The sequence below is a fragment of the Micrasema longulum genome, unplaced genomic scaffold, assembly GCF_059751315.1.
Source record: "Micrasema longulum isolate JH-2025_06_02 unplaced genomic scaffold, ASM5975131v1 h1tg000007l, whole genome shotgun sequence".
Classification (NCBI taxonomy): Eukaryota; Metazoa; Arthropoda; class Insecta; order Trichoptera; family Brachycentridae; genus Micrasema; species Micrasema longulum.
In genome coordinates this window covers 100,591-161,538 of record NW_028277215.1, presented here as the reverse complement: position 1 = coordinate 161,538, position 60,948 = coordinate 100,591, and the positions used below count along the sequence as shown (strand labels likewise).

Sequence of the window (60,948 nt, the reverse complement as noted above, 5' to 3'; positions counted from 1 at the left end):
CCTTTTATTAATTACTTTGTTAATTTGTTCTTAAGACTAAGGAATATATAATATTATGAATATAGAACATTTAGTCACACAAGAAATAACTTAAATTCAATTAATGGGGGGGTTTTATAAAAGTTCAACGATTATCGAATATTACGAATATGGGGGTTGACGGATATAGAGGTTCCACGGTTGAATTTAAAATGGAAAAAGTGAAAAATCACCTAACACCCAACAGACGCCTACTAATGTTTTTAGAGTTAGCGTTGTGTTATGCCGATTGCTTGGTTGCTCGAATCGGAGCAAGATTTTATTCAGTAACATTTTAAGAAAAATACAAGACGTATCCCTCTATGGAGTTTATGGAGATTTGTAGATATTGCAACAGAGATGGAGAAAATATCGAATGGGAAATACGAGGAATTTATTTAGTTAATTTAAAGGAAAATGTAAAATACAGTACACAATACACACGTACTCCGTATTTTGATAGGTATTGCAACAATTTATTTACATACATAAGTTTACTGAACATTATTTGAGACATAAGTCTTAACTCCATGGGATTAAAAGACCTGTGTTGAGATGGGACGAGCAATTAAATGACACAGAGTATATCACCACGAATATTGGATCAGAAAAGAAAGAAATATATATATGGCACATCAATATGGTAAACAGTAAACTCAAACATTCGGATATCATCAAGGAGTTTCCTACTCAAATTCCTTCCACTAAGGAAAATCCAGTCTTGAAAATATTTTTTGTCCTTGAGAGCTTAATACGCTCTTCAAAATTATTGAACACTCTCGGTGATGATGGCGAACGTTTTTTGAAATGAAATGCGTATGACTAGGCATTTTCAGAACTTATGACCCATCGACGGCCGGTTCAAGTGATCACTTAACACACGGTGTAACATTTCCCATTCTAACTGTTTTTGAACATCCATATTTTTTCAATTCTTCCATCAGCTGATTTAACGAGATCATTTCACCAATTAGAAAACATCTAAAAAAAAATAATTTAATTTCTTCCATAATAATTATTCAAATAATTTACTCCCTTTTATTTTTCACAGAATTCTAAGAGCGACATCTGTTACGATAAAGAAAATAAACAACAAAAAAAATCATTTGGTCAAGACGCAAACCGCTCTAAAGAAGGAAATTATGGTTTTGTTCTTTGCTATACCTATGTGTATTGTACATACGAGTAGGTAGTATGTATGAAATAGCTTGTAACTCAATGTTCGAGCTCGTCAAGAGTTCATTCGGTTCATTTTGAACCAAGGTAATCAAGAATCGAAGTTCAACAATGTGAGGTACCTACATACCATACTACAAATACGAGTACTCCATTTAATTCTTATTACTACCTGAACTTGGAAAGGTTCTTACACAACATTTAACCAACCTTCTCAATCATTATCTGACGCCACTTTCGAAAATAATACAATATTATAAAAATTAAAACGCTTTATGGTACCAAATCATTTATATCATCAGTTATCAAATCAAAAACCAAGACTTCACATAGTTTTTAAATTATCATTTTTCCTCGTTTAAAAAATATGGTGATAATTTCCGTTTTTTTTCACGTGTATTAGAAACGCGCCCATAAATTATTATTTAGTTTGGCGCAATCTAGATACTTTTAACTTTCGTGTATGTATTTCAATAAATAAAATTTTAAAAATATTTAAAAAACTTAAAGTAACGTAAAAACGTAAGAGTACTTGATTTTTTGCACACGCTGCTCTAAGCTGTTATTTGGAAACAGTTTTATTTGTAAAACAGTAACTGTTATTGCTACACGTTTTGAATATCCGAAACGCCCGTCTTTATTGAATGAGACAAGTTATCAACAAGTTTTCGACAGGGACAAAATAATGTAACATTATCTAATGATAATAATGACGTAATTTATACAGCTTTGACTTTGTGAGGAACGAAGTCATGAGAGAACGGACGCAGCAAACTCCGGTGACAACTGTCATCAATCGGAGGCGCTACGGTTGGCTGGGCTATATACTGCAGATGCCTCCTGGGTTGTTATTCCAAATGCTCTCGAAGCCGTAGAAAAATAATTTATCTAGGTTCAGAATACCACCCCTGAGAGCTTTAACCACGCTTGCCCACTTTACAAGGCATCAGGCTCTCGACGTGCTGGACGTCCACTGCTAACTGTTCGGCTGCAATTTATGTCGGAACTTCGGGACGAGAACCTTAAGAGGACACACAAGAGCTGGCAGCCGATAGAGATGGATACCATATGCTCCAACTAAGGAGCGGACATGGAATGATGATGATGAATGTATATAGCTTTGTGGTTTAGGACGAGTATTTAAATTTTATTTGATGTTCTAATGCAAAATACTTATTACGTGCGAGGTGAGAATAAAAGAAATAAGTTTTAAAGAAATTTATATAAGTGCTCGAACCATACGCAAAAACTAAAATGCTTAAAAGATCGCGAGCATTGTGAATATACATTTAGTTATGATCTCTATATAATGGTGGTACCTAAGGAGATCAAAAGATTTATGAAACACACGGTGATTTTATATATTATTGTATTTTATTTCTAGAAATACCTAATTTAAATTATTTAAACTATTGCCACGCTTTTGTTAATATGGCAAAAAATGATAGATTGATATCGCAGGGCAACGTTTTAAACAAGGTAGTGAAATGACCTACTTGGGATTATATTACAATGAGGAACTCCAGCCCTACGGGAAATTGGATACAAAAATGTTTTCTTCCGCGCGGTAAAAATTAGAGCGTTTAATTGTACGACAAAGTTTCTTGAAAATGCACGAAAAAAATCATAAAAAATACGTGAATAAAAACGAACTACTTTGAACGACGTCACTAGTTCATATGAGTCAACCAACGACAAGAGAGTTGTGGAAGATTTCCGGTTTACTGTAATCCGACAGACCAATCGGAAGAGCCGACCGAGAAGAAGCGGAAGAGAACTTGAAACGTCACATGCTCAGTAATTCAGTAATTCATAAATACAAAACTTTAAAAACCATGGCGCTGATAATACTACACCAAGATTTTTTTTAAAATTTGGCTTAGTTTAATAGTCTAATTACAAATACGAGACAAAGAATAAAGACGTGATTTTGTATCGTTAAAATTTCTAGAGATTAAACAATAAAATTTTGGGAAATTTTCGTTAAACGGTTTTGTATTACTGCCAAGCTTTCTCTTCATAAATTTATGGTTTTAAAATTGACACTAAAGAAATATTAATTGGAATTATTTGTCCAAGTTGATTGATTTTTATTTATTTTGAGTATTGTTTCATTGTTAAGAATATGGTTATTTGCGAACTTGTAGGTTACTAAATATTTTTGTGATCAAGAGTTCTACAGTTAATTTTCATTTAAAACACTTTTAGACACTGTGCAATAAAAAAATATTTTAAGAATTTCATTCGATAAAAAAAATCGTATTAGAAACTATCCATGATAATATTGATAACGTTTATGATAACATAACACTGTACCACAAACGTTTATTTTACACTATATAATTATCAGTCGGTGATAGTAAAAAAAATTAATACATTTGAAAATGTAACAATCGATTTATTTTTAAAAAGATTCATAATTCTTATTTGAAATAAATTATAATAAAATGTGTTTCTTTTTTGGGTGATCCGTCTGTGTTCGATTTTTTCTAACACACGGTATCACCTAAAAAAGAAACATATTGATAACAGTGACCGTGAAAACCTTCGCACCTATTTATAATAAAATATTTCGGTAAATTTTATATCAATACGAATTCAAAATTGATTAATTAAATTAGCTTATTTCATTTATTTTTTTAGGTTAGTTCATTCAAATTCACGACATTTAAAAAATAATATAATTAGTACGTCCTATAGGATTTAGAATGCCGGTATTATTTTACAGGTCTAAATTGACTGTCCGGTCTAAATGTATTGAATACGTTGAATAATGAATTTGAATAAATCAACATACTTATTATTGTAGTAGCTGATTCAGTATTTTGGACTTTAGAACATTCAAATACCTACTGTAAGTAGTTTAAGACGTTGCTTTTTAAATTTGCTCGTTATTTATTGACTTAAAAAAACAAAACGAATATTATACGTACAATAACAAGGAAAATAATGCAACAACTACGTGCAATTTCGAACAAGAAAAAATACAAATGTTGTACGATATCGATTCAGTGGTTGTACATTACAAATAAAAACAAAAAACTTTTATATGTTTTTCAAAACTATTATTTTTAGTATAAAATATCTACGAAATGTTTTTAATTTAACTACTGTGGATGGGTACAATGTTCAAAATGGAATGTTTTGTTCAGTGTGGTCGATGTAACGCAACCTCTATTACCTATTACCTAATATCTATTATGTAATGTTTTTTGTTCTTCTGAACCCATGTCGAATTCTAATTTACCCAAGCTTTTGTAATGTACATAGTACCTATTTCAGAAAATTGTTGATCGATAGTAGCTGCTGGATTCTATAACTCAAGGTAAACTAGAATAAGTTTCTTCATTTCTAACACAATTCTGAATAATACTGTTGGTTCGCCGTACCTTTTACTAAATATTGGTTTCCGTTGTCCTCTTCGCTATACCAGATTAAAATCCATTTTTTTATATACCACTTGTAAAAACAACTATATCTTGAATTCATTCATTAGGCGTACCTGTAGCAATTATAATGGACTCAGTATTGATGTGGACATTTTTTACTGCACGTTGCATTTATACAGAAAATTTCTTCGTGGGGTTGATTATTTTGGATAGTTCCTGAATGTGCATCTTTAGTGGTTTATGCTATGTATATGTGCCGCATGTAATGTATATGTTTGTGTATGTTTTATATGTGCGTGGATGGCTCGGAGTGTGCATTCAGTATTTTTTTTATTACTAACGATAACCTCCATGGGAAACGCAAATGTTAACAATTATTCTTTTCTCACTTGAGTTTCTGATTTATTTATTTTTTTGCCACATTTAATGTTAACATCTTTTGCATAATTTATAAAAACATAATTGGTCTTTGTATGTTAAAAAATTGTTGTTTTTAATACTTATTATGTATGACTGTATGTTTTCTGAATAAAATAAAATAAATAAAAAAAAGTAAAATAATACTGTTAGTCTCTACTACTCTCTCGAATTCTTCTCTTTTTTTTAAAAAAATTATTAAAGAAGGTAAAAACATGAACATAAAATATAAAAGGAAAAATAATGAAACCCACTAAACCGCGAAACCGGCTTGTCAGCAGGTTTCTTATTTTTCCTTTACAAAGAGAAACTTTAGAGAAATTACATAAATTTAAAAAGTAATATAAACAATATTAAGAACTAAAAGCATACCTAATTTTTACACGAAAATAAATGAAGTGTTCTTTGGCCATACTTGTTTACAAACTTGTTCTTAATACAGAAAGTAAAAGTAAGGTGTACAATATTTAGCTTAGCTGGCTCGAATTTGAGCTTTTGATTGAACAAGCAACATATACGCCCAATGATGAACTAAATTACAAAAATATTGAACTACCCTTTTTTTAAACCTGCAATATTTGAAGTTGAAGTAGGTACCTCGTTTTTAATTTTGTGGATTTGTGATATTCAAATCAATTTACGTCATTTTAGACATTTCATTTTGCATAGCAAACCCACATTTATTAACTCCAAAAAGATTTCATCCCGTTCAAAAGATTTTTTAAATGCATACAAATTTTGATAAACCAATGTTAAGTATAAATAAATGCCTATATGATAATCACGTGATTTATTTTTAAAACAGTTGGTGTAGATTTCTGGATCAAAGATGTTTTGTTTAGAATAATTTGTGTCAGTAATTAAATTGAACTGTTTACCCCGCCCGACGTTGATTTGTTATTCAATGATAATTAGCACAATTCTTTATATTTAATAATAATTCAACTATATCAATGAATATTATTTTGTTCTTATACAAGTAAATAATCGTTCATATTGACCCCATAATACTCATATCGATAATTGACTAAATAAAAATCTAGTTATTATACTCAATAAGTACCTACGAGTACATCAATTTTGTGTCCGTAGATAATAGGTTCTTATTAAATACGAAAATACAATGATTTCATTAATTGTATGATTTGTATTGTATGATTTGTATATTTGCTTGCTATCTTATTTCAGTTTTTATGTACATATTATTACTTGTTACTTTATTACTATTTGTTGCTATATTATTGTTGTTAACATACCTATGTGTAAATATTTTTCTGTTCCAAAATGAGTTTGTTGTAACTCCTGGGAGTACAAAAAAAAATGTGTATGATAAAAAAAAAATAAAAAAAAATAAAAAAAAAAAAGTAAATATCTTCATATATATGATTCCTCTATACGTGTGATGTCACTGAACTCCTCCTAAACGGCTTAACTTATTTACGTGCGGTTTTCAGAAAAATATAGATCTTTGCGCTGTTCGTGTTCGTAGATATTAAAACCTTCAATCTTATATGTAAAACATAAGTGAGAAGCATAAATGTCTTATTCATCAATCTACCAGGATTGCATTCGAGGAGAATGCATTTACAAAAAATAGAAAGATGTTGTTTTTTTGTGTATAAAAAAGTTTGTTTTTTAATGTTTACAAACAGGATTAGTTTTTTGTATATCTCAATCAGATTATTTCCTTAAATTCCTTATAATTTCTGCCCATTTATTTCTTTTAACTGAATTTTTGGTAATACTAAAATAACATTAAATTCAATAAATTATTCAAAATCGTATTCCTACATAAGTACACCCCCCGTAGGTGAAAAGACTGGAGTTTGACGTTTGCAAAAAGAATGCCATTTTTTGAAAAAATATTCATTTTATGTTTTCGATTTCCACCATAAACAAGTACCTAGGTACCTGCTTAAATAAAATATTTTAATATTAACAATTTTTAGTTTTAGCGTTTAATCCAGATGTATGTACATACTCTAAGGTTTAATCACAAAAAAGTACCTAGGTACCTACTTATCAATGAAAAGTCTTTTTCCAAGCTAATAGGAGGCAAACTATCGTTCGTGCAGGACAATGTCTGTCGGGTCCGCTAGTTTATTATATTATGAAAGAAACAATATATCTAAATTTGTTGCAACAGAGGAAAAACATTTTTGATATGGGAATATGGAAGTCTTGCCATTTACAGGGCTTCTGACCTGTCATTTGCTAGTTAAATTGGCCACATTATACACTGTGTAACGTTCACCATTCTGCATATGTTTAAACATCCATACTTCCTCAACTCTTCCATCTGTTGACTTTTGCTAAACAAAGGAGCTGAAACCTCTTTCATGTGGGTGAGATTCATCCAGCTGAACCTATTCACCTACTAGGCAACGCCTGAAAACAATTTTCCAATTTTTATACTTCCTCTTTTACCAGTTAGTTGACTCAACAATGTTTTGAGTATGTCCAAATGTTTGCAGACAGGCTGGATTTCCTCTCTAGGGAGTTATTCAGATCTAAATTTGTTGCAACAGAGGGAAAACATTTTTGAGATGAGCAGAATGATAAATGTTACACAGGGTATAAAGCGGCCACTTAAACCAGCCAATGACAGGTCGTAAGCCCTGTAAATGCCTAGACTTCGATATTCCCATCTCAAAAATGTTTTCCCTTTGTTACAACAAATTTAGATCTGAATAACTCCCCGGGGAGGAAATCACACTTGGACATACTGAAAACATTGTTATATTAAAATACGTCCAGATATACCTAAATGTTTTATAATGTAAAAGATTATAAATTTACCGACGTCAGAAATGAGAAGAGTGAGTCAGCAAGAGTAATGTTTAGCTACATATTTTTTTATTATACCTATTTCCTAGCTCAGCAGCTCTGATGTCTCGTTGAAGTTGGGACGGTATGACGCCTTTGGAGATTCGTGCCGAGGTCGAAGATAAAATTATTGATATACATAAGTATGTACAATAAACATGTATATTATATAAATATTCGTCATGTACCTATTATGTTAAGTATCATAATGGCATAGTACCGACATAGGCTGTGGCGATATACAGGATGTTCATTAAACCCTGTCACATCTGAAACCACGATGATCAGTATGAGCAAGAAGACATATTGAGACATTAATAAAAATTTTAAAAAGTAATACATTTTTTTTTTAAATATCAAAAAAAGCAAATGGTTGCTTACTTCTGCAGAGGAGTAACGAAGAGGGGGGAGGGGTGATGCGCGGCCGCGCTCCCCTCACTTCTCCCCTACAGAAGTAAGCAACCATTTGTTTTTTTTTACGTTTTTTTTTTTAAATCTTTGTTCTAAATATTTTTTTAAGTGTGCTAAAGAATACATTTCAAGCTTCTTCCACATTCAAACATCTTGTCATACATGTCCTTCGGCTCTGCCTACTTTTGACATGACCAGAGTTATCGTCGGCCTCGTGGTGTAATGGTCAGAGCGTTTGCCTGCCATGCAAGAGGTCTCGGGTTTGATTCCCGACATGGTTGATATGAAATATTATTTAAAAGGGTGTTTTACACCATAATATTTCATAATCCCAAGACTGATACCTGAAGCGTAAGACTGATCACCTTACCTTCATGCAAAAAATTATCAAGATACGCAGCGATTGGTGTTCCTATGCGGTGCCCTATGCACCATTCGGTGCGGAAAGGGAATGGTGATGATGATGACTTAAGATTTTGGTTTATCTGATCATGCCACGTCTTCCTTATTCGTCCTCGTCCGACGTTACCGTTCATTCTCGCTATATTCAAACTATCTCAGAGACCCTTTCTTAATCTTATCAATTATACTTGACTCAGATTTACACTCTCGTCTGGTTTTATCATTCGTAACCCGGTCATACATTGATTCCCCATACAATCGTCTAAGAGATCACATTTCGACGCGTTCACACGGCTTTCATCCTTCCTCTGCCAGTTCCTGAAAAATGATAATGGATACCCTTAGTAATAACATTCACTGAAAGACTGAAAGAAAATAATCTACCTTGAAATTATAAAAATAATATCCCAAAAACAATTGGAGACATCCCCGTGTCCATTTTTCTGCACTGGGGAAACCAGGGATGAAAGTAATAATTTTCAATTTGGTGCTCATATCTTTCGTTTGCTTACAGTAACGACAGTCTTTGTTATTTCTTAACATAGACACATATTTCGTAGGTCTCCCACTATATGCATGAACTTAAAAAACTTGACGGTTTTCTTCTTAGAGTATATTTTTTTTTACAAGCCCAAAAGTGCAAATGACGGAATTTGTTACAACCATCCATAGGGGTCGGGAAAGCACGTGATGATTGTTATATGGGAGAAAAACGAAATAATACTAAAAGCATCATTATTTTTTTTACATTCTATGAAGTATAAAGAAATAAACAATGACGCCAAATAAAGGAACTGTATAAAATAATATTTCTACAAACATAGCTCAGTTCACTATTAGTGCAAGCTACGTGAGACCACAGTAGGCACTTTAAACACTATACCCACTTTTCATTTGTCTGTGTTTGAAAACGATTCAAAAAAAATATACAGTAATTTTCTTCGTCTTTTAATTTCATCTTTTGTTTTGCAATTTGTTTGAGTTAGTACTTTGTTCATCAATCGGCGCAAATCTTATGACTCACGTGGCTTTCTGTTTCCTTACTCCTTCTTTCTAATTTTCTATTTTCCAATTTTTAGTGTGTATAATTATTGCTAATTCTCGACATATTCTTCCCTATTCATTGTTTTTGCGGGGTCCTACTTTTGGTATGGATAGTTTTCTTCCTACAGTATTGAACTGTAGGAAGAAAACTATCGCTTTAAAAAATGTGTTATATTTTACCGACACCTATACGATTTACTTACAACCGCCCAGCATACAACCACAGGTATTACATAGGTGAAAGAGAAATAGAAAAAAACTCATATTAGTTGCAGAAATGTTTGTACAAGAAAAGTAATTATTTTTAAAACTCGTTCGTTACTTTCATCCCCAGTCTCCTCTACCTACCTATTACCTAATAATATTATTATTTATTTATTTATTTTAAATCTTGAAATACGGCACACTTGAACATATTCTTATGTGTGCTTTAGTAATAACAATGTATATATATTTAATTTATAAGTTGCGTAACATATCTATTTGAATTTTGTTTTTTTTCTTCATAAATGTTTTTTCCGATTTCTGAATGTTTTTTACTGCCTTATATAAATACGGAATTTAGTGGCTTCGCATTTCTTCTAAATGGGAGTCTATTACATGAATTAATTTAATATTGATATTTATGAAAAGACCAAACCATAGAATTGAGAATATTCCGGAAACCGCATACGAGCATCAAATAGAAGGCGACTAAACTACTCATAAATGAGTAGTTTTACGTTTTGACCCATTAGTTTCTTTGTAGACGTCGCTCAGTACGCAACTCCTGATTTTAATTCAACTATGCCGTGTTGTGTCCTTTTAAAGTGTAGAAATACTGCTAGGATCTCAAAGAAACAGGATTGGATCACATTTCATGTATAATTAGCAAATGAATGTTTAAGTAGCAAATACATTACTTATAAATTGAATTATTTTTCCATTTGTCAGATTGTCGAAAAAATCAAAATGGACATTTCGTTATTGTTGCCAGGGTAGTAATTTTTTTTTACCCTACTTTGCTCATCTAATGAGAGAACTAATGAAAATTGGACCTCGGATTAAACAACTCTGTGGTAGACATTTCACCGACATTATCTTTAAAACATCAAATATTATTTAACATGATATAATAACATCAGTTTTATGTAGAATAAAATTTGTTTTATATTGTAAGTTTAAAGTTAATTAATTCAATTACTCTTATTAAATGACCCTTTGCTTATCTACTCTGTTGTGTCAATCAATATTTCCACGTGCACATTAAAAATTTAAAGAAATCAACAGAGTGTTTTTTTTTACCTTACATTTGTGTTATGATTACATTTTTTCCCATCGTGTAACATTTCGTGGCGACATCGGGAACGCGCGTGGCGAGCAAGTGGAGCATAGTGGAGAGACACAATCCGATGTATTCAAATATGATTCTACGGTCCTTTTGGACTATTCTTAATTCTATGGATCAAACCTTTCATTCCTCTAAGTTACATTATTGATTAATTATCAATAATGAATTAGTGCAATATTATTCACGGATGTAGTATTTATGTAATATTTATTTACACAGGCGGTAGCGTTTTAAAATTATATAATAACTGTTGCCTGCACAAGTGACACGGTGAAAACATTTTTGCAGGGGTGCTATTCTGAACCACTCTCGCGGCTCAAGAAAACAGTTTTTATCATGTATTATGAACGTAAACACACGAGAAAATGCGGCTGCGAGAGCGTTTGGAATACCAGCCAAGATATGTTTGTAAGCTGTGCAAAATAGTTACTTCACTATTACTTCAGCTGAAATGATCACTCGACAATCGGTTTAGGTAACTGAACGTAGCCTAAGTATTTTAGCACTTGGCTCCCCTCCTGCACCTGCCGCCTTCGTCCGGTTATTCGTTATTCGTTTCTCGTTCTGTCACTTCGCCGTTTGTTCTTAGTTCTTGTTCAATTTATTTCTCGTTTACGCTCGCCCTTGCGCCGGTTCGTTAGCGGTTTGTTCCTAGCCCGCTTCTTTTGTGATAAAATTAAATTATAAGCATTTATTAAGTAAGTAATGTTTAGTTTTATGGTTTAATTGCGTGTGCGTTCACATTATTCACATTCATTTAACTGAAGTGGTGGATAAAATGTACTTACTATTGCCATGTCACTAACCCACTTAAAATAATCGCCTTGTAGAAAGTCATTAAACTAATAAATATAAGTAAGCCTATTATTTACCTATTTAAATACATTAAATAATTTATTATTGAAGGTATAACGCAGAAAATCAAATAACGCATTTCATTTATACAATTTATTGGTAATTTAAGTCAGCGACCTTTGCCTTGGAAGCCTGAAGTTGTTACCTATTTGAAATTCCTTATTGCTTTCGGACTGTCGAAGTTATCAACCTACTTTTTAACAAATATATTTGCTATCTTTCCGTGCAAAGATAAGTATGTATGTCAATATATTGTTTGTAGATACTCGTGATAAAAGCAATAAAGATGAGCAGACGCATAACTTATTTATTTTAATAATGACTTGCTAAATTTCGCTCAATATAAGTTTAAGGAACATATTTTTTTTATTAAAAAAAAATATACATATAATCGTTCTTATAATTTAGGTACCCAAATATATAAATTTTGGTGGCCATTTTCAACTAGTTGTAAATAACTTACTATTAGAGTTGGGTAGAGTGGGGTTCGAACCTCTGATCCGTGAGTCTGCAACGCTAGCCACGGAACCACAACCCGAGTCGTGTAATTTAATATGTATTCTTTATTTTGTTTGAATGGCCCAGTGGAATAAAAATGTTTTGAATTTATGTGGCTAGATAAAAGTTTTTAAAATATAAGTAGGGTAACTATTTTTAATTTTTTTATGTTTCTTTTTTTTTGACACTTAACATCATTGAGAATAATATTATGGATACATATCTTTACTTAGAAGTTTTGAACAATGTTTTGTTTAAACTGTTACTTAAGAATACTACAGTTTTTGGTACCCCCTACTTTTTTGGCACTCAATTTAAGATATGAAATTTAGACAATTGATGTGTGTAACTGATTATGTATTTTTGTTTCAGAAACTTAACATGGGCAAAATAAAGGCCGGACCAGTTGTCGATATTCTTGGTGATGAAATGACAAGAATTATTTGGGATCTGATCAAAGATAAACTGATTCTACCATTTTTAGACATTGAATTGCATACATATGATTTGGGAATGGAATATAGGGATAAAACTGATGATCAAGTTACAATAGATTGTGCAAATGCCATAAAAAAATACAATGTTGGGATTAAGTGCGCTACTATAACTCCTGATGAGAAAAGAGTGGAGGAATTCAAGTTGAAAAAAATGTGGAAGTCTCCTAATGGTACTATTCGTAACATTCTTGGTGGAACTGTATTTAGGGAAGCCATTATTTGCAAAAATATTCCTCGTCTCGTGACTGGATGGGAGAAGCCGATCATCATCGGTCGTCACGCCCACGCTGACCAATACAAGGCAACAGACTATGTGGTTCCAGGGGCTGGGCAGTTGGAGTTGACATGGATTCCTGCAGATGGAAGCAGTCATAAGCCCATCAAGGTGCTGGTCCACGAATACGCCGGCGCTGGTGTTGCTTTGGCTATGTACAATACCGACGAGTCTATTATTGACTTTGCTCATTCATCCTTAAAGTTTGCTTTGGACAGAAAATACCCTCTGTATTTGAGTACTAAGAACACCATTCTCAAGAAGTATGATGGACGTTTCAAAGATATTTTCCAGGAGATATATGACAAAGAGTACAAAGCAAAATACGAAGCGGCCGGTATCTGGTATGAACATCGGTTAATTGACGACATGGTAGCATATGCCATGAAGTCCGAAGGTGGATTTGTCTGGGCTTGTAAGAACTATGATGGCGATGTTCAATCTGATTCAGTCGCTCAAGGATACGGATCCTTGGGTATGATGACTTCCGTTTTACTCTGTCCGGATGGTAAGACTGTAGAAGCTGAAGCTGCCCACGGTACTGTGACTCGTCATTTCAGATTTTATCAACAGGGGAAGGAAACCTCCACTAATCCGATTGCATCTATCTTCGCATGGACCCGAGGACTGCTTCATCGTGCCAAACTAGACAACAACAAGCAGCTGAATAATTTTGCCGAGGCTCTGGAAGCAGTCTGCATTGAGACAATTGAAGCTGGTTTCATGACCAAGGATTTGGCTATCTGCATCAAGGGGATGAATAATGTTCAGCGGTCTGATTACTTGGAAACCTTTGCCTTCATGGACAAATTGGCTGAGAATCTTCGCAAGAAACTATCAGGCTGACTAGTTGAAAGCAAACTGTAATTACATGTCACAAATTATTCTTTACATGCACACATTTAATATATTTTAAACTTGTTATTGGCCTGATATAAACTTTACATCTTAAATAAACCATTTTTATTTTAAATATTCGTACTGTACAAATTATATGTAAATTTTATTTAAATTATTTATTGACAATTCTTGATGGAATTCCATTGTAATTATGTAATAACTTATATTTACATATATTTGGACCAATTAGCGGTCATTAAGTTATCAAATCATTATTTGTAAATATTTTTCTACTTTTAACTACCAGTAAGAATGATAGATACAGAAACTAGCTAAATCTATTCTGCTTTCAATAATAACAGCTGTTACATTACAATAGGTTTTAAATTATTACTATGGATAAATTATATAAAATTAACTGAAATTATTATCCTACTTCAGCCCTTCGACCAAGTCTCATACATTCTTTTCCTATCCTCCTATTTGAGATATTATCAGTAAAACCTCATCAACACGCCATTTCTGTGATATTACCATATGTGAAATCAGGGCCTTACTTCTTTAAATTGCTTACTTATATTACATTTTATACCTTGCGTTTATTAAAAAGATTGTATGATTTCCATAATAAGTTTTTCTTACAATATAAAATTTGGATGTGCTAACCTGAAGAAGGTTCCATTTTACTTAGAATATTTTTTTATCGATTCTACTATGAAAACAGGATTTCAAATTTTTAAAAATGTTTTTAGTTTTTGAGCTCATAATATCTAGTTTATTTTCGCAAGTGTATTGTATTGAAAGTGACTTGCGATTATGAATGAAAGTATAAGGTGCACAAAGTGCATAAAAAATGCTATTCATAATTCATACGTGTCCAGGCAGATAAGGAATACATCCTGAAACACAAACACAAGGAACCATAGACAAGTGTTTTTGACTATGGCCGCTCTCAGGTAAAAATCCTGAATAAGTAAATCGAGTGGAGACAAGTCTACCTCTTTGTATAGTAGTTGGTGCGTTCGCCTACCTCTTTTAAGGTTCTGGGTTTGATTTCTGGCAGGGTTACGTGGGAAAAAATGTAATAATAATAGATTTTAAAGGATTTTTTCACTGCAACATTTCACTGTTCCTAGACTTAGTAGGATTGATCACCTTACCCTCATGTAACATGATCGAACTACACGGCATTTGATTTCCATTGCAGTGCCCTATGCACCACTGGATTTGGAAAGAGGAACGATGACGATTATAATAATTGATACCCTGTAATGGCTTATTAAACAATTCAATTGATTAGTAATTCTTGCTGAAACAAATTGTAATATTTCCTCACTTACTTTTAGCTAATTTGCTCAGTTTTAATTTTAAAATTACCTTTAAAAAAAGGTACAGTATAGAATTGTATATTCATAGGTTGATGTACTATTTTTACATAAATTTATTTAAAAAAACACTATTTTAACCATATATTTAAATAACTGGATAAACCTTTATAGTTTTTTTTTTTTTATTAATTTTAACGCCCATAAGACTTTTATACATAAATTCAAGAAATACAGTATGAAGAAATAAAAAAAAAGTACAGTATTTATAAATACAGCAAATAAAATAAATAAAGGGACTGAAATTATTCAATAAACTACCAGACAAAACGAAACAAAAGAGTCAGACAACCTTTACAAAAGACGTTATCATTAACAAAAGAATGTGAATTTAAAAGAGAAAAACTGTTATCCAGAAGGGTTTTTAAAGAAAAATTTTAAGAATATATATTTATACAGAAGAGAATGCTGTATAAGACTGAAAACAAGATACAAAAAATAAAAAAAACTAGGTTATCAGTAAAATTTAAAGAAATGCAACTTAAATACAGCATAAAATTTGAAACAGGTGGGTACATAGTATTATACCAGATTCTTTAATTTTTTATTTATTTATAATGATAAAAGAAGTTTGCTTTTAAGATTAAAAATAAAGTGTGACAATTCATTTCTGTTTGATGGGGAACATATATAGATCGGGTCCACATTCAAGGTGCTTGGAAGGAATGCGGTAGTGTGTTGTGACACTATCTGGTTGAGTCTTAATGAAATGTTTTTCAATACAGGTATTTCAAACAACAAAAAGTTAACACATATAAAACTGTTACATATACTGTTTAATACTCATGTGACATCACAGCACAAGGGTAAATAATAATTCAAGAGGATGATAATTTATCAATTGGCAAGATCGGATCAATGCACTTTTCATCATTTAGGTTGGCACAATTTGATAAAACTAGATCTAGTAACTTTATATAGAAAACACAGAAATACAGATGAAAGCAGTGCTTCTAATATGTAGCACATATATATTTTAACAAAAAAAATTCATGGTAAATTTTTATAGTTTCAATTTCACTACACATTTTTAAAGTGATTGAACAATACTGTAAATATTTTTTTCATTCTAATAACAATACTTTACTTTAAGGAGAAAAGAAAAAAACATGTCTTCTGTTTTCTTCAGATTCAGATAAGTTGCTATGGTTTTTTACAAATTGTAACTCTCAACATATATGAGATATATTTCGTGAGCATACAAGGAAATCTGGCTTAGTCAGAAATCCTGTTTGTTGGCAAATCGAGATGGAAGTTTTAACAGTCATAGTTTTCGTATTTAGTACACGTTTGATTTATGTGTTAGTATGGAAGTGTTTTGATTTTGTCAATATTTCCTGAGGCAGATGTTCATAAACTAACTTTATCAGTGTACAACTATATATTTTGTTAAAAATTGTTCGAGATATAAGTGAACTTGGTTTTTTTTCAGAAAAAGATAACATTTTGTGTCACTACTTTTTTAAACAACCATTTTGAATATGTGACCCCTTTACGAGTAAAAAAAATAATCTGCTGACCCCACTATGATCTTCATTTTATTACTACTCGTGCGTCGGCAATTTTATTGATGATGTGGTTAATTTTAATTATTATTGAGAAATCAAGTGTAAGGAGCGAGACATAGGTTGCTGCTGATGGCGTGCTTAAAATGGAATTTAATTAGCAAAAGATGGACGTCTTTTGGATTAAAAGAAAAGAAGAATATCCAGAGCTGACGAGGGAAGCTTTTAAATTATAAAAATAGAACCACGATCCGACAAATTGTCAAAAAACAAATAGGCACAGCCATCTAACTGAAATTATTATATTTTTATCATGGTGTGGGAACTAAAGCCCTTGCGTTTTATTTTTACCTAGCTTGCTACCGTGACTCCCCTGGTTGTCAAGACCCATAGGTTGGAAAACACTGGCATACATATTGGCGTAATAAAAATAGTGGAAAACAATTATCAATCATAATAAATATCATCTATTCAATTCTGACCTATTCTAAATGCTAATTTTTCAAAATACTTTTTTTACAGAATATGATTCTTTGTGAAATTTCCTTCCTTTCAGTATAATCTTAAATGATAAATATGCAATACTCTTCGAGTTATTCAAAGAATTCTGTTTATTCTAACCGGAAAACACTCAAAACTATCCTTAACCTCCATGATACTCTTGAAAGCCAATTATACTTTGAATTTTTTACATGACTTTCTCGCTTTTAACAATAACATGGCGTGTACAATACTCACTCTCCTGCAAATTTAATGTTTTGGCATTTAGGATAGTTCAGAATTGAATGGATGATATAATACAAAACAATTTATGTTATTAATATCACAAGATAAGTGTCATTAACAAGAATAATTAACATACAGGATCTCACCAAAGTAATATTTTAAATAATAATACAGTTACAATAGTAATATCATTTTGAAGAAACAATCGATAAAAGTGCTGTTTTTTTAAGCATTGTAACCATAAAACTGATCAAATATCTATATGCACATCATAATGATTTGATCTTGTTTTGCGAAATTTGGTTATGAAAAAGGTACGAGGCGTTGAGTTTAAATGTTGACCCAAACCAGGCATATATTATTATTTAATAATACTTGATTGAAATAATCATAACACCTCTATATTTTGAAACATTTTATAAACATGGGGAAAATCTTCTTTTACTTCTGCATGATGAACCGATATGCGTTTTAATGTCGTGAAAATCAATCTGTATTCTTTAAAACAATCTTCACTCATTGGAAAAAGTTTATCAGTTAGTTTTACTTCAACATCATTGTTAGAAGTAGTCTTATATTCATTCTGGGTAAAAACAATATCGTTATTACACAGCTTATCATAATAATCTTGAATATGTGTGACATTAAATGTTTTAAGAAAATGCACAAAAGAAAAATAAAGGGTATCCAAGAACAAATATTGTTTTAGTTTTCTTTTAGGTCCAGTGTTTATGTCAAAAATGAACGACTCTAAAGGAAGTCCATCAAGTAAATGTAAGTAGAAATATTTAAGGCTGTTATGGTGTAATAGTGAAACAAAATTTTGTAGTGTACTGGATAAATGTAATGGTTTTGATATTTTCGAATCATCTTCAAAATTGGTCCACCAATGATTTTTAAAAATATTTTGCAGTAAGACAATGAAATTTGGTTCTGTAGACTTCAATAATGTGACAACCAAACACTTAGATAAAAGATATTTAAATTCTTTCGGTTTGACATTATCCATAACAGTTAATGTGAAATCAATATTCTTATCCTTAATGAGTTTGAAAAATTCATTAGATAACATTGAGCAATGATTGCGGATGTCTGGGTAGAAATCTTTGGAGACATCTCCACACAAATAAAACACTTGATAAATAAGATTTAGCAACCTTTTGAATATTTGAACATAATAAGCAGGATATTGATATTGCAACAGAAGAATCAATATCTGGAAGATTTGGCGGCAGTTATTGTTCACAAGGCCGAAATGTATAACACTATTTTGCCATAAAATCCAGGCCATCAAAGGTTTTTGCTTCTTCACCATGTGTTTACGAGGATTGTGAAAGTGTTTTGACATCCAAATAGCTAGATCTTTTTCTAAAAGGTCAGTAATTAATTCAATCGAAAGCATTAATCGCTGTATTCGTGCAGATTTGTTTAGATTTTCAAACGCAGATTTGTTTGCACAATCTACATCGCTTATATCATTACAGCTTGTTTGCAATTCATTTTCCAAAATGCTTGTTAGATTTTTGAAAACACCAGATTTAGGGTCGTAGAGCGCTTGGTACGATAATGAATTTTCCATTATATTGATAGGGTTACTTAGGAGATCTCTATAAAAATCTCTAACCGTTTCAGAACATGGTGGCTGAACAACAAATAACAATTTGATAGCATTTTGACACCTTTTAATTATAAACTCGGGTGAAATTTCGGATGTTTTCAAATCACCATTGATCATCTGGAGAATGTCCAAAACAATATCTACACTGGGAAATTTATTATGTTTAAGTAAAGCTCTAAATGTGTCCAAGGCCTCACACCACATGTGGGATTTCATGTCAATTCTAAAAGCTTCTTTTCCATAAGGTAGAATTTGAAAGGGAACGTGCGACCCATTATGTTTAGTACATACTACATAATTACAACAATCGGGTACATTTACCATTTCCATTCTTTTTCTAACATCATAATATTCGTTAGTAGATACTCGTTGACAGGCCGATAGAAAATTAAAACCCTTCTTTGACCTCGTTTCTTTAGTTTGTGCGGATTCTTCCTGCCTTTCATCTTTTGATGTAATCTTCAATCTTTTCATAGGAGATAGGTCATTTAGGACATCTCCGACGTCTCTACTCCTCTTAATATTTTGGCAGGTAAGTGGTGCTGTTGGACTAAAACCAACAGAGTTGGAAGTAGACGTTGATTGATAGGCATTACACATATTGTTTTCGTTTAACAGTTCATTTAGGTTATGATTTTGGTAAATGTTTTCTTTGCTAGTCATGACAAATAATTTATATTTTGGTAAACTAATAATCACATAAAATTGAAACTTATAACTTTTCTTGTAAAACTCTTTACAATCTTAACAATGTTTAGGCAAAAATCGCGCGAAAACAATAAAATCTAAATTCAGAGATAAAATATATACAATGATCCATGACCACAGATCCATGACATATATTGTGCAAACCGTGGGTCACAAAAAGCTATCTGTAGTCTATGGTCACAAATTATACTTCCTTCGTGGGTAATGTCAAACGATAGGGTATTTCTATGGTTAACGAAAACAACATTTTCAGTTCACTTTTTGGATGCTAAAAATATTTTATTTTTTTAATTCTCTTTGCAGATTGACATATTAATATAAAGACGCGCCCTGTATATATAAAAATATTATTTGAAGGGAAATAGACGAAATATATTAAATATTTTTTACACAAAACCGTACCCATAATTACGGAGTTAGCTTATTTATACCAGCGTTGCATTCAACTATCATGCATATGTTGCAAAAATTTGAAGATACTCATTTTTGGTAGGCTAAAAAGTTCGTATTTCAATGTTCAATCAACATAAGTTTCTGATAGATCTCTATCAGACAGTTTCCTTGATTTTTTTTGATAAAGGTAATGGTTTTATTTCGCTCTCGACAATTAAATCCTGAAATTGAATTAATGGAACCCTGAAATTTTCCTCACACGTCATAATTTCTTAATTTGATTTAAAAATAATTTTAAATCAGAGCTTTAGGCGTAAAAACCAGCAACCTAGTTTTTAAACGTCAGCGTCGTACACACATAAAGATAACTTTCAAAACTTTCAAGTTAACGGAAAGAAAATGAACTTAAAATTTTATGTTATTAAATATTTGTGGATGTAGGTATTTTTGCATTACCTTAGAATAAGGAACAGCATTTTAATGGAAATATCCCAGATAGCAATTTAAAGTTGCCTCAAGCTTGTATCAAGTTTGAAGTATCAAGAGTTCAAGCTTGACCCAAGTTTGAAATTGCAACTCTGTAAACTTGAGGCAAGTTTTAAGAAAACTTCCTAGTTACCATCCAACAAACTTGAATGAATTAAAAAAAAAACAAAAAAAATAGAGAAAAAAAAAGATAAAAAAACAAGAAAAAACTAAAAAAAGGAAAAAAACAAAAAAAAAATGAAACAAAAAAAACGCAAACAAAAAAAAAACACGAAGCTTCTTAAAAATATTAATATTAAATAAAACATTTTGTTATTATAACTCAGTATATTTATTTTGAATAAATAATAAAAATTACGGGCTTTTCCAGATGACGTGATGTCAGATGATGTGATGACAAATAATTCATGTCAACTGACTGGAGATCAGAGTCCGGTGCATTCTTTTGTCTCTCAACTCTGAAACAAATAAATAAAACTGTTTTATGACTTACTAGCTTTTCGACTAGCGGGATTTCTCATGGTAAAAAGTATCCAATATTCAAATCAAAATTTGTTGCAAAAAAGAGAAAACATTTTGGGAAGGACATATGGAAGTTTAGGTATTTACTAGGCTTATGTACTGTCATTGGCTGGTTGAAGTGGCCACTTTACAAACTATGTAACATTAAGCGTTCTGCCTATGTTTAAACATCTTCATTTCCTCAACTCTTCCATCTGTTAACTTTTGTGAAGTATAAGAGCCTCTGGGGTAAGTATTGGTTTATTATATCGATATATTATCAACAGCCTTTTTGTTCTGTAAATAAAACATAATTCAATCAACTCAATTCAATAATAGTATAATGTATGTGATATTTAATAATTAATCAGTTTAAACTATTGTAAGCAGATATGATATTAATATTTCATCCACTGCATAATTGCAGTGGATGAAATATTAATATCATACTTACTTTTAAAGAGCTCTTGACAAGACGGTTTTTGCGAGTGACAGTGCAACAAAAACTCATTTTTAATGTTTTTTCCTCAGTGTCATATCAATAGTTTATCCTTTAAACTGAGTATTAACACTTCGACAATATTAAAAGTTTTAAAATCGCCGGAAAAACGTCCAATGCTAAATGCGTAATTAAAAATGACATGAAACCCACTGACAAAAACGGTGAAATATATCATTTTTCTACGACTTTGATAGTATTGCCAATCTGAATGTTGTTTGGCATTAACAACTTTTTTTGATATTTTCATGCACTCATTTAATTCGGCGGCCTCCGTGATGTAGTGGTTAAGACATTTAGCTCACACATGGAAGGTTCTGGGTTCGATTCCTGGTGAGAACACAAAAAATAAATGTGATTTTTTTAAGGCTGGGCGTACCGTGCTGTAATTCTCCACTGTAATTGGGCCTCACGGCCTGTTGTGGTGCCAAAAAAAATCGGTCTTGTAGAAAAGTCCTGGGATTTTTGTGATTAAATATTACAGTTTAAATAAAAAAGGAATTCCCTCCATATTTTTATGTATATGGCAATGTGTTGATCATCACTATATGACTTTCGGATCCTGAAATACCATTCTTGACATAACAAGATTCCAGCAAGTTTTGTCAAAACTTGTCTCATCAAATTTGTCATAACAATATTCCAGCAACTGTTGACAAAAACTTGTCACGTCAAATTTTCCTTTTCAACCTTCCATCAATCTTAAATCAAGTTTGTACCAAGTTTCACTGCTATCTGGGATAACAAAACGCAATTATAGACCAAACAAACCACTCGCTACCACTGTAATACAGGGTATGCTCCGGAACCTAAGTTGAATGGAACATAAGTCGGACGCTTAGTGCCGTATTTAGTGTACATATATTATATCAATGCATATAATATGTACATCCAATTTCCCATTGCAAAATCAGGAAGAGTCTAGTGATACTAAATAGACCATTCGTCCTTAATTTAGAAGGCAATTTTTTTTCTACACGAATGTTATAAATTAAAACGTGCTATCACTAAAATCGATTGATTTCGAATATTGTCTTTTGCTTAGCATGCAGAGTCATGATCGCGAAAACATCGTAACCAACAAACACAATATTTTATAGGAGAACATTTCTTCCTCTTAATCAACAAAAAATATATCTTAAAAACCAAGTTTTGTTAAATAATAGAAACAAAGTTTGTTTCAAAAAGTGATTTTTTTGTTGATTGAGGGGAATAATTTTTTCTTTTAAAATATTATTCCTTAGTGATCGTGGCTTGATAAACTATTTTATTTTCACCTAAACTTGAGAGAAATGACAATATTTACCTAGGGATAATGTTCGAAAATCGTTGGAATGAGCGAAGAGCGAAGACCAGGGATAAACAATGTTATTTATTTATTATGGCAATCTTAAAATTCCAAATGCATAGATTAATGGTTCATGAAAAGCCATAACATACATTTTATCCATATTCTTTGTCTATGGCCATAACAAAAAAATCCGTTTGAATGAAGATTGTACTGGCGTTGGGCAGGATTTATCACTAAATCATAATGAAAATAAGATAGAATATCCGATACATTATCAGCGAATTATCAACACGGCATAAATATGTTGAAAGTCGTTAAAGAAGTGGCGCAATTGCGCTCCTGTACAAAAAAGTAATCCATGTCTTTTGGTCAGCTGGTAAACAAATTTAGGGAGTTTGGATTACGTTTATCAGTAAAAAGATCATGGTTATTCAACGAAGTTGGAAGAATTCAAATCCGGATGTGCTTTTACAAAATTCGTCATCAGAAGATTCCAGTGGCTCCTGGCAATTGTCTCACTCAAACCGAGGCGTGTCGATTTCCCAAACGTCCAACAGTATGCCTAATGTAATTATACTTTTCCTATCTATTTGGTCAAGTTTTTATTGTGTTATGAAATAAACTCACCCCGTTTGCGTTAGATTTTAAATGATTCAAATTCGTTTGTGTGCTAATAGTTAGAAATTGATGAAATTGTCAGTGTTAGTGAATGCTACTTGATCAGTGTGTGATACTAACTTTCCAAATGAATTTGGCACTTCCAGCGGCATGTCATCAACAGACAAGTGGCGTTGAACACCTTGGCAGCGATGCACCGTAGGTATAACATACCTGGGATGGTGCAGACTGGAGGAAGACCGCCAGCAGAGTTTCGAGCCAGCGCCAACAAGTCTCTCGATATCCTCAGGCAAAATATTCAGTCTGCTGTCACCAAGGAGATTGATCAAGTCATAAAAAAATACCTCGAGGTTTGTTAGTTGATAAATACTCTTGAATCGGGGGATCTGTTGGATTAAACATGTTTCGAGTATGTCCTAATATTTGCAGACGAGGCTGGATTGAGATGAAAGAGTTGAGGATATGTGGATGTTTAAACATGGTGACTGTTACACAGTGTGTAATGTGGACACTGACAGCCAATGACAGGTCATAAGCCCTGTAAATGTCTAGACTTCCATATTCCCTTATTTGAAAATGTTTTCCCTGTCGATGAATTGAAATATATTTTACCAGATATAGAGATCCTGATTTAGAAGATAATTTCATATTAAAGGCATTTACAGGGTTTATGATCTGTCATCATAGCTGGTTTCTGTGATCATATTATGCAATGTGTAATATCCACCATTTTGCCTATTATATTTTAACATCTATGTTTCATAAAAATCAACTGAATGTTTAATCTTGATTAACATATTAATAAATATAAAAAAAGATAAATAAGATTAATTATAATATAAGAAATATATCAAAATGGTTAAAAGTGAATAAATTAAAATTAAATAGCTCAAAAACAAAATATATGAATTATGGGGAGAAACATATACCCCAAGGATACAATATTAATATTGATAATCTAAATATAAATTCTGTGGTTAAAATAAAGTATCAGAGTTTCCTTCGATATCTAAATTTCAAAACACATTCTCAATATGTAACAAAAAAAAAATCGTTTATGAGATGATTTAGAAATGTAATAAATATAAAGAGTAGTGTTCTTATCTATAAAACAATCATATGTCCACACACAAGTTACCGTTTTTTCATCCTTTTTTTATGTAATGAAGAGGAAATTGAAAATATACTAATTCTTCAAAGTAAGGATTATACTTCAAAAAATATGTATTCTAATGTAGAAAGAATGCACAAAGAAATTGGCTCGCTCACACTAAAGCAACAAATAAAATATAATGTAACAATTTTTATGCATAACATATTTAAGGGGATAAATACAATAAAAAATATAATCAAATTTAACCAATAATAACCAATAATAATGTCATATATATGAAACTAGGGATAAAAAAAAGATAAGATTACCAATGAGTCTCAAAACTTATTGTATAAAGGATTGAAGCTCTACAATGAGTTACCCGAAGAAATAGAAAGCATTGAAATATTACAAATGAATTTTAAAAAAAATAATATTATTTATTTAGTTCTATGATTAATCTAATAAATATTTAAAACACAATATTTCCATCTATACTTATTCTAACATTATTTATCACTATTATACACTTAATATCCTAATTTATAATATTTACTGTTTCATATGTACATTTTCATTAATTATTGAGAAATTTTGATAAAAAATTGTAATGTTTATCAAGATTTCTCAAATTTTCACTAAACATTGACTATACACCGATGGAGTCTTCTGGCCGGCAAGCCAGCTATGCTGTATAACGGCATTAGTGGAAAAAATAAAAACTATCCACTTGCCAGGTCGATGTTCCAATCTTATTGTTGAATTCTTTGGTTATATCCTAAAGGTGGCAATAATTTGGACATATTCAGAATACAATGGTTCATTAATTACACTTTAAATAAAATCAAGATATTTTCAGCAAGTTGGTTTTTCAATTTTTTTTGCAGAAGTTTTTTGTCCCTGCTGTGAATAATATTCGATCAAATCTGGGAGAAGAATCAGTTGGAGAAGATCAGGTATTTAGCATGACTTTTTAAGCAATTATACCAAGATGGACGGGAAAAAAGCTTCTGGATAGAATTTATACATCCGTACATGAGATTTATTTATGGTCGAAGCCGATTTTATAAATACATTAAAACTAATTTTTTAAAAATGAACATGCTAAAATATATTAAAATGAACCTAAGTATAGATTTTTACGTACAAAAAACAATAAAATGATATAAAAAATCTGCACTAGCATTTTTAGTCTGTATTTTTTAATAATATTCTTGGCTGATTCAATTATTTCATTCCAATCATTGTCGTCATAGATTATGTGTGCAAGTTGTATATATTTGTAGTAAAAAGTTGGAAAATAATAACCGATTGTCTAATAGTTATTCACTTCAATTTTATACCATCACATGATCACAAAGATAACAGCATCACCATCATATTAAAAGATCCTGTTCTCCCATCTCTGTATCCTCAAATCATACAAAACTGAATATTAGTTTATTTAATAGTAATTTTTGTTATTGGGGTGATTTTTGGGTTTGATAAAAAAAATACATATTCAATTATCTCTAGACAGCCTTATAAATAAATTTGCTAATATTATGCAATTTCTGGTTTTTAAATAGTACTGTTTTTATTTGTGTACCATGCTTGAGGTTCCTTATACCTGGGATACCTGGGGTGGTATTCTGAACGCAAAAGTGCACATAGAAAACACATTTTTAAAGCGTATTTACATACTAAATACACGCTAACAGAGCGATCTCTTCGCTTGCAATTCTGTTCAGAATACCAGGCTTGGGACGGTTAACATGAAATATTTGTTTGTAAGGTGGTTTTACACTGCAATATTTCACTGTCCGTGGATTGGCACCTGAAGCGTAAGACTGATCCCCTTACCTTCCTGTAAACATGATCGAGATACACTGCATGTACTTTTCCAATGCAGTGCTCTATGCACCAACTGGTGCGGATAAAAGTTTGATGATGATAATGATTTTTTAATATATAGAAAATTACTTTTTGTAAAAAAAATATTTAAAGGATTTTTTTAAATGAATTAATTAGGTTAATTAAAAAAAAACTGATTTTATAGTAAAAATTACGATAAATGAATATTTTTATCACATTGTAAAAATTGTGTGTACAAATTAGGTTCGAGCAGTGTGCCGTGCGATGTTGGATGGGGCGCGGTGTTTGTACTCGGCTCAACCACGTCCTTCTGCACCTCCAGCTCGAGCCGCTGCTTCTCCAAGTGAACTCAGTGACTCGGAGTCTAGTAACGGAGCCGACTCACGCTTTGGCCGTCCTAGCAGTGTAATTATAGATATTTATTTAATTTTTATTTATTTTAATTTTATGTTTTTCTAATAAAATTACATTATGCTCTCACAATAGTTTTCCATGGTCCACTGTTTTCATACCAAAAGTTTAGATTTGTTAAAACTCAAATATCCCCCTAAAGATAGTGCTGTTTGTGTTACATTAAGCAAAATACGACATATTTTGAAATACAGGTATTTAAAAACAATAATTTAACTCATAATATTGAATTTATACGGTTTAATAACGTATTTTCCATAATTAGTAAAAATAATCATATAATTAGGCCTGTTATAGCAAATATATGAAGTCTTGTATTCTATATAGACTCATGTGACATTATAACCACACAAGGGTTAGTAAATAATTTTTACATTCTTATGTTTTTCCCAAGTATTTTAATGATAGAAAATAGGAAGTTGTGATATATCTGGGTATAGTCCTCTGATTTGTGAGTTTGCGGCACTACTACCGAACCACAATTTGGTTTATTGTTATGTAATTCTTCATTAAAATAAACAAATAAATTCGCCTTTTGAATAAGAATATATAGCATTCATTGTCATTTTTTACTAAGGATTTATCATTAAATTGAATAAATTATTGTCTCAATAATGTGAAAACCTTTGTGTCAGCAGAGCCCATCATATGGAAAGCGTAAAGAGTCCGATACTGATTCGGATGTCGGAACTGGAGGTCGAAGAAAAAGACGTACAGAAGGGGTACTTTGTCCAGCGCACAAGTGGGATCCTGCACGACTCAATCAGGACACCCTTTTCATCATGGGATCTATCGCCAATAAGGTAGAGTTATAGTATAAAAAACAATAACTAAATATTTAATGCACATAATATAACAAGAAATATAATATATTATAGGGATAAATATTTTATAAAAATTTGCAATTTTGGGGCTGTCAGCGTAATGTCATTCACTGTTGTATATTTTTACTTTATGCTATTTTAGATTTCGGCCTCGTGGTGTAATGGTCAGCGCGTTTGCCTACCATGCTAGAGGTCCCGGGTTCGATTCCCGACATTGTTGATATGAAATATTTATTTGAAAAGGGTGTTTTCACACCAGAATATTTCATAGTCCCTGTACTGGTACTTGAAGAGTAAGACTGATCATCTTACCTTCATGTAACAAAAATGATCAAGATACACTGTGATTGGTGTACCAATGCAGTGCCCTATGCACCATTAGGTGTGGAAAGGGAATAAAAATTTATGAATTCAATAGCCAAAGAGAAGAGATGTCTAATTATTATCTAATAAATTTTGCGATATAAAAAAAGTACATCTCTCAAGATTTTATAAGCAGTTTTAATTTGTTGTGTTTGCTTTTTAGGTTCTTGGATTAGGCCAGTCTCGAGGAAGACTGTACAGTAAACACGCGGGGTTGTTACGATATCCTGCCGATTCAGCCGACAAGGAATGGATTGCAAATCAAAACATGACGACGCCTGCTGGAGGAAGAACTTACATAATGGTATGTGTAAATTAATTAATTAGTTGTAATGATTCACATGTATGATATTTTGTTATGATTTGGATCGTTTTTCTTTGTAGGTATTGGAGGATATAGAAGAATTAGTTTGCAGCGAAGATTATCGCCACAGTCCATCGTTGCGACTCAACGACCTTTCAGGTTTTCGTGCTCCTCCATTTATGCTCAGGAAAATACAGGCTTATCTTAGCCGGAGGGGGGAGATGAGTGAAGATTATACATCGAGTACGCCGACACCCACCCCTCCCCCCATCGATGCCCCCATTTCCAAATCTCAAATCAAACTAGAAGATCCCGAGGACTCTTCTGACACTGTCAATGTCAAAATGGAACATATGGATGAACATATCTCAAGGGATCAATTTAAGAATATTACTGCGGAAGAAGTTCTCGAACATGCGACATATTCCTATATGCATAATCAACCGGTTAAAATGGAGAATTCCAGCGATAGATCCATCAAGTACGATAACAATGGCAATAGCCAACAACTTATTCAGCCGTGCGGAAACTTTACTTCAATAGTTTCCTCGGGTATATCATCCATGGACAACAACTACTGGAAATGTGTTAGCAGCAATCAACAGTTGGGAAATGTTGCCGAAAAAGTTGAATTAAATGGTGCTACAGAATTTATCGACGCTGATATTGAGTTTCTGAGCAGCGACTTTTGTACTTATGTAGACAGTGAAGCGGATGTGAAGAAAAGCTTCGATAGAATATCGGATGGCGGAGGAGGTGATCTGTTCATGTCGGGTGACAGTAATATTCTTTCTACTCCCAATTCACCTGGACTTAATACTAACACTGTAAGAATTTTATTTTCTTTCTTGGATAATGTTCATTTTAATTATATGTTTTGTTGCCACGAAGCAAGCTTGACTATCAAAAAATACAAAAAAATATCTTTTTGCTTTCCGAATGTAATATATAGCAAACTTTTGTTGGCATATTTGAGTTTAACAACTTGATGTAAATTTTCAATCAGTAAGTTATTTTCAACATTTTGGTTACAAATATTTATTTTTAATTTTTGAAAATATTTAACAAGCATGTACAATACATTATTTACTTTCCCCAACAGAAAAAAATAATTGTATTAATGATATTTTTTGTATTAACAATGCCTATTTAAAAAATAAATATAAAACTTCTTCAATGGTGGACATAAATGTTTGCGCTTATCTGCACCTAAAGTCACATGGTCTACTAATACATAGCAGTATATTAATTAATTAAATTATTGTAGAAAAATTTTGAACGAGGTTTTGGTCTCGTGGTAGTATTGTGGTCTCACGTATCAAATGTCCCAGATTCAAATCCCACTGTACCACAACTTGATTGCTAAAGTTATTTACAGCTTTAAGAAGGTCTCAAGTTTTCCAACCTTTTGTGTGAGATTTAAGCAATGTGATCAATCTGCAAAACCAGTCTGCTGAAAATATTTGCATCCCGAGTTGATCTATTTGCTTTTGGGACTTAAGTCTTACATTTTTTTTTTCTTATTTTACTCATCGCATAATATTGATTTAATAAACTTTTTGTAACCATCAAAACAAATCAATTTAGCTTTTTGAAAATTTGTAGTTTTTTTTTTTTTTTTTTTAACACATTGTAGTCGGGCGCTTCGAACAATAGACTCTAGCCTATAGCGGGTGTTTTTCGCGATTAGCGCAAAAATATATCGCTTTCTTAAAATTGACACAATTTCTAAACCAAATAATATTTTCGATCGAAATTTTCAAAGAAATCATATTTGACATTTGATCATCAAAAATAAATAAATTTAGGTAAAAAGTGGTCAATAATTGGTTTTACTTTGCATAATCGGTCGGAACTATCTATGATTTCTTCATTGTTAGAAAAATGCCACGCTTTCCATATCTGCCGAAACCGGTCTCTGGACATCGTTTTAGCAAAATAAGGAGTTTTGGTTGTTGGTTCAGTAGACCAGTACTCGTCCCTTATATCCTTTCGAACTTGTCCCATCAAAATAATCAGCCCCAAAAACTTTTTCATTTCTTTCAAAGTAATATTTTTCCACTTTCCCGATTTTTTATATAATTTGTAATTATGTGAGTTTTGGTGGTAATATCTATTAGATTCGTTTATAAAATATTCAAACAAATCATCACCGATAAATAACTCTATCGCATCACTTACAGTTTGAGGACAATGGACATTTGAATTCAAACCGCGGCGGCCTAAAAACGATTCCAGAACTGGAGGATTATCAAACGATGACCACTCGTCCACATCCTCATCTGAGCTCGTCTCCGAATCAGAATCACTTTCAATAGTGCGACGGTGAAACGTTCTAGGTCTTGGTATTTGTTCATCATCACTCGGTTCTTTGTCTGACAACTCTTCAATGTCATCATTCCATGAACAATTAGATAAATTGTCGGCATACACTTCATTGTCACTATCATTGGCTTGTAAAGACATTTTTGTAGGGGTAACGTCCTATACAATGCTAATATATTCAAATAAGAAAATACCAAACAGTAAACAAAACAGTGCGAGCGGTATGAAAAATAGTCCAATACGTGAAATGACTCAAACTAAACTGGAGATTGAGATCGCATAAAACTGTAGATTTCTGGCGACGCCTTTACAAGTGGCACACTAGCCAATCCGGACAAGGCATCTCAAATAACGTCGACAGACTGTCGCCTAGCACCCCAGGTAGCAAATCACCCTTCAAGGCGTTTTATTTCACGCTGATAACAAACCCGTTTAATGCCGTTTCCCGCCAACAACCGACAGTCGACAAAAACGGCATTTGCCGTGTCCCGCGGTTGACCGACAGTCCGCGAAAAACGGCAAATGCCGTGTCCCGACGACAATGTGTTAATATTACAAATAGGTACACTATTTTTCTTCATGAGTACTGTGTTAAATATCTAAGGAATGTTTTTTTATTTTAGTTAAGTTACAACCAGCCATCTCAAGATTCTATGGTGTCCAGACCTGGAATAGTGACATCATTTATGGGTACCATCGCAGTAGGTCCCATGTCCTCCAATGTTGTGCACACCTATGTATCATCCTCGACTCCCAACACTGTGGCGAAATCTCCGACTCTCACTTCCTCCCATATAGCGTCACCTCCACCCTCGTTTTCTGTACCTAGTAATCCCGTTACGTTTGCGCAAGCCCTAAATACGTTCTCACACAACCCTCCCAATTCTCATGCACAAGTAGTCTCGCAAAATTCATCTCCCAATTCTTATTCAACTAACACTATAACGCTTCAACCAAACTTAATGCAGCCAACAACTCGGACAGTTTACAGGTATTTTTAAAAAAAATTGTCTATTGATCGTTAACAGTCAAAATATCTTAACCGATGATCATGGCCACGTACACTTTCAAACATTTTTTTATAGCTACCAATTTAGAAAAAGATAACAACATTATAAAATGTAACCCTGTAAATATTATTTAAATATTAATGTTTATTTAATTTCCTGTATGATTTACAAAATGTTAAGGTATATTGACTGCAAACTATCAATATCTAATAACATTTTGGTAGCGTGAGCTTTGATTTGAACATAAAATTTGATGTATGCTCTTTTTTTTTTAGTTTGGCCAGTACGACAAAATCAATTACTCCCGGATCAACGATTATTGGTTTTGGTACACGTCCTGCTATCGGTGGTAACATAATAAATGCCAGCAACTTCATAAATATCGCCACTAAAAATTTTTCTTCGGGAAACATTCTTCACAATGCTATTGTATCCAGGAATATGATAAATCGAGGTATGAGTATTAGGAGCGAACTATCTAAGCCACCGCAGTTAACCAACACTCCTACAGTCAGTAAGTCGATGGCCGTTGTTCCCAATGTATCGGGAACTATTTACTCTAAGCCCTCGTCCCTTTCTTCCAAAATTGACGATGACGCTTCGATAACAACGACCAAAGCTATGATTGACAATACTTGTAATTCATCTGCCATGTTGAAGAAAGTTCTCACCCTCGGGAGTGCAGGTGTTAACAAAACGTTTTTGACTCCCCCAACTCAGAAAATGAATGTATCGAGGTCAAGTAGTTCTTCTTCCAGTAACTTGAGTGCGTCGCACGCAACTCTAACAGCGTTACTTTCTAGCGGATCAGATTCCACCCATTCTGATAAAAAGACTTCTTTTGTCATTCCAACAACAGAGAAATGAATGTACAAATTTAACTTAATATTAATTTGTATTTTAACAAATGAAACATTAATCATTGACGCCACTAGAAAATATTTCAAATATACATACCTGAATAGGTAATCCTAATTTGTGAATGGATTCCATCGTAGCAAATTGTTGAAAAATAGTTTGTTGTTATACTTAATGATTATTTATTTTAACACTTTATATACATATACAATATATATACATATAAGGGCGGGCATATTGCCTTAAGGCAATTTCTTCCTACCTAACCAAACCGTTTAGTTTGAGAAAATTAAAGTTAAATGAATTAATTATGTAATAACAAAGAAATGTACGTTTATCATCAAGTGCAATGAATGTATATTTCAATAAAATATGCACCCTGTGTATTTTTGTTATGAATCTAATTTATATTGACATCAATATGTGATTTTTCAACATTTTTTTAATTACATAGTTTTATAATGGAATTGTTAGTTTGGAATTGATAAAATATAAAAATCTACATATTTATATGATATATATTTATTTTCAGTATGGTTTTGCATAATTTGAAATGTGAATATATAAAGTACAAAATATTTACCATTATTATGAAATGTCTTAATGTTATATTTATTATGATGTCAATTTAGAATATTTTGATATCAGTTTACAGTTCTTTGTAGGTGTTATGCGTACAATAATACTTTTACTTTTAACGACTGTAAGTACTTTGTTACGACAATGATTTGCTTAAGTTTCTAAAGACTGTTCTTTATCTATTTACTACCTGTGTTATTTCAAAATATTAAATATTAAATACTAATAAAATTATCAATAGGTTTTATAGTTAAAACTGTTTACCAATTGAAGTACAAATGAATTATGTGAATAAGATTATATTATTCACATTTTAAAATAATCTAATTTAGGTGGATGTAGTCTTAGAATGTTAGTAAAATTTTGTTTACATGTTTTTTCGCATATGTATGTGATTTTGTACGTCTTAATCATAAGGTTTCGTAAAGTATGTTCCTTGGTACAGTGCACTGTGTTACTGTTGAATCGACTTTTTGTGTTCACAGAATGTTATTCTGCTTAGGATATTGTGTCTCATTTATAGACAATTAAGCGCCTCCTAGACTTAATTTTTCAATTTAATGTGTGGCTCGCTTCGCTTAATATTTCAAAATTTATTACGCTTTCCAGACATAAAATTATTAAATTTTTCTCATAACTTGTTACATGTTTACAATTTTTGCATGTTGTATTAACGTTTTTTGTTAAATGTTTTGGTATTGTGTCAAAAATTAGACATTGTGATTTTCTTTTCAAAAATGAATTTACTTTTAAATGGAAGGTATGTACTTTAAAAAAAAAAGAGAAATGGTTTATATTTTAGTTTTGTTATTTTTATTCCAGCATCTCGGGATCTATTTATTTTTTTATTATAAAATATTGCTTTATTAGAAAATATAAAAAAATAATGCTTAGCTTTTTGCTATAATGTTATTATAATTTTCTATGATGAAAATTATTAGCTTTTTCTTAATAATATGTGTTTTTATGCGCCTTGCTTTTGCATTGCTTGAATGAAGAAATTTAATTTATTACGCTGTGATGTTATTACATATTAATTTATATGCATAGAATAATGCAGCTTTAAGCTTTCTAGCCATTGTTTAATTTAAATAAAATGCTTTAAATAATGTTATTTTAATACAAATAATTTATAAGTGCTTATGCTTGTCACCTATTTTATGCCAATACAACTTAAGCTTGCTTTAATTATTATTGTTATTGCTATTATCATTTTGAAATATATTTTATGCTCTGCTTGTTATTATTTACTTTGGAAATGCTCGCTAAATATTATCACTTTACACTACTTAACTTATGTTTATTTGTTGCTACAAAAGTATTTTTTGAAATGTTGCAATTTTTATTGAAATATTTAAAACAAGTGTTGTGTCCTATTGTTACTCGTTTGTATTGTTGCTTTGCTCTTAAACACAAAACTTAACCGCAACATAATGAAAATATATAGTCTCTATGCAATTTTTATTTAATACTTAATTTTAATGACTATCAAGTATACTCTAGTTCTGTAATGTACGAATATTGGTGGAAATCAATTAAATATGTATACGTGTTTTTTACATAATATTAAGGATATATTTGAATTTTTTGCCCCCTTTTAACAGCTATTTTTTAATATTAAAATTTCATCTTTACTTTTTAAATATCTAGTGAATGTCCACATACAGCTCATAAAAATCACGATAAAAATATGTATTTTTTATTTTTTTAAATCGAAAAAAATCCTTTACATTGATATTTTATTTGTAATTAATACTAAATACATTATGATATTTTCATTTTAACTTTCCTAACTAGTTACTATTTATTGGCTGTTGAAGTTATGTTTTTTTATGATCTCAAGTTGTGATCTTTATCTTTATCAATTAAATAATCAGTGATGGCAAAAATGTATTCAATGAAAAATATTTTTAGTCTGATTTCACGAAAAAACAGTATTATAATTTAGTTAAAAAATTTATGCAAAACTCTTGTCTTTTTTATAAGACAAGAGTTAATTTCACTAAATATTGAAACAAAAATGTACACCAAATGTTCTTTACAAACATTTTGTATATTCACTATCATAATTATATTATAACACTTTTAGTAAATATGTGAAATCTTTTTTTTTTAAATAAGTTCTTATTTTTTTGGTGATTTATCAAAAATTATTTTTGTTTCTTTGAGAAATTTTTCACAAAATTAGAAACTTTTTTTATTCCATTTGCGGGAACGATTGATAGAAATTTCACACATAAAACATGTCAACATTTTAACATGGTAAATGCACCAGTAATGGACAGTTTTAGATAACGTTTTTAGACCTAATAATCTTGGAAACCATTTTTAACAAAATTGAACATAATGTACAACAGATATGGCATGGCAGACGTAAATTGAAGGTAATTGCGATGAAAATACAAGTTCTCAATTATGGACATTTTGTCAGTTTTTTGGTTTGAGTTGAAAATCAATAATTAGTCATGAGCATTCAAATTTGACAAAATATACTTGTATATTTTGCTATATTGCTACTTCTAGCAATGTAAGAATTAAGATTGATTTTGTATCAACGACATGTCTACAAAGCGTATTATTCAATATTATATTGAGTAATTACTTAGATTTCAACAAACTGACCACAAAATCTCTACTCACCTCACTAATTAATTCTACAAAAAATTATGAATTTCTCAAACGCCTTTCTCGTGATGTTTACATTGTTTTCCATTTTGCAACGCGCTATGGCTGATTGACACTCCATTTATGCCGGTTGACAGATGAGCATTTATAGTTTATGGTTCAGTGTAACCAGTATGAGAATATGTTCAATATTTCTAATTTTCAAGGTTTTTATAAGCTTTTGTTCATATGCAGTCACAATGCCATTACGTTATGTGTATTTTGTAAAATAAAATTTATATTATCTTATTTTAAAAAAAAATCTCTGTTAATAAATGAGATTCACGATTATTTCTCTCTAAGGTTGTTCTATAGATAAGAGCATTTCTTAAATTTTATAATATCGAAAACAATAATTAGTGTTGTAATAAGGTTTATTTATAAATCGACAAATAAATAATAATATCATTGCCACCGTATTTCGGATCCTATTCCGAATTTTCTGGAATAAGACTTGAAAAAACTCCAGCAAGTGTCTTGTAAGCAGTAAATATATCCATAGGGTTATACATAAATGGTTTTAAAATTAAATTTTAAAAAAAATATATTAAATTTCATGTCAAAACATTTTTATCTAGTTCTCTAAGATACTTCCAGCTCTACTCTGCGGAACTTAAGGATGCTGGATTAACCACAGATAGAAGAAAAGATTAGTTGATTTTTGAGTAGTTTCAACAATATTTATGTTCGGTACAGTTAGAATTAATACTGTTTCTTTGTCCTTGATAAAGATACATTTAAGGATGGTTTCATTTTTATTTATTCGCTCAACAGGTTAAGGACACTCAATCACAGCGGGGAATTAAAGTACTTAACACCTAGGCTTAAGAAAATCACATTTTAACTATTGTGAACTGTCTGGGAATCAAACCTAGAATCGCCATGCTGGAGACAATTATAAAAAACTTATGAATTAAACAATTAAAAACTAGAGTGAATGAAGGAGTTATGTTGCAAATTTTTAAAAATGTACTTTCTTTTTATAAATGAAGTTTTTGTGTACAGCCCTTTTACATAAATTCAACTACACCGTCAAAAAGTTTCAGACCACTGTTTTTTAAATCAAATGAAGGAAATGAATATTATCAATAATTGTACTGGTGTTCAAAACTTAAAACCCCAGATGTCTCTGCTTTTTGTGTTTGTCACATAACACTTTTATCCACTCAAGTCTTTAATTATCATTGAAATTCAAATAAATGTTACTCATACATAAGCAATCCATCCAACTGCTCAGGCGTAATCTTTGAATACTTGCCAACACTGATTTTATAGTATTAATACATACTCAATTGTACCTCATGTTACCTTTAAAGTAATTATTATGTATACACTATGTACTGATTTATGGAAAATGTGGATTATATGTAAAGTGATAATAAATCAAATCCAATAATATTTTACTCTTTTATTTTACCGCTTTTTAATTAAATGAATATCAAATAAATAAAGATGTTCTAACTGAAATACAATTATGCCTTTGTTTCAAACCTGGGCTGGTATTCCGAACGCGTTTACAGCGCGCTATAATGCGTATTTAGTACGTAAAAACGCGCTATACTGCGCTATAATTTCGTTTGGAATACCAGCCCTGGTTAAAAGAGAAAACTCTTTTATACTGATCTCTAATTTTATAATCTAAATAAAAACACTGGTTTTTTAATCACTTACTAAACATTTAATTGTCGACCGGTTTTAAAGCTACAAAAGCTTCATTATAAAGGTATGATTTAGAATATAATTTTACCCTATTATTATTCATTGTAAGAGTTTCGACTAAATAGTAATAACACACATGGAAGTAATAATAATAAAATTGCCACCCACCCACCCCTCTTACTCCATTTGAAGCAGCAAAATTACACAGCTTTATACGTAGGTTCTTACAAATTTCTGGTCTTCAGTAAAAAATATGTTTTGCAATTTATATATTTTTAATTTTTTTTTTTGTTATTATTCATCATCATCATTCCCTTTCCGCACCTAATGGTGCATAGTGCACTGCATTGGTACACCAATCGTAGCGTATCTTGATAATTTTAGTTACATACGTTGCATTTGTACAGAAAATTTCTTCATGGGGTCGATTATTTGGGATAGTTGCTGAATGTACATCTTGAGTGGTTTATGCTATGTATATGTGCCACATGTAATGTATATGTTTGTGTATGTTTTATATGTGCGTTCATGTGTGCGTGGATGGCTCGGAGTGTACATTCGGTATTTTAATTTATTTTAATTTATTTACCTCCATGGAAAACGCAAATGTCAACAATTATCCTTTTCTCACTTAAAATTCTTATTTATTTTTTATTTTTTGTCACATTTAATGTTTATATCTTTTTAATTTATGAAAACTTAATTGGTCTTTTTATGTTAAAAAATTGTTGTTCTTAGTACTTATTTTGTATGACTGTATGTATTCTAAAAAAAATAAAATAATAAAGGTGAGATGATCAATCTTACGTTTTAGGTACCAGTTCATGGAATATGAAATATTTTTATTTAAAAACACAATTTTTAATACATATTATATATTTCAATAAAACCATGTCTGGAATCGAACCCGAGACCTCTTGCATGGTAGGCAAACGCGCTGACCACACCCCTAGGCTGACTTTATTATTATTAGTGTTTATATTTATGTTAATTTTAAAAATTATTATTAATAAAAATAATCGTAGTTTATTCAACAAAATAACAATAACTTTATCTACTACATACACACTTATGTAATAGATTTCTCTGGATCATGTTTAGTCTGCCTTACTAGGTACAACCTGTTTTAAGGCAGCCATTTTTATGCAAAATAAACAATAACATCACTACTTACTAGTTAATTTATTATACAGTTATACAATATTAATTTAAATAATTTATTTTTTGAGTAAAGTTTCCGATTTTTCTCGACCTAAACTCAATAACCAATTTTTAGCAAATTTATGAAATTGAATCCGGGTCATGGTTTTGTAATGTTAGCAAATTGAATATTTTGGGGGCCAGAAACCTGTAATTTCTTTGCTCGAATTCAGAGTTTGTGGTAGACCCCATGACCCATCCTCTACTTTGACTTCTGGTAGTGTGGGAGTGTCCTTTTAGGATTTAATGATATATTTTGTAATTTATATTTATGCTTCAATTTTCATTATTATTGATATGGTTTCTAATTTATTTTAATTTTTTAATTATTGATTTGAATTGTTACACACGTAACAAAGAAGCTCCCGTCTAAACGCAGGAATTTCCTAGCTAGTCAAGACCTAAAACAAAGAATCTTTGTACATTATAAAACTGAAATAAATAAATATGTTAAGTCTTATTTTTCAAGAAGTAGTTCATTTGCGGAGGAGGGAAAAAGAGGTCTGAAATTTAATATAATTATAATTATAAAATTGATAACCACAAAGTGAGTGCCTCAAATACAAATGGTTTAATTGAATCATTGTTGAAATATATATATTTTTTTGCCACAAAAATTCTTTTTTTAAAAATGTATTTAATTGTAAGAACCATATATGAATTATTTCCCCATTTTTACAGCCATTTTTTAATTCAAAAATCAAGATCAAGATACGCAGCGATTGGTGTATCAATGCAGTGCCCTATGCTCTATTAGGTGCGGATAGGGAATGATGAAACATTTATTTGTTGTTTTTTTATATTTCACTAAACGTTTATTTAGTTTTACTAGCAAAATAAAAGATGTCTATGACAGTATTAATTTTGCCAAAATGTTTCAAGATTTTTTTGGTAGATGTCGCTAGATTCATTTTATTTATCGATAAAAGTCAGACTTTATAGACATCTAAAAATTAAGTAATAGTGAAAATATTTTTCAAATAAAATACTCTGTGTTCAGGCGGATAAAGAATACAGCTATGTGTGAAATAGAATCAGAACTCTGAACGAGTGTTTTCGACTCGATGGCTGCTCTTAGGTAAAAGTGTTGAACAAGGAGATAAGTCCGCCTCGTTGTTAAATGGTTGACGTGTTCGCCTACCATTCTTGATGTCCTGTTTTCAATTTTTGGCAAGGTCAACGTAAAAATTCCACGATTTTCACTTCGACTTCAAAATTTTTGTATTGATTTAAAAGGTTTCTTGAACTGTAATATTTATTGCTCCTGGACTAGCACCTGGAGCGTGCGATTGAACTGACCTCCGTAACGGATTAAAAAAAACCTCAAGGGAGGGGCGCATCATCATTGTCGTCGGTGTAGAAGCACGCCAATGCAAGGCCCCGATTGTAATGGGAAGTTAACAGAGTTATCTTCGACTGTCTATAAAGAAAAATCGAAATTTGTGTACGAAAATGAGTATATTTGCATGAACATTTAAAGTATCTTTACCGGTAACCTATAATTGAACATTTTTAAAAGGAAAAAATGTATGCATATTCTGCTTTTGATACAGAAAATTAAATTTTACTTTGTAGATAAAATTGACGATAAATGTGATCTTTCCATTGGAATCGGAGCTCTGGACGTATTTTTCTATTTTTCTCCACTTCTCAAAACAAATTCAACTTTCCTACTTTTCAATGATCAATTACTTCCTCGGCGGAACAGTCAATGTCGAGATGGATGTTTAGGAGTGCAAGCCCATTCAGACAATTCTCTGTCATGGGTGGCTAGGGGGGCAGGCGCTCCCTGCGCCCCCCACATGGATCCGCGCCTGCCTTACCTTCACGTAACATATTATTAAACTATGCCGCATTTAGTTTACCAACGCAGTGAATTATGCACCACTGGGAGCAGAAAGAGGAGATGATGATGACGGTATATAATGCCATGAATAATCTTAGTAGTTAAAAATATCTCGAATTACAATATTATATAAAATCTGTTACTAATGTTTTTACTTCGTCACTTAAAATTTATATGGATAAGATACCATTTTATATTTGCCGTTTAAATTTACATATTGTAAATGGTGGAAAACGAATTCCCACGTGGCTGCGGGGCGAGGAATAGCGGGGGCGAAGGCCTAGGGCTTCAACGATATAGTTTACTGTATTTTAAATTTAATATAAATAAACGAATATCCTTCTATCCGGTATGCAGTGTCAATCAGTCACAACACCAACAAATGAAATTAATCAGATATGGAAGCCACTAATCTGGTTCGTTCTTGATGGAATTGGTTGGGTCCGACGGTCACTTGCGAGCGAAACCAGCACTAGGGCAAACACCAATCTGATGCTCAACACTGGTGGTTGGTGGAAACAAAGTCTATGATGCGGCACACGTTCAACAAAATAAACGCGCGATTCACTACCCGAGGTCTTAATGTGGCGGATGATCAAAGGATACTTAGCTGTGGGAAGTGAACAGATTTTGTGGGTAAAAAACTGATAAGTTATGACAATAAACATTGTTAACAATGCATAGCCACATAATTCGCAACCAGTAAATGATTTTAATGTCTTCTGAGAAGGTTGAAATATTTGCGCGATTTAAGGTTAGACGAAAAATGCCATTACTATTAAATAAGTGTTAATTGAAAAAAGTATATTTTATTTGAAATTAGGTATTGTGCGCAATTTCACATGTGGTGAGAGAGAGTGCGTTTTGTCGAAGGATTATTTTGTTTCTCGCTTTACCTGTTATCTGGTCGGTGGATGAAGAAGCTCGAATGGGTGCTTCACCCTCGAATTTCTACATCACTTTTGGCGGCCTTCGTGGTGTGGTAGTTAGGACGCTTGACTTACACACGGAAGGCTCCGGGTTCGATTCCCGGTGAGAGCACAAAACTTGATGACAACATGATTTTTCTCAAGCGTGGATGTTTTGTGCCACCACTGTGATTGGGCCTTCTGGCCTGTTGTGGTGTAAAAAACAAATCCATTTAAACATTTGTTGCATTTATACGTTGGTACCTAAATAAATTTAGTCGTCTTTGATCTCGGTAAGCTCGTTTCCCTACCATGCAAGAGGTTTCAGGATCGATACCCAAATCTGTTGAATTAAATATTGATTTAAAAATTGTTTATAGACTATAGTATTGCATAGTTCCTGGATTGGCACCTAAAACGCAAGACTGATTATATTATCTTCATGTAGCAAAAAATATCAAGATTCGCAGCGGAACGCACTATTAGGAGCGGCGAGGGAAAGGTGGTGAATTAAATTTTACAAAATAATAAAAATCTCAACAATACTTTGAGTTGGTCCAAATTTTTGTAGACAAGGACTGGACTCAACTCTCTGGGGAACTGTTAATATTAACATATTACAACGGAGACGAAAATAATTTTAGAGAAGAAAAAGGAATATGGAAGTGTAGGCATCTACAGGGCTTATGACCTGTCATTGGCTGGTCTCCGCTAAACTAGTTTTGCGAAATGTGATATTTCTTATGAATTCATTACCATGCATATATTTTTACTCCGAGTTGTATAAAGTAAAGATTATACACGTTCTAGGTAGGACAAAACAACAAAACCTACATCCTTAACGTCATTGACCTACCAGCAATTTAACTTATATTTAATTAACAAATTACAGCAGAGATAGAGGAATACCTTAAAGAAGGGAATATGGACGTCTAGGCATTTACAGGGCTTATTACCTGTCATTGGCTGTTTTAAGTAGCCACTTTACACACTGTGTAACATTCACCATTCTGCCCATATTTGAACATCTATATTTCTTCAATTCTGTCATTTGTTGATGTTTGGGAAATAAAAGAGCTGAAACCTTTATTTATGCGGGTGAGATTTATCTAATTGAATTATTTCGTTCGATAAAGTTTTACTTTCTTGTTAGGTAATGGTTTTTCCGGTTGGCCGAAAGAGATTGCTAATGAGAATGTTGTATGTAAAATATTTCATAAATATTTTTATTGATAATTAAACGAGATTAACAATATTTTGAGTTTGTCCAAATTTTTGTAGACAAGGACTGGATTCAGCTCCCTGGGGAGCTGAATCCAGTGTTTATATTAACATATTACAACAGAAATGAAGAACATTTAAGAAAAGGTAATATAGAAGTCTAGGCATCTACAGGGCTTATGACCTGTCAATGGCTGTATGTAGGTGAAATAATTCAATTAGATGAATCTCACCCGCATAAATAAAGGTTTCAGCTCTTCAGAACGTGTATAACTTCACAAACATCAACAGATGAAAGAATTGAAGGAATATAGATGTTCAAATATAGGCAGAATGGTGAATGTTACACAGTGTGTAAAGTGGCCACTTAAACCAGCCATTGATAGGTCATAAGCCCTGCAGATGCCTAGACTTCAAAATTACCTTCTCTTAAATGTTCTTCATCTCTGTTGTAATATGTTAAACGAAATTAACACTATTGGGGTTCGAGCTGTCAGTAGGGTCGTAGTGAATAACGTCTTGCTGGAGGGTGTGATTATATTAAATGCTGCGAATGCGCCCGGTTGCATTCCACCGTCAACACTACTGACTAGTCCAACTCGTTAGCGTCCACGCCATGGGATCACACTCATGACGGTGTGATCACAGCAGATAACGAGAGAATAAAAGGCGAGTTTCTGGCGCCTCCAAACCAGAACCAACCAGCCAAGGGAAGGTAACCCTGACAGAACATCCACCAGAGAAGGCAACAAGAAACCACTCTGGTAGTACATCCATCAAGCAGTTGTCCTGGCTGCGGAATATAAGAGTAGCGCAGGATCGAGATGCGTTCGCTGTAGTGATCGCCAGCGTCGGGGGGACCTGATAAAGTACCGCAAGAAGAAGAACACTGTTGTTTTAAAAAAAAACAATAATAGCTTTCTTAGCGCATTAAGGAGAGGCAGCAGGCTAGCGAGCACGCGTGAGTTAGGTATTTTATTCGATGCCCGAAAACACGTTTTTATATCAATCTTGATGCATTGAAAAACTATTGATGGCATTCAATAGTTTTTCAAACCATTTACATAAAAACGTGGACTAAAAACATATCATATTTTCCGTAGTTTTTATTTTACCATTATCAAAGCTTTATCGGTAACAATAAAATATATATATTGAAAAAGAACAATACTAGAGAAAATAACAAAATTAGACTTCCATTTAGGAAAAAGGCAAAGTCACAAAATTCAATTTTATTTAAAGCAATTAAAAAGTATTACGAAATGGAAAAAAATATTTATGAAGAAAAAAACATATCAAAATTTAAAATAATGGTCAAGACATATGTGATAAACAATTTATAAATTAAATGTATTTTCAATGTTATTATTAGAACACACATAACAATATGTATGATATGTGTGCCCTACTTTAAGATTTAAATAAATAAACATTGAAAGCCCCTCACCCACTTACCCGGATCTGTTTTAAAGGTCTTGTGGCCTCTTTTCAGATCCGCCCGTTGCAAAAACATTTTTTTTAGCTGTAATGAACGGTAATTTTTTTTTCAAAAACTCCTTGGCTTACAAAAAATTCTCGTTGTTTAAATTTTAAATTTTATTTTTAGTATTTACATTAACTGCTTTCAATGCCCTTATCGTCGTCAGAGCAACCTAAGTATACACAGTAAATTTGTCTTTCACCCTCAACCTAATTTTCCCAATTCTGACGGCGATAGGGTATGTTAGTTCATTAGCTTGTTAGTAAACCGAAAGAAACCAGTCCGATCGGGAGAACCAGAACCGTTGCCACCTCTACTGCAAAAGAAAATCATTGTTCATAAATTCGCTCTATTCTTAGCACCACCCTTCAAGACGAAAACCTAGCATTAACCTGAATAGGTTAAAATCTAACAATAATTGTCATCATGTGTAGGTACATGTTTTTTTTACTTTGCAGTAAAAGTATTTTATTTGTCTTTTTGACTTGTAAAAAAGTAAAATTTAGTTACTATTTGATGACACAAATATGCTTGCAAAATTAGTAAAATGATCATCTTTTAAAATACAAATTAGAAAAATAGTCGGAAAAACGAGCTATAAATCGCGCAGGAATAAATACAACTAGGTTACTTCAAAATCAGCATTTGAGAGTTATTCACGAATAACACATTTTTTATTCTCCTCCATGAATGCTATAAAAAGTCATCTATTAAAAACATCATGATATGATTGTAATTAATCACTAATTGCACGTTTTAGCATTTATGGAAGAGATACAAATATGTGTTTTTAGTGAATAACTCACAAATGCTGATTTCGGTGTTACTAGTTACTAGTTATCCACGATATTATAACGTTAAAAAATGTTTGAGTAATAAAGAAAAAAGTTTTTCTCAAAAAATATCAATCTTATTCTTTATCCTACTCTAAATTACACTTTTCACGTGAGATTAAAAAAGACGAGCCAAAGTGCACCAATCGATAAGGTATCGAAATAAATTTAAATACGCGGAAGTTCAGAAAAAGGCAACTATAATTTCTTAATGTGAACATTTCCAAAATGAATACATATATATTTAAAAAATAAATAAAAATGTAAGTTTTGCTTTCTTATGATTTACCCAAATATTTAATTTTGAGGGCCATTGTCAACGAGTTGTAAATAATTCACAATCAAGTAGGGGTAGAGTGAGATTCGAACCACGAACCTTCGAGTCGTGAGTCCGAGACCCTAGCCACGGGACCACAACTCGATCGATATACTTTGTTCAGTATTTTTATTATGACAATGAGACAAGTATATTTATTTTTTAGAATTGTTAAAAGATATAATATATCATTCTGTATGATTAAACTCAAAATTTATATGGCAGTAGCATGATTTTAAAGTGTTATTAAAAAACTACTGTTCTACTAAACACCTACTGACTTACGCTGTATTCCGAGGAATATACATCTTTTTTGAGATATGAGGGTATCTGAACCAAACTTTGAAATCTCCACCAAAAACAGAAAATTAGTTATTGATGCCAAAATTAACCATACATAAAAACCTACCTATCTTCCTAAATAATGGCGTAATTCAAAACCGTTTTTAAATCTTTCAAAAACAGGTTTCAATTATACTACATGACACCGCAAACTTAGTATTCTCCATTGAGTTAGTGAAGTATTATTAGAAATCTCGCAATTCGTTTTTCAAAGTTTTTCGCAAATATCTCAGTACTCCTTCAATGGAGATTTCTAAGTTTGCGTTCAATACCCTCATATGCCTTATTAGAAAAAAGTCTTTTATATCTTTTTAGTTAAGAATGTCTTCGTTCAAACGACAGATAAAAATGCTTATTTTGTACGGTGAAAATATTTAATTATAATCTCAAATACAAAAAAATTACTTACGTTGTATTCAAATGAAAGGTAAAGTAAATATTTCTACAACTTTTTGTGTATCTGTTAGGCATAAAACGAAAAACCTAGAGTGGTCTTTGTTTTTCTATAATAAGTATATTAAATTGAGGGTTGATTTGAGAACGAAAGAATTTAGTGTTTTTTTAAAAAAAATTATTTGTTAATAGACTATCGAACTTAGCCAAAAAAGAAATAAATATGCATCGTATTATCATCGCTGCGATTTTTTAAAGCTTTGTATTTATTTAATTACTTCGCGAGTTACGTCACAAGTTTTCTCCGATTGGAGAGTTGGCTTCCCGGAAATCTGAAATCTATAACAACACTGTATCAATGCTTGATTTCGGAGAACTATAGTAGTGACGTCATTTAAAATATTTCTATCTTATTATTTTTTTCATACCTTTTTTAGAAACTTCGCCGTACAATTAAATAATTGAATTTTTACCGAGTATAGAAATATTTTTTTATATTCAATTTACCGTAGTACTAAACTTTCTTATTGTATGCCAAGATGACGTACAATAAGAAAGCGCGAATCGCGTTCCATCGTCTATGCTTACTCCCGCGGAAAAGGTTTGACATTATTTAGTTTAAAAAATGGATACATTAGAAGAATATATTGTAACATTAACATAAACTCGGCAAACCTACCAATACTGTGGCAACAATACTTCGACATCATATGGTAAAAATGCAGTCATCAACAGATTTCACACTCTAGGCAATGAGTACTAGGACGTTAGTGCCTCATTTCACATGAAATTTAGTACATATAAAACGGCTCTTCTCCTGTATTTCATTAGTAATATAATAGTTCTAAATAACTATTGGTAACAATTGTTAAAAATTGTTTAAACTTCTCTATTAGTGTTTTTTTTCTTTTTCCGTTTCTTTTCTTGAATTTATTTATAAATACAAAATATTTCTTTGTATAATTTTTTTTTAACATCATTATATATTTTTATACATATATATATATATACTATTTACCTAAGTATTAGTTTTAAATAATAATACATTTTTATTATTTAATTCAAAGAATTTTAAATACCAAATTATCATTTTTTATCTATAATTGGTAATATTTTATTTTTTTATACAGTTAATATTTTTTAGACTTTCTTAATTTCTCCATGTGGAGCGAATGAATGATGAAAGAACGGCTAAAAAGATTTATGATGCGAATGTGTCTGGTTGTAGAAGTCGAGGAAGGCCGAGAAAGACATGGCATGATCAAGTACAACAAATTCTTGAAAGTGGTCATGTGAAAAGTCGGAATAATCGACGTGCGTGCATGAGAAGATGTATGAATGTGAAGGAAGCAAAGGAAGTGTGCCAGGACAGAGTGGTGTGGCGTTCTATCCTCTCTGCCTACCCCTCCGGGGAAATGGCGTGATGGTTAGTTAGTTATAATATTGTTTTAAATGCTCTGTATTACTTATAATTCTGCTTACATGTATGTATATTTAATTGTGTTTGTAACTAATATGTAAAAGGAACTAAGTGCCGGTTAATTCAATAAAATAACATTTTTAAAAAATATATGGAATTAAGAATAGTAACAGAAGATAAACATTTTTTGTCAGATTTAAAAAAATATTTTTATTTAAAAGAATATTTTATAAAATCTGTTGTGTACCCATTATTAAATGTAATTTGTTAGATTAAGTGTAATTCATTTCCCAAGTTAACCTTAGAAAGAGGAGCATTTGTTAAATTATGCATCATTGAATAGAAGGCGCAAAGTTCTCGGGAAGAAGGGTGATTAGATGAATTATCAATGATTATATCAGTATAAGATGGTTTTCAGTTTTTTGTGTATGGGGTGGAACAGAACGTCAATTGACATAATTACAGGAGGGATGACTTTTGACAGACTTTTCTTCATACATACGTATTCCCGTATTTTCTCCATGGGTTATGGTATTACAGCAGTGACGATGAAAGATATTTACCATTGGCTTGTTCCTATTGTTTTGTTTTTTGGATAAATTGTTTACTATGGGAACTAGGACCATCCAAAAACCCTTGAAAGCGCCCAGTTTTATCTGCCGTCTTAGGTCTTACGGTATACAGATATGTCAGATATGATAACAGTTTTTGAAATATTTTTTTTTTAAATAACCAATTCGGTTCAGTTTTGTGGTGCGGAAAACGGTACAACGAAACGTCGATTTTATCGATTCAGTAAGTCCGACGTGCAGTTGACTTTTTTGCACAACACTAGAGAGGCATTTGCGAGAGATCATCATTCCCTTTCCACACTTAATGGTGCAAGGGCGCTGCATTGGTACACCAATCGCAGAGTATCTTCATCATTTTTTGTTACATGAAGGTAAGATGATCAGTCTTACGCTTCAGGTACCAGTCCAGAGCCTCGATTATGAACGCAATTTTGATCTGTATATATCGAGACGGTATACTTAACTTCTGTACTATCTGTATCTTACCTCGATATGTTCTACCTACTTGTCATATCGACATCATATGACCGAAACAAGCCAATGAATGACCGCAAACAATTAGTCCGCGTTCCTTACGTCATTAACATTTAAATAGTTCTCATTTATATTTTAAATAGGCTTCTGTGATAAGTGCCCACTTCAAAGCGATTATAAACTCCAATAAATCCCAATTCAAGTAAAAAAAGCTCCCTTGAACATGATTTTTAAAAGACTTTTGACACTTGCCAAGACGATATGCTTAACGATCGTCTGTATTTATCTACCGAGCGACTACAAAGCTGGCTCTTTTAACTTCTCGATACGTACACTCCGGAAGATAGTAAAACAAGACAGACGGAAAAAATATAATAACTTAATTTATTTTTTACATTGGTAACATTTTACCGCTAGATGCTCTTGTATGTTAATAGGGCAGCATCTAGCTAATCTAACCACTCGTTTCCGAAACTGACAGTTATGTCAGGATTTAATTCAACTTCAAAATTTACATATTTCTCTCTCATATTTTTAATAGGCTTTTAAGAAAAAAAGTTCCAACCTCAAAACGATAAAAAATTTAAATAAATCATAATTTAAGGAAAAATTGCTCGGTGGGACAAATTTTTTGACACTGTTAATGCGTAGATAAAAGTATCGAAAGGTTCTAGAGCGTCGGTATAAACCGATGTGCTTACATCAAAACTTGATGGTGGGGGGGATCGGTAGTGTACCTTTGTAGTCGGTCAGGAGATTTTTATCTTAAACTATGACGTCTGAAGCTATGTCATTTTAGAGCGTAGATATGTGTACCGTGACGTACACTTCCCCTTGTTTCATATCGATGTACCTACCCAAAACTTGAAGGTGGGGGGTCGGTTGTGAATCTTTGTAATCGCTAGAGCGAATTTATCTTCAACTACATCGTCAAGGTGAAGGTATAACGTCTTTATCTTCCCATCATAATCAAAGCCCCGGAATTATGAAATATTCCAGTGTAAAAACACCCTTTCAAATAAATATCTCATATCAACCATGCCGGGAATCGAAACCGATACCTTGTGCATGGTAGGAAAACGCGCTGAACTTTTATAAATATATTTGATGATAAAATTAAGTTCACCTTAAAAATTCAAAAAGACGATAAATTAAGTTTTGTGGATTTGGTATTAATGACTATCAATAATCAGATATACTTTTCCATTTTGCGAGGACAGGAGTTAAAATCTTATACACAAATAAAAAAGGATCAAAAGTAAATAATATGTGAATACTAAATATTCGGACCGATTCTCAACCAAATCCATATCTACCTACTCGTTCTTCTCATTTTGTAGCGCACTCCATGTAACAATAATTCTACGTGTGAGTGCCCGAAATAACATTATATTATCAGTACACAGATAACATTCTACGCGTGAAGTGCGTTTTTTTTCATCAAGCGAGCTATGCCAGCGTTTATTTAGACCACCAGCTCCATGGAAGCTGTGCCAGCGTCTTACGACCGCCAGCTTCACCAGCCAGGTTCCAGCACTCATCACGCCTCATCATCAGCAGGTTAGTGGAGTTACGAAACCTTCCTTACTAACAATACAGTCCACTTATTAAATTTCCCTCCTCCCAGGACGAGGTATTCTTCACACCTAGTCCATTCCTCAACACTAACATTAGGAAGACTTTGAAAAACAATGTCCCTTTAATCAATATTTAATAAACCTTGAATTTGACCCACTATAAGATATTCCATTGCAATGGTCACCTAATAAATTCATGCTCTTCCCTTCCTCACCTACCCCTATTTTTGCAAAAACAATTTCTCCACGAAACCAATTTTTTTTAATGTGTATAATTAATGCACGTAATTGTGTGTGTCATATCAGTATGTTGATTGTAGATTGGAGAAGGTAAACAGTGTGATTCGCATGTTAGTGTTATTAGTATCCTGACGAAGAATCGACGTCTCGAAACCGGTAGACATAGAAAAGTTGGTAAGTCTATTTGATATATAAGAATAATTATTGACCAAATGGGAATGATTAAACAAAACAACAAAGGGGTAAATGCTGCAGAGAGAGTAATGTAATGACTTAAAATAATCAACCGATTCAAAGTAACCCTGTAAATTCCAACACATCTATTTTCATTCTGAAATAGGTTTTCCATCTTTGTCGAAAATATTATCGTTAATCTGAAAATGGATCACTTTTTTCAATCGGTGACAAAATTAAGGATATCGATCTGAAAACCTTATGAATATTATTTTAAGTACAATATGTTTAAATGCTGGTAGACAAATATTCCTACTCATTTTAAATGTTAAAAAATCTGAATCGTTTAATAAATTTGGTATATAAATAATTTATTTGTAGGTCACCTCACCTACATCAATAAAGCTCAGCCTTTTTCATTGAAAAAAAATCAACAAATTGAAGAGTTGAAGAAATTCCGATATGCTAAAACAAGGAAAATAGTAAATGCTATCAAGTATATTAAGTGATCATTTAAAGGAGCCGCTGACGGGTCATACGCTCAGAAAATGTTTAAACTAGCATATCGTCATCATCATTCCCTTTCCGCACCTGATGGTGCATAGGCTACTGCATTAGTGCACCAATTGCAGCGTATCTTGATCATTTTTGTTGCATGAAGGTAAGGTGATCAGTCTTACGCTTACGCAGGTACCAGTCGAGGGACTATGAAATATTCCAGTTTGAAAACCCTCTTTTAAATAAATATTTCATATTAACCACGTCGGGAATCGAACCCGAGACCATTACACCACGAGGCCGACAAAACTGAAACAAGCATTTTCCATTTTTTTAAATGTTCCTCATCTCTGTTGTAAAAGTTATACCCCTGTGAATAAATTATATTCCATTATATTTTGCTTTTATTATTTATTTTTTTGTATTTTTATGTGCTTTTTGTTATGGGTTTTATTATTTTTGTTATGATTTAAAAATTTAAGAACATTGTTTTGAGTGGTTTCGTGCTCCAAATGAGTGCCCTATGCGCCCATTGGTGCGGATTAGGTTATGATGATGCGTATGTAATTATATTGGAGATCTTTAGTAAACCGTAATTGTATTAATTTATTGTGTTAGAAAAAAAAAACTGAATTTGTAAATATATGAGAATGCGTACGAATCAAAATAAATCAGGATTCTTTTGTTAGATCAGCGATTTTAATATATTTGTCTTATGTTTTAATGCTGTAAAGCTACGGTTTCCTATAAGAGAAGCGCCGTCATCTAGCGGGCTTTATTAAAATGTTGTCTGTACAAGCCGCTGGTTTCATTGAGAGCCTCGATTGTAAAGCTAGGGTTTCCTAGGACAGCGGTGCCCGTATTTTAACGACCGTAGTGAACGGTAATGCAGTAGACAGCCGTCGTAACGTCGACTAGAGAGTGGTTTCCTAGGAAAACGGTGTTAAATGGTGTTGATAACACCGTTTTCCTAGAAAACCACACTCAAGTCACCGTTACGACGGCTGTCCACTGCATCACCGTTCACTACGGCCGTTAAAATACGGGCACCGCTGTCCTAGGAAACCCTAGCTTAAGCAGAACGTGAAAAAGCGGAGCCGTCATTTGCAGGATAGCGGTCGTAGCGGTATGAACAGTATGCGAACGTTTTTTTAGTGTAACGATGGATATTTTTTTGCCTGAAAATGAGTGCACTATCAAAAAAGACGGAATTTTAATTGATTTTATAAGAAAATATTAAAAAAAAATATATTCCCAGTAAATCTTGAAATTTGTGTAGAATGATTTTTAAACATCTCTTAGAGATTCCAAACGAAGACTTTAAGGAAGATATTCCAAATGATAGATTTCGAGACTCCTTATCTTCCAACCTATTCATAGCTTCATTTGATTGTTTATTTTCCGCCGCAGTGCTTTTAACTTAGTAAGTTAAATTAGTTGATCAGTAAATAACATGAGTTAATCAGTTAATAAAATAAGGTAATTACAGCTCAAAAAAAAAAAACGGCATCATTATCTTTAAATTAATGTCTCTGGTCACCGTTTATACGGCCGTCTTCTAACGCCCACCGCATTACGGCATATCACGACCGCTAGATAATGGCACCGCTTAGAAAACTTTAGCTTAACATGGAATTGAAAAGACTGAGATAAATAAAAAAGGCAGTTTTGTAGAAAATTTAGTTGTCTATGTATATTTTTGTTGAAATGAAGTTGTTTTAATGATTTGTTTTACTTTTAAAAAATTTAATTGTAATAACATAAACTAAAACGACATAAAAAATATGAATGAATTACTTAAAAACAAATAATTTAACGAAAAAACTATGACAAATAAATGAAATGACAGACGAAAAATTCAGGATAGCGGTGCGAGCAGCGGCAACGGTTGCTAAAAGTTGTACTTTTGGTCACCAAATTAGAAAAATTATAGACCTTTTAAATTTATTCAAAATTGTAAATTCAATATGGGATTGCCATTTCTCATCAACTTCGGGGTGCTTGGAAGAATGACTAGACAGGTGAAACCGTTTTGTAGCAGCAATTCACGGACAGTGTATACTTGTCATGCCGTATTGAACAGACTCCATGAACTCGGCAATAGTTATTCCCACGAATCGGATATATTTAGTGTAGGGTATTGTTCCTATAGAACAAACCTTTTGAACTTTTTCAAAGATGGTGAATAGTAATTACATTTATTTATTTATAAATTTCATTATATATACAGTTTTTTGTTCACTTTACCCAGCTGTATGAAACAGTACAATTTTCTTGTTATATAACTTTATTTTAATATTTTTAATATTATATTAATATTTTAATATTTTATTTGTTTTTTACATTTATTTTTAAATTGTTTAAAATTTCTACTGAATATGTTGTATAATTTTTGAGTTTATTTTTTTTTTATAAATCTTGCATAATTTTTAAGTTTAATTTATTTTATTAATCTTGGGTAAAAAGAAATTTAAGTTTTTAAAAAAAAAAAATATTCAGCCAAATATGTTAGTATTATGAACGTTTGTAAAATGCAGATTTGCCGTTTATGCTAATTAAATAAATAAATAAATCGCGCAAAATTTCAAAATTCCCCAAACTTGACACGAAAATAACTAGGCTAATCGGATTTTTTATTAAAAGGTTCTGAATATTATTCTATTTCACAAATTTACACATCAAAAAGGTAATTCGACAATTAAATAAAAAAAAAGAGTTTTTCGAACTGGTGAAAATTTCCGAAAATACATGTCATTATTTATCGTTGCTAAATTTTTTAAAATTTATTTCAAAATCAAGTTTATTTAAACTTAAATCGGTTTTTACATAGTTAAAAGAGTTGAACCTGAGAAATAACGATAAAAATTAGTATTTAATCGTATTTTTCCTTTTACAAAATTGACATTTAACAGAACTTAATACGAGTATGTCAAACTAATTTTAAAAATGTTTTTTTTTTATCTTTATAAATTTTTTACTTCCATTTTGAAATTATTTAAAAGTATATTTATGTATGAAATTATATTTATTTAAAAGGTAACTTCTAAAAAGTTGCTTGTTGTACTTCTTGTTTGATGAAGCTTCCATATCAGATAATATAAGCAATAAAAATATTTCCTAAAAAAAGTTAAGTTATCATTAATCAAATTTATAATTATCTCATATTAATTATTACTATTATTATTAAAACTTACGTTAAATGATGCAAAATTTAAGTGAAAAAAAAACGTTAATGCATTGAATAAATCATTGTGGTGTGTTTTTTAAAGAAAATTAGTTTGCACGGTTGTGTTGCTTAACGTAGATCGGTTTTATAGTAATATGTGAGAATTGATCGACGAATCGATCATCCAGCCGCGACGGGGAGGCGGAGAGGTCCGGCGCGAGACGTGCACTCTACCAGCGCGCCGGACACACACTGCCGCCGTGCAAGAAAAGTGCGAGTGATTTTCCCAAAACAACAAAACTTTATCACATATACGAGCGTGGAAATGAAAGCGCCTCCGCGTTATCAATGTGTCCGTCTCGGGGGGAGGGGAGGCGCGGAGTGCGCGCGCAGGGCCGGGTCGCGCCGCCCGCCAGTACCGTGCCGGTAGTGTTCTAGTGAGGCCGCCAGCTCCCCGGTTCTAGTCTGTTAGTCCGTAGTAGTCGTAGTGCGGTGCCGGCCAGTGAGTGCATCTGTTATACCCAGGCGACATGGAGGCCCAGAGTCAAGAGGCCGGAGCGCCCAGCGAGGTGCCCAACGATCCGGGGTACGTGCCCTGCCCCGCGCCCCCGTGCCCCGCACCGGGAGCCGCCCCGTGCCCCGCGCACGTGGCCGCCCCCGCCCCCCCGCCAACCCTAACCCCCTCTTCTTCTGATTGCAGGAAGATGTTCGTCGGAGGTCTCAGCTGGCAGACCAGTCCAGGTAGGCCCCCTTTATTCATTCAGCAACTCTATTACGTAACCGGAACGGAAGAAATCGTTTTCCGGAAAAGTCAAAACAAAGTTTCAAACAACCCCCGAAAGTTAACTTTACAACGTTACGAAATGTAAATAAACAATCGAGTAATGATAGTCGACGTGATTTTCCGAAATCCGTCTTTTCAACGTCGCGATCGATATAAACGTGCAGTCGACGTCTCAAAATTTCCACGCTCGCATGTTTATGATATGAAGTTAAGTTTTCTTCGTGTCACAGTGTGGTATAGGTTATGTGTCGTGCCGAATATTTATATACCTACACCGCTTCGCACATGCGCACCGGTCCGGAGTCGATTTCAAAACTTTTCGCGACTTACGGCAGCTTTCAAAAGTTTCCGGCGCATACGACAATAACGAGATATTTAATAACGAAAGCTCGTTCAGCGCACGTTACGCGATTAGTGAAAAAAAGCGAAAGTTTCGCGGCAAGCGACCGCAGTCATACTTTTTTGCGGGGGACATTATTTCAAGTTGATGAATTAAAAATATACACAGAATTAAGACCGAAATAATGATGTTTTCAATTGTTTCGTTACTACGCGTGAAGTAAGAGCGGTTACCTCCGTGAGATATTACCGCATTATGTAGAATTTTGAAGGTTTCAGTAGGAAGCTGCGCGCGCATGCTCCTGCGCAGACAATGCAATCCTCTCAACCCAAACAATAACAATACATAACCTTATATGATGCACTTTACGTAAGTCACATTTCTAGTGCCAAGAATGCACATTAATGTTTATATTGCACATCAGAAATCTTCACAACCAAGTTATTATAGATTCCTACGCGTATAATATTTATTTGCGGTCCGTTTCAAATAATTTTTCAGTATTTTCATGATTTTTTTATTGAAACTTTTACAAAACGAATTTAAGAATTTAATTCTTTCAATAAGTTAAATTTCATCATCATCATTCCCTTTCTGCACCTAATGGTGCATAAGAAACTGTATTGATACACCAATCACAGCTTATCTTGATAATTTTTGTTAGTTGAAGGTAAGATGATCAGTCTTACTCTTCACTCTTCAGGCACCAGTCCAGGGACTATGAAATATTCTAGTGTAGGAACACCCTTTTGAATAAATATTTTATATCAACCATGCCGGGAATCGAACCCGAGACCTCTTGCATAGTAGGCAAACGCGCTGACCATTACACCACGAGATTGACAAAAAGTTTAATTTCAGTGTGTATTTAAAAAAAATAAAATGACACACAAAAACATTGATCACTCAACAATCTTCCTTAGAACAAGTATACATTTTTTAATTAAGCAAATAAACAGTACACCCGTTTAGTTTTACGATGTCAGTAATTATGTATGTACTCGTATGTTCATTATTATATTTTGTACCTTTTACATTATTTTTATTAACTTTTTTTATTTTCTTTTTCTTTAAATATAAATTTATCTTGTTTCTATTTACATTATTTTTATAACTGTATATAAATATATGTATTTTTATTTTATTTGCAACTTCTAAGTGCCCAAAATTTCTTAATTGTTAATTGATTTATTTTGATACCGATAATGTACTTAATCAATAGCTTACACCATTGTGGAAATTTTTTATTGACTGTTTTCACAATTTTCGTTTTTATATATATTTATTTTCTGTATACTATATATGTATGTAAAAACTGTTGTTTTTTTCCCAAATAAAAATAAATAAATAACAAAATATCTACATAATGTACACCTTGTTGTTACACATAGAAATTAATGATAAAATACAATATGAATAGTATTTATATATTATATTGTGATCAAAAAGGAATTTTTTTAAATTAAAAAGTCCACGAATTTGTGCTAATCAGCTACAAAAATAGAGATTTATTTTTATTTAGATATTGATTCATGTAATTTGTACAAGTTTGTAAAGTCATAAAACAGTTATTGAAAAATCATCATCGTCATGTAGTTATCCGCATCCGATGGTGTATAGGGCACTAAATGATGCGTACATTGATGATCTATTCTATGAAAATAGGGTAATCAGTCTTACGCTTCAGGTGCCAGTGCGATGAAATATTGATCTGTAAAACCCTCGTTAAAATCAACATTTCATATCGAGCTTTCCAGAAATCGAACTCGGACCTTAAGTATGGCAGGCGAACGCGCCAACCACTGCACTTCGAGGCGAATTATCTTCACTGCATTTTCGTTTTCAGTATTTTTACCTGAGAGTAGCCATCGAACTAAATACACTCGTATGGATTCCGGTTCTATTTTACGCACGTAACTGTATTCTTTATTCGATCGGACACAGAAAAAAAAAACGATGAAAAATTACTAACATTAAACATAAGTTTACGCGGGTATTCATGAGGTCATGGATCTGATGGAGTTGTCATGTTGACTTGAAGTTTTGTATTGACTTTAAAAGATAAAACAGGAAGATAAGGATACTAAAATAAATACGTTCTCAAATATTACGATTTCTACAACAAGGTTCCTCTCATTTTTTCCTTCAAATATTCTTATCATTTCACCTATGTAGGTATTCGATAAGTTATCATCAGATTTGCGCTCCCAACGAAACCCTGAGAATTACAATATCAGAGCGGGGATTCTCTTGTGTGCTTAAACGTAACTTTTTTGTGTTTAATAAATATTTAAAGAGGATCCGTCATTAATAAACCTGGTTTGTTTAGGTATTGTGGTTGGTTGCCTTTGATAAGGGACAGTTTTTCAACCATGGTGCAATTTAAATTATGTTTAAAAAAAATAATAAATATTTTTTTCTGGGTTATCATGCCGTGCGTTGATCGTACTTTTTACCGATGTTTAAGATTGCATTACCGCGCCCATCATCAGGGTTGATGTTATTTGTGTAGATCAGCGGTTTCAACTTTTATGCTACTACGCCCCCCGAAAAACATTTTATTTCCGCCCCTCCCTATTTTTTTATTGTTACAATAATAAAGACACGTTTTAAATAATAAAAGCTTTATTTTAACAAAAAAAATGAAATGATTTACATTTTTTACATCTTATATTTAATAGGTACTTTTAATTTTCTTATTATTTTTATTTTTTCTGTAGATATGAATTGAAATTTTCGATTTTTTTTTTTTAATCTAGCTTAGATTACATTTATGAGCACACACTATTTATACATGTGTTTATATTGTTTTCTTATATTTAAAATGTATCCAATTAAATGGCTATTCTTTAATTTTAATTGTGTTATTTTACTCTATTTTCTTACTTTCAAAAAAATATTTCTTTAAACCATTTTTATCTGGTTTTGTTGAATTTTATTCTTCTTAATACTATTTTTCAAAGCATCAAAAACAAAATAATATATGCTTATTATTTTATACGTATAAAGTATTATGTCAGTTCTCTTTTATTTGATTATTAATTAAAACTAATGTCTGAGCCCCCGATAACAAACTATAATTGAATAGTTTATCGAGACAAAATATATTTTGATAATTTGTTTTCTTTATAATGTATTAGTATTGTCATAATGTGTTTATTTTATTGAATAAAGACTCTTAAACTATGTAATTACAATTAAATTCTATGTTTTGCGAGTCTAATAAGTATATACCGTTTAAAATTCGTGCGCTAATGTACGAATGACAAACAAAATAATAACAAAGTTATGTTTCAACATAAACGTTCATGTTTATTTATTTTGGAGGATGTTACATAATCTAAAAATTGAATGTGAGGGTTGTTGTTGTTTTTTGGCACAAAGTTTATGAAATCTGTGGAGCAATGTGGAGAGTGCCACTTGTAGTGTCTCCTTTTCGACTACTAACCTGGCTCAATATTTGGTTTTCATTGCAGCTAGTGCCAAATAATCCGTTTTGCAAAAAAAATACGTTAGAAGTACCTGCACTTCTTTGCACATACAAAGATTCATACTCTCCGCTAAGATTCATCCAAAATTTTATGATTCTATCATTTTTTTTTCCATTTGGTGCCTGCCCTTAAAGGTGCGCCTTCTAGGTTAGAAACCGCTGTCACAGTCATTGCTGTCTACAGCTTGTCAAGTTAAAATCTGTGGTGCTTCACAGCTTACGCTTTTATGTGATTTCTTTAAAACTGGGCACCAGGATGATTTTAAAATTTATTTTTTATTTTTTTATTAATAACAAATAAAAGTACAACATTACAACTAAATACTATTTTTTACATTAATCAAATACATATATTTACATTAACGTTTCCCATTATGTAAAAGAAATAAACAATTCTTGTGTACATAATGAGGAGTGACATATTACAATAGATTATTTTATTTTAATCAATTATATTTTTAGAATAACGTAAAGAAATTATAAAAAATATACAAACGATGTTTTCTATCAGTGTTACATAAAGAAGAATTATAGATGTAATTTTTCACTTCATTCTTAAATATATTGTATTCCTGACTGTAATTTTTATTATCTTTGTTAATTTTATTAAAGAAAAATATTCCTCTGTAAGTATAATGATGTTGTGCAGTAATTGTTTTTAATTTAGGAATTAAGATATTACCACCTGTTCTAGGTCGCGTACTCACGTTTTGAGACCTAGAAATACTACTATTAATTTTATCTTTATGTATTTGAAGTAAAAAAATCTTTTTATATAGCAATTTTATATCTAAAACCTTAATTTTTTTAAATAATTGAACAGTGGGAAAAGTAGACGATTTTTTCAAAATAACTTTTATAATTAATTTTTGTATTTTTTCAATCGGTAAAATATTTGTTTCAAAAGCACCACCCCATCCGATTATTCCGTACTGTAATATGGATTGGGCGAATGCAAAGTAAATTGATTTTAATTTTTCGATGGTTAATATATTCCTTAATCTAATAAATACATATATAAGTTTTCTCATTATATTTACAATATTATTTATTTGCTCCTTCCATTTTATATTTTCATCAATTATAATGCCTAAATATTTAATGCTATTTTTTTTCAGTGATTTGAAGGCAATTATCATTATGAAACTGATATCCTTCATTGCATTTTGTTGTGTGGATATAAATATTTATAGGAGGTAAAATTTGTTTTTTCAATGTAAAAATGATGTAATATATATAAATGCATTCCATCATCTCTGTTTATATTATTGGGATGTTTGTAAATCTTGATCGCCTCTTTTACTAATCGAGTTTGGTGACTATTTGCACTCCGTAAGATTATGGGCTCGAAGCAAAACTTATGCCCGGTTTTAATGTGGTGTTCGACCGAAACGGACTTTTCGGGGTTTCTGACTTTCAAAAATACAATCACTAATATATTAGATACTAAAAAATGAAAACATTAGGCACTGTGCCCCAATTCAACACGGATTTTATAGCGAGTCGGGGTAAGTCCACAGGCATGAGTCGTTCATGTTTGTGTCACTATGAACCGTGTCTCTGCACTTAATGAATATTTGTCAGTATTATGTTGTTATAGTACTAAAATTATGTTGCACTAGAGTGAGGTTCAAACCCCATCCTACCCCCTACTTGATCCTCGATTTATGAAAGTGAGTTATTTACAAGTCGTTTAAAACGCCCCTTTAAAATAAAAAAAAATCAAATAAGTTATAGGAACACAAAAATTTCTTTAAAAAAATGAATTTATTAAAAAATATACATTAGCTGTTAACACAAGTTATGATACACCCGATGTATATTTATATTTGAAGTACAAAATATTGATTTATTCAATATTTCGGGATCGAATATCGGACCTCTAATTCAGGTCTGCAATAATATTGCGAGAGATTAATATTGATAAAAATGTTATTATTACAATATCTCTATTACGAATATACTCAAATTATGTATTCCCAGTACTTACAAGTTTTATCTTTGATTTAATCACAGCACATTA

General features: G+C 31.9%; 3 protein-coding genes across 3 annotated transcripts; 2 read left to right on the top strand and 1 right to left on the bottom strand.

The window, feature by feature from the left end:
• The first annotated feature begins 11,542 nt into the window (after positions 1 to 11,542).
• On the top strand, positions 11,543 to 14,094 carry Idh (isocitrate dehydrogenase [NADP] cytoplasmic). Its single transcript, XM_088226451.1, has 2 exons — positions 11,543 to 11,711; positions 12,739 to 14,094. The coding sequence occupies exon 2, from the start codon at positions 12,748 to 12,750 to the stop codon at positions 13,981 to 13,983; it is 1,236 nt and encodes a 411-aa protein (XP_088082577.1). The 5' UTR covers positions 11,543 to 11,711; positions 12,739 to 12,747; the 3' UTR covers positions 13,984 to 14,094.
• Positions 14,095 to 16,121: 2,027 nt separating this feature from the next.
• Positions 16,122 to 20,051, bottom strand: LOC148285762 (uncharacterized). The gene has a single exon (XM_088226331.1). It carries the CDS (start codon positions 19,872 to 19,874, stop codon positions 17,982 to 17,984), a length of 1,893 nt encoding a protein of 630 aa, XP_088082457.1. The 5' UTR covers positions 19,875 to 20,051; the 3' UTR covers positions 16,122 to 17,981.
• A 3,219-nt stretch (positions 20,052 to 23,270) lies between these two features.
• On the top strand, positions 23,271 to 37,385 carry LOC148285761 (uncharacterized). The gene is made up of 9 exons (XM_088226207.1): positions 23,271 to 23,656; positions 23,854 to 24,057; positions 25,688 to 25,756; positions 26,898 to 27,059; positions 27,704 to 27,868; positions 28,416 to 28,556; positions 28,637 to 29,383; positions 31,505 to 31,872; positions 32,167 to 37,385. Exons 1-9 carry the CDS (start codon positions 23,513 to 23,515, stop codon positions 32,756 to 32,758), a joined length of 2,592 nt encoding a protein of 863 aa, XP_088082333.1. The 5' UTR covers positions 23,271 to 23,512; the 3' UTR covers positions 32,759 to 37,385.
• Positions 37,386 to 60,948: the final 23,563 nt, after the last annotated feature.

What these genes read in the sequence shown, in the direction of transcription:
- LOC148285761 (XM_088226207.1), top strand. Translation starts at nt 23,513, where the DNA reads ATGGTTATTCAACGAAGTTGGAAGAATTCAAATCCGGATGTGCTTTTA. An exon ending in GCTTTGGCCGTCCTAGCAGT is followed by an intron (nt 27,060 to 27,703) that starts GTAATTATAGAT and finishes TTGTGTCAGCAG; the next exon opens with AGCCCATCATATGGAAAGCG. An exon ending in GAGGAAGAACTTACATAATG is followed by an intron (nt 28,557 to 28,636) that starts GTATGTGTAAAT and finishes TTTTCTTTGTAG; the next exon opens with GTATTGGAGGATATAGAAGA.
- Idh (XM_088226451.1), top strand. Translation starts at nt 12,748, where the DNA reads ATGGGCAAAATAAAGGCCGGACCAGTTGTCGATATTCTTGGTGATGAA.
- LOC148285762 (XM_088226331.1), bottom strand. Translation starts at nt 19,874, where the DNA reads ATGACTAGCAAAGAAAACATTTACCAAAATCATAACCTAAATGAACTG.